This window comes from Haliotis rufescens, unplaced genomic scaffold (assembly GCF_023055435.1).
Source record: "Haliotis rufescens isolate VD_foot unplaced genomic scaffold, xgHalRufe1.0.p SCAF_4, whole genome shotgun sequence".
NCBI classification, from domain to species: Eukaryota; Metazoa; Mollusca; class Gastropoda; order Lepetellida; family Haliotidae; genus Haliotis; species Haliotis rufescens.
This window is the reverse complement of record NW_025964112.1, coordinates 60,726,188-60,798,276: the sequence shown is the minus strand read 5'-3', so window position 1 is coordinate 60,798,276 and position 72,089 is coordinate 60,726,188. Positions and strand designations below refer to the sequence as shown.

Below are 72,089 nucleotides of genomic sequence, written 5' to 3'. Positions count from 1 at the left end.
ATTGTGAAATTTCAATATCTGTTTGCGTTTATCTGAGATGATCTTTGAACGAAAGTTATATGGGTAGATTGTGCTGGGTTTATTTTTGGAGGAGGAAAATGCAAACGGAAATTAAGCAAGCTGTACGTATAAGAAACTTATTGATTATTTATTGTTTCAAAATATTTGGTTTTCTTTGTAACATTATTAAAAATAAAAGTTCGAAATTATCTTATCTTCACTATCTTAAAAATCTCCCCTTTGGAGGCAAATCTCCCCCATTTTTAAGGCAAATCTCCCACATTGTCATGATGAGGGGTTGACAGGTCTGGCTTTCCTCCCACATTAAGCTGACACACCACGATATAACTGGAATACTGTTAAAAGCGGCGTTTAACCCAACTCACTCACTCACTCATTCCACTCTGGAAGGGTCAGCTAAATTGTTATCATGCATCAAATCAGTAGTACCTTCATCTATCCTCTCCAATTCACTCATGACGTAATCCTGAGGAGACTGGCCCTTGTTTCCTGAATTTCGGCGCCGGCGCTGTTCCCGACGCTCATACAGCCGGGTGTACATGGGTTTCTGCTGCCTCCAAAAGTCTGTGCGAGTGTCGAGGTATGACAGACCTTCCTCCACCAAGTCCGAGATCGTCTTCCCTGTGCTTGTTGTGGCATCTGTATCAACGCAAGCAACAGGTCATATGGAGATTTGACAGTTTATCCATTTCTCATTCATTTCTATCAAATTTGATACATGTAATTTGGGTATGCACCCTTACATGTGGGGAGATGAGTTGAAATGGGGTTTAACGCCGTGTTTTAAGATTATTGCTCTTACTAAGCAATGTGCATGGACTTGTGTGTGTGTGGCTGCTTGTGCTAGTCCAGACTTTTCAGTGCTAGTCCACTGAGATACCATGCCGCATCTTAATATTGATACCCCACTCAGACACAGTATACAGACTCCAGTCTGACCAGTAGCTGCTTTTCCCCTCAACCCCATGCATCATCCTTAAATGTAATGTGTGTTTGCACCCGGGGATATATGGATTACAAAGGGCCAATTCTATCACTGTCATGAATCCTTGTATTTCCTCCACCCTGTGGAGGCAAGCTAAAGATCCACCAATACCCAAGAACATGTTAAAAAGGCAGTGAGGAAGGATAGGTATCATGTGACATGGTTGATTGGGTGACATTGTACCCTGACAATATTTGTTGGTCCTGCACAAAGCAATCTTAGCACTACGATTATCATAAGTCTATGTTAAAGTATGGGAGTTATGATCGTCTTAGTGCTAAAATTGCTTTGTAGAACAGGCCCGAGACCTAGATTACTTAAAGGCTATGAGAATATTGTTGTTGGTGGCAGCACAACATGAGCCGAGTGCCGCTGGGCGTGTGTGTACCTGTCTCCTTGAGGAGAAGTTCCAGGTACTTCCTGTCCCCGTACAGCTCCCCCAGCATCTGTTTGATGGTCCTCTCGCTGGCCTGGGAGCGCGTCGTGTCACGCTTCTGCTTACTCTGTTGCTGGGCGTTTTGGCGAGCAAAGCTTCCGTATGTTTGTCGCTTTCTCTTCTGCTTCTGCAACATCCACAGTCCAGTATCACATATCAGTGTTCTTGACACAATAGGCCAGAAAGACCTCCAGAGCTTAACTTACAGATTGCATTAATGAGATTGTATGATTGACAGATCTGCAGGCACCTCATCGGGAAGGCCTGACTTTACAGAAGTTGTTAGTTTGCATCATAACAGTAGCATGGGTTCTGTAGCTCACCTTCCTTCAGCATTTAACTCAGCAGACTTGTTTTTCTCAAACACAATCTGATATCTATGTTAGAAATTATGCGATGATCTTTCATTATGATGATCATTATGATATTGAATTTAATCGTGAATGTTCAACATTAGCAACAGGACAAGGATCCCTTGGTTTATCCTTAATCCAGAGCTCCAGATAAGCTTTTGGTGTTGTGGGTATTTTACCCACGCATTTTAAAATCATTGGGTATCAGTAATTCTATCTGGGTATTCAAATTTCTGTTACCCACTAGTTTTTACACATGTGGGTATTTAAGTTAAATATTTAAAAAACACTATTCATCTAGTCCCTGCAAACTGGTGTCATGTGGGTTTGAGAGCTTTATAGGAGTCAAAAATACCATGATACTTCCACCAGAAAGTGTGATGGCAAATGATCATAATGTAACTGTCATCGTGGAGTATGGCAAGGTTGACGGAATGCCCGTTCATAATTTCAAAATAAGTTGCTAATTTGCTAATCAAATACGCAGGGTTACTTCACAATATTTTGATGATACGCACAAGTTTTATTTTTGTAGCATATCTGTAATGTTCGTTGCGTATTTGATACGCTTGGATTTGATTTTACTGCATATTTCTGCATTTCTGATGTGTATTTTATGCAGATACGCAGCTTATCTGGAGCTCTGTTAATCCCAAACCAATTACTATAAACAAAGCCTCATATAATCTTTGATGCCTTCAAAATAACTTCCTTTGCTCAAATAGTAAGTAAAAGTGCATAACCTACCAACATTCTTATCATTGGAAATATTTTAGGTCACATAAAGGAATAACATGTCTTTTTCTTATAATAAATGCAATGACATTTTTAATGTAAAAATAGGGTGAATGTTTACAAATGCATTTCATGTACAACTAAAATTGATGTCTGTGACATTAATAGATATCTGCCACATACGGTGGCCCATAAGGGACATGGAGTCTGTTTTTCCATATTTTGATATTTCACTTACATTTATCGTAACCTTTTGCAAATTAACACGATTTGTCTTACAAATATGTGATAAATCCATGTCCCTTATGGGCCACGGTAGCCACAGCAATCATAACAGTGAAAAAGGAATCTTTCCAGAAATTTGATATAACAGTGAATAAAAGGAGACACATACCTAGCAGTAATTACAGACATTTGATTGCAATAACAGCATGTTGCTCACAGTTTGTGGGATCTATATGATCAAGCCTTCCCCATTCTGTGTGTACTTGGTATGACCATGATGACAGCAATAAATGTCATGCCACCTTAGATACCATAAGTTTTATTAGGCAGAAAACCATCACCAATACTTCACAGGCTTGTTATACTCCTTGTACCTCTATCATGACAATGACAATGGCAGAAACCTGCCTTGCCTTAACATAAAACTTGTAACATCAATAGCAACAAAATTCATCACAGAACTCTATCTGTATAAACCTACGTCGTCCTGATCCTGAAAGAATGACAGGTCTCCAGAGGTGTTCAGCTTTACTTTCTCTGGAGCTGCAAGTAAATACGATTTGAAATTATTCCGAAAAAGTGTGCTTAGTTTCTAAATAATGTGGAGAGTGGGTGAGTGAGTGAGTATTGTTTTACGCCGCTTTTAGCAATATTCCAGCAATATCACGGCGGGGGACACCAGAAATGGGCTTCACACATTGTACCTACCGTATGTCGGGAATCAAACCCGGGTCTCCGGAGTGACGAGCGAACGCTTTAACCACCAGGCTACCCGACTGCCCCATATTATTGTGGAGAATCAAACCCGGGTCATTGGCATGACAAGCAATCGCTTTAACCACCCCTTCTATTAGGGCTGGGACGAGTCCAAATTTACTACCCGGGTACCCACACCCCTATTACCCGACCCTACCCAGGTACCCGCTGTTGGTGTCAAGAGATGGGTACAAAATGTCCGATTGGGAATAGCTTAACAGTAGCCCTGGCAGGAAGTTTTTAGATAGACGTATAAAACGATGTGGTCATGCATACACTGAAGTTGACTGAAGTTTTAGCTTTGTTCAAACATATTTAAGTCAGAAGGAACGTGTTCATAGTCATGAAGAAATGCGAACATTAGAGACTTAAAATTGTCGTGTAACCATGTAGTTATATAGTGAATTATGGTCATGAAACAATATATCTAACCACGGGTCCGGGTAGTCCTGTGTGTACCCGGGACCTACTCAGTACCCACCCGACCCGGGTACCCGAGTTACCCGTCCCAGCCCCACCTTCTATATGATGAAGTATCACATCATTGACAATAGGATACTTTTTCATAAAACATATTGATCTTGAATTTACATCTACATCTTGATACATCTGACAGATATCAAAATATCTTGTTGCTAGAATTCAGACATCATTTCATCTCCACATTTTGGGGATTTGTTTTCCAAGGCAAGAGCAGACAACTCTAAATACATTTACCACTGACTATAGGCATTGATGTCTGTTACAAGTGAATCAGTGAGAGAAGAAACAGTTGTCCCTGATAAGAAACATATGACGTGGGGCTACAGGTCACCTCACTCATAAAATATAGCCCTTTAAGAAAATAACCCAACCTGGATAAACATGTCACTCACTTCCAACTGAGTTGTCAATGGCCTCCTGAGCTTTCTGTATTCCGAGTCGGAACTCCTGTAGCTCTGGTCGGAGCTTGTGACCGCGGTGGTAGAACACCAGCGCCATCTCAAAGTCCCCCTTGTAGTACAGTGCTTCAGCTTTCTGGTAAACTCCCTGAACAGTACCACACAGGACCATCATTACAGACACAAAACAAACACTTCCTTGTAGCAAGTCAAACAATTAATTAGGTCTGTGTCTGATATTTCTCAATAATAATACTGAATACTGTGCTACAGTGCAAGATTTAGACCAGTTTGTAAATGCAAAACATACAGGCTTGCCTGACAAAATATTCAGCATATTTCAGAAACTCACCTTGTGAAAAGTCTTATCCTCCTCAAGAGAAGCCTCGGCATCAACAAGGGCATTTTTGGTATCACCCAGCTGTAGGTGGCACTTGGATCGTGCAACTAGGCAGCTCTTGTCTCCTCTCTGAAGCTCCAATGCCTGTCAACAATTGTCAAGTGAAACATTTGTAACACACTCTAGCAATTATCTGACATGGGCCCTTTATGTGAAAATTTCAAATATTCCAGAGGTACACCCACACAGCACAATGTTTCAATGAACCTTTGTATTTGAAAATGTGGGCTTTTTACACACTTAGGGGCTAAAAGCACAAGGACCTTCCCTAGAATTATCCCTGAATTTGAGAACCTTTACTTAGTTACATTCTTATCCACTGATAGTTACTTCTACACAAACAAACCTGTCACCTTTTGAAGGCGAAGTTGAAGCAGATGTTCCCAGACATTTTTTTAATAATACCAGATAAAACAAAATATAGACAAACTGGCCAAGGGTATATTTGGTCAAACTGGAATGAACTGAAATTGAAATCATTTTATGTATTATGTCAAAACAGCCCTCTACATGTTTAACTATTAATGGTGGAGTTAAGATAAGGACCACTTGAGTGTGATACTTAATTTTTAACACTGCTTGGTGTTCATCCCTTATTCCTTGTCAGTAAAATTGTCTCATGTTAAATGCTTACATTGAACTTTTTTATTAATATCAAATTCCTCAAAATGTGAATAATGGACTTGTGATTTGAAACAAACAAGGAATCATCTATTAAAACCAATAATTGGAAAAGCTCTAATGTCAACTCTCATTAAGTGGCAATGGGCAAAGCTACTCAGTGTCAACTTATCCAGAATTCTTATACTAATGAGCTAATCAATAACAAAGCAATTAAATAAACATGATAAATAATTGTTTGAAATTTAATTAAAGCCTGTATTACTAGCATTGTGTATTGTGTATTGTATTACATTAATTGACAACCAGCTGCAGCCAGCCAGTAAAATTATGTTGCCTAATTTTTTAAGTAGATCAATTTCCCAGTCTTATAAAATACATGAATCACACAATGTTACAATATACAATTCGGTAAATATACAATTAGATCTGACACGCAGTACCCAGTTAATAGTCCTCACAATGATGTACACAAACACCTTCCATTTAAAGCTGCGACTTGTCCTAATAAAATTCAAGCTGTATGACTAATCCCAGCATTCAATAAATATCATTTGTAAAAATACTATAATGCAATATCAAACTTATAATACAGAGGATATGGAAAGGGAGGTTTGTCCACTATAAATCTAATAAGGCCACATAGAAAAATATTCTTGCTTCTTGGCCTGGCATAAATATGAGGGGTGTCCATGAAGAATTTACACAGCAAAAGTGGGGGTGGGGGTGGTGGGAGGAGGGATTTTTTCACAACTAAATGAAAAAAATACACGGTTGTACTTTTTCAAATGGAAATGTTATAAATTTGAACAATAGGCTATTTAGGGACTGGTCAATTATTATAGGAAGTTGTCGTCAATATTTTTTGTACATGTATTGAGGACGTGGCATGCAAAATTGTGACATAAAATCTTGCGACATCATACTTGTAATTAAAACCAACATCAACGCACTTCAATTAGGCCTTCATCTAATACGAACATAATCTGAGTCAAAACTTCGATCGGGTGACAAAATTGTTCACAGTGAAAATGAAAACGTTACCGTCGTATAACTTTCGATGGACTTTCTGTATTCTCCCTGTTTGAATAGTGAATCAGCCTCTGCTTTATATATTTCAAAGGTACCCCTTGGGCCTTCCGATGATCTGTCATCTTCATACATGATTTGTTACTATATTCCACCACGATATACACTGCAAGACACAAACCGACAACTGTTCACTCTCTACCGTTGGCCTCGCGCATTGACGGGCGAATGTCCGTTGCCAGGTAACCGTGCACGCGCCTTCATCCCGGGCAGAATGTTATCCCGGACAAAATAAAGTACCCATAATCCTATAATCTGTCATATATTTCAAGTTGATTTATATCAGCACATATCAAAAAGAAAATGGTCATTTCATATTTCATTCATTTGAAAGGGTTAGTGCCTAAAACAATTATAGCTACATGTACAAGGAGAACAATCCATTCTGTGGTTTCTTAACACTTTTTCAAAATTTCAGTCAACTTTTTAGTTGAGAAGTAAATGGTTCCTTTGGAACGTTAGAAGGGACTGATCGTATGATAATCGATATTTTGACATATTTAATCTCTTGATTATTCATATAAATTATTACTATTATTATTACTATTATTATTATTATTATTATTATTATTGGTAGTAAGATGCATGTATAGCTTTAAGTTAGCAATGCAGCTAAAACTTTACGTCGTATTCCTAATTTAAATAGTTCAAATAAAATGAACTTATCACATATCTGTAATGATAAAAACTCATATAAAACTAAGAGTACACGACATGGTGGGTTTCCCTTCATACATCTCCAAGAAGGGACGAGGTTTAATGGCTTAAGGTAAGAGGATTTTCGGGCCTACGGCCCATATACTTGCTCAACAACGGAGATAATCCGATTACGTCATGGTACGTGTTATCAAGTGGATCAACGCCGTATAAATGTCCGACTGCTCCACTTTGTTACCATAACTCCTGAGAGTCGTTCAACAGGTACAAACAAACTACACGATTCACACCGAGTGACAATGTGTGAATGAGTGAGTGAGTTAAAGAGTTATTCTGGGTACTATGTTGTTTTGGTTATTGCACTTTGGTGTTTTGTTATTTTTTTTCATATTCTGACAAAGAAATAAGTATGTTGACACTCTCAACTTGAACCGATTGGCAACGGCATTTTATAACCAATGCAATACAACCTGATTATTCATCATTTATTGTGTACACATGTGTTTCCTAAAGCTCCACACAGCGACATGGAGTGAGAGTGCAACAAGTTTTGTCGCATGTTGGAAATAAACACTTCTCATATACATGTAGAGTAAACTACGGTTATAACGAACTGAAAGGGACCACAAATTTTAGTTCGTTATAACCGTACTTCGTTATCAGCATGTATACAGCAAATGACCGGGACCAAAAAACAGTTCGTTGTATCCGCCAGTTCGTTATAAGCGTGTTCGTTATAAACGTAGTTTACTGAATATGTAGTTCGACTTGAGGGTCCCAGTCGTCCAAGGCGTCACGCACAAAAAATACGTTGTGCAGAGTTGCGCCCCTTAGGCGAACCAGCATCTTTGATACTGATATGAGAGGTGGAATCTGATTGGTCAATAGGAGGGACAAAGAAGGCACATAACTCATAATAGCCACTGGTGACACAACAATCGAGCCCCAAAATTCCAGCCTGGTTTGGTAAGGGTGGAAACTGCACTTTTTCAGTCAGTTAACACCCTTGCCTCGGGAAGATGCCGGAACCGTTCTTAAGAAAAACATACATATATGCTGCATATGCTGAATTCGTGGCATCGTGCACCGACGAATTTGGTCGTTGCTCAAAATATCACTGGATTGTCTAATCCAGACTCGATTTTTCAAATAATATAGCTGGGATATTGCTGTGCTCGGTGTTAAACAACAAGCAAAAAGGCAAACATGTCTGGCGAATCGGAGTGAGTGAGTGAGTGAGTGAGTGAGTATGGTTTTACGCCGCTTTTAGCAATATTCCAGCAATATCACGGCGGGGGACACCAGAAATGGGCTTCACACATTGTACCCATGTCGGGAATCGAACCCGGGTCTTCGGCGTGACGAGCGAACGCTTTAACCACCAGGCTACCCCGTCTCTAATATCTATCGACGACGCGCATAGGGAGCCGGGAACCAGCTTATGGTGATACCACAACCTTAAGCCTGGTGCCATGGGTAGTCTGCCTTTCCGCTACACGTAGCGCAAGCGCAGCAAACCCAGGAAACCAGGCTCCATTCAAATTACAATCCGTGGGTTAGTGTGACCAGGGTGTCTCTTTAGATCGTTGTATAGTCTCCCTTGTGTGACGTATATAAATATACCTGAAGAGCGGCGCTTCGCAGCACACACACGTGTAGCTTCCCTTCTCGTTGTGGTACACATACTTTCCGGTAAAAGGCTAAAAATAGTAAAGAAAGTAAATTTTAAGTAAGCTTTAAGACATCTGCATTACTGTCACGTACAATTTTCAAACGTCTCCCTTTTCTTTTGTGATCAGAAACACAACTACTCATTCGTCACCACTCGAATGTTTCCGGAACTTGCCAGAATGGCACGAATTCGTCACGAATGAAAACAACCAATATACGTTACGTCTCTTGGTGTGTATTATTCCGCCGATCTCATTCAAATCTTTTACTCTAATAGAGAGGTATTGTATCGGAGCAAAATAATTGATTTTAAGATATTGCCGTCCTAATCACGACAAACTGCTTGTATATTTTTGCGACATTAATAAAAAAATTTAACCCCATGTTTACGTCAAACATCATACCATTACCCATACTAATACATACAAATAGGGCCACGCACTGTAGTGAGTGAGTGAGTGAGTGAGTATGGTTTTACGCCGCTTTTAGCAATATTCCAGCAATATCACGGCGGGGGACACCAGAAATGGGCTTCACACATTGTACCCATGTCGGGAATCGAACCCGGGTCTTCGGCGTGACGAGCGAACGCTTTAACCACCAGGCTACCCGACCGCCCCCTGGCGAATCGGAAGGATACATTATCGATAAGACCTGACAACGTTAGGCTGGATCAACTTCGAGTGGAAGTCCTTGTACACTGACACACAAACTAAAGATCCTGAAAAATCAGACAACACGATGCAACATAGTATGGTATTTATTGTAATCACAAAGCATAAAAGACAAACTGTTGCGCAACAACTTGTTCCACCCGAAGGAAAAATGGGAACCGAAATTAAACAAGCGAAAAAATCATATTGGTTATAAACAATGGTAAAAACAACACGATGCCAATTATGAAACAATGATGAAACTATAAACTGGTAAAGTAACATTCATCTTCCCGAGAAAAGGAAGTTTTGTAGTCAGTTACCTCCCTTGCCTCGGGAAGATGAGTAACACGGAACTAGATTGTCTGTTGCATGTTTCTTGTAGACATGGTCATTGCAACTTCTTGAACTTCAAAAAACAATTCATATCATCAGAATGACAAATATGGACAAATAAGGCTCTCTATATATAAACTCATTGTTTGTTGTTTAACGCCGCACTCAGCACTATACCAGCCATATGGCGGCGGTCTGTGAGTGGTATTCTCACCTGTAATTGCTCTCCAGTGCTGCGCTACAGGGGAGGCTACTAGCACAAATCACGGACTTGTGTTAAAATCAACCACAACAATATCAGCGAGAAGCACGAGTCTGTGGGGACCCCGTTTATTGTAATAGGTCCCCAGCAAACTAACGTAATGAATAGGGTGGTCAGGTTCGGTGACTTGGTTGAAAGCGTGTCATCATACCCCGACGGCGTGGATCGCTGGCAGACAGCTGGAGTATTGACGAGTGCCACGTTAAACAACAGACTAGATGTTGTGTAACAGTTTCGTAATGCTACAGGTCCCTGTTTGAGGAACTGTGGATGACCAAACCAAGCTCTGGGCAAAATATCTGTACATGTATTATTATTAATATATTATTACTACTACTACTACTACTACTACTAGTAGTAGTAGTAGTAGGAGAAGTAGTGGTAAATATGAGACAGCTACGCGATAAAACAAAGAACAATGAAGAACGAAGTGGGGTTTATTTCACGACACGACATTGTTCTAACGCAACGATAAGCTGGAGACTCGAACATGCGCCCGCAACTTCATGACGTCGTATATTTGGTCGACGTTAATTTTCAGAGGGGTTGTCCAGTGAGTTGTTCCCCATAGATGTCCCTGGTCAACGCAGATAAACGCGATGTCCGAACGATCGCATGCAAAAGCGGGAGAGATATCACGATTGTCATTGGGAGAACAGGTACAGGTAATCGACGCAAGGATTGTGAAAATATGCGGGAAATACCCACTTGTGCGTGAAATGTACTTGTCCGACATTGCCGAGGTCGGATTCTATCGATGGCGTCATCATTATTAAAATACGGGAATTTTTTTTTTTTAAACTTGTACATTTCATCACCATACTTAAAGAGGCTGTACATAATGTTGATATCTCGAATAAGAAATAAATGACGAGTGGGAGTTGTTTATCGTGCAATAACACACTGCAGGGAGAGTAAACCACGAGGGGCGCATAGCAGTAACTTAGAAAACTCCATATAATACTCACGGATAATAATAATTTCCCGAGTCCTACATCATTGCTGACGTAACATAATGCAGACAACATTGCTGGCGAACTATAGATCATTGTTGACGAAAATGTCTATCATTGTTGACGTCATATGGACAGTGTTACATTCTCGACATTTTCAAAGACAGATCTTCGCCTTTGCAATTATCATAATATGCAAAACAAAGAAATTATTAGATTGGTCTGTGTTATGCTGATTTTACGACACTGAGAACTCGTATAATTACTAAAATCGTTCGCGAAGGCAGAATGTTACAAACACATGCAATACTCTCTATACAAGAATTATCTAAACAGCTGACCCAGTGAACTAGTTTGGTCTCACGCTTGTGCAAAATTTTCAACTGATATTACAGCAGCTTTTTACAACACATAATGAATGACATGCAAATACTTTGCCCACAACAGATATTAAAACAATTAGTTACACATCGAAACATATTTTGACAATAATAACTTGTCACGAGAAATATGTTCAACTTCCATGCCAATTACAAATATATAACAATCCAACGTTATATTATTCTCAATTGACTGGAGTCAATTACGTCAAGGAAAATACGCTCAATACAATTCACGTTAACCGTAAGAATATTTTCAGATTATATGGACAATCAGTTAACATGTTGTATTCTTGTTCGTTACAATCGTGCCTGTGTAGTTCCATAACGGGCCCGGGCGTATCACGTGGCCTTCTTGAAGCTGAGAGATGCGCTGTTGATGCAGTACCGCATTCCAGTAGGTTTCGGACCGTCCTCGAACACGTGACCTAGGTGGGCGTTACACTGAAATATACAACAAACAGTACATTTGTTAGTGAGTGAGAAAGTGAGTTTGGTTGAACACCCCTTTGAACGGAATTCCAGATGTATCAACGCGTGTCAACATAATGTGGGATGAAAGTCCGAAGTGATGTAGACAGACAGAGTGTTTATTGCATTTCTCAGACATTTGCTACTTTGGCGAAACCCACGAACACGGGTACCGACAAAACCTGAAATACTCGGGGCGAACCGGGATTCGAACCCACGATCGAGACCCCTTTTTCTTCTATATTGTTCTTGGGATTTAACACACCTGCAACTTCGATACCTGTGATTATTATGTTGACATTCTGGGATTCAGGTGAGCTTAAAACAACACACCCAGCAACCTACCTGTTTACATAACGCCTCTGTCCTCACCATGCCGTAACTGAGGTCAGACCGACAGCTGACGTTGCTCTGCCCCTCTTTGTAGTAGGCGTCGCTGAATGACGGCCAGCCTGTCCCTGAATCAAACTTGGTGGACGAGCTGTGTAGAGTACACGAACAATCCGCTTGTCAGAACTATTTTCTAGTATGAGAAGCGTCGGTTATAGAGCAGCACCAATGACCAGAAATAAATTCCATCCAGGATTCAAGTCATGTGAGAATATTTAAATAGTGAATGAGTGACATGGGCTAACTTAGCTAGTACTAGGACATGGCATTAGTTAGGATGTGGTAAGCCCATATGATTAACACTCTAACTCAGATCACAAGATGCAAAGAATTGTTTTTTATCGCGGTTAATATGTACGGTGGATGGTGATACTAAGCTGGGCCCCGTCTCTAATATCTATCGACGACGCGCATAGGGAGCCGGGAACCAGCTTATGGTGATACCACAACCTTAAGCCTGGTGCCATGGGTAGTCTGCCTTTCCGCTACACGTAGCGCAAGCGCAGCAAACCCAGGAAACCAGGCTCCATTCAAATTACAATCCGTGGGTTAGTGTGACCAGGGTGTCTCTTTAGATCGTTGTATAGTCTCCCTTGTGTGACGTATATAAATATACCTGAAGAGCGGCGCTTCGCAGCACACACACGTGTAGCTTCCCTTCTCGTTGTGGTACACATACTTTCCGGTAAAAGGCTAAAAATAGTAAAGAAAGTAAATTTTAAGTAAGCTTTAAGACATCTGCATTACTGTCACGTACAATTTTCAAACGTCTCCCTTTTCTTTTGTGATCAGAAACACAACTACTCATTCGTCACCACTCGAATGTTTCCGGAACTTGCCAGAATGGCACGAATTCGTCACGAATGAAAACAACCAATATACGTTACGTCTCTTGGTGTGTATTATTCCGCCGATCTCATTCAAATCTTTTACTCTAATAGAGAGGTATTGTATCGGAGCAAAATAATTGATTTTAAGATATTGCCGTCCTAATCACGACAAACTGCTTGTATATTTTTGCGACATTAATAAAAAAATTTAACCCCATGTTTACGTCAAACATCATACCATTACCCATACTAATACATACAAATAGGGCCACGCACTGTAGTGAGTGAGTGAGTGAGTGAGTATGGTTTTACGCCGCTTTTAGCAATATTCCAGCAATATCACGGCGGGGGACACCAGAAGCCACGCACTGTAGTTCACCTGGATATGTAGTCAACAACATTACATTCTGAAAAATTGCTGCGTAATGTCTGCAAAAAATCCAAACATGGCTACTGTGACAGACATATCTACAATCGGATTTTAACCATTTGAACAGTTTGCATGGGGTGTCGTAAAATTGGTGAAAACAAGCATGTAAAGCGTCAACTTGTGTTTTTAGAAGATATTTTATGTAGTGCAAACAAATTGACGTCCAAACAAACCGTCGGATCGGAGGAATATGCAGAAAATCAACGTCTGAAATCATATTCATAATCAGATACTGCACTATGACAACGCCGGTCACAGTTCACTGGCCACGCAGCACCAAGCAGGGACCTACCGGTTCAGTGCCCTTTTCCCTTGTGACGTTGTATTGTTCGGGGGTCAGCTTCTTCACCCAGTAAGAGTTAGATGTCTTTGAGGGGTCCGGCTCCACGTCTTTTAAAGTTGAAAAACATCCTAAAAAATTAAGTGCGTGTTGACAAGTTAATGTCTCAATCTCGTTGATGTTCTAATAAGAAGAAAATGTTTAAAAAAAAGCTGATTTAAACTATTCACCGTGCCAATATGGAGATGATTTGATGAAAAAATCACTCGGAAGGGGATATTTTAATCATAACCCAGTTCCCCTTTCCTCTAACGGTAAATGATACTTTGTCTAAAAGACATACATGTGCCCCGACTCTTAAATCCTCGTGGGGGCACGGGTGGCCCAGTTGTCTAAGACGCCGCGATTCGCTGTGCAGAGTTGCGTCCCCTGGGCACGCCAGAAACCTATGATTGTGGGTTCGAATCCCGGTTCGCCCCGATTATGTTTCTAGGTTTGTCAGCACCATACCCGTGCTCGTGGGTTTCACCGAAGTGGTAAACGTCTGAGACCTGCATCACTTCGAGCTTTCCTCCCACATTAAGCTGACACGCCGTGGTGTAACTGGAATGCTGTTAAAAGCGGCGTTTAACCCAACTCACTCACTTAAATCCTCGCACATGCGTGAATCTGTGAAAGGTTTTGAAACACGAAGGAAGTGAGGTGAAACTGGGGTTTAAACGTCGCGTCCAAGATTACTGCACTTATATAGCGACGTGCATGCAAGTGTGTGTCCGGCTGCTTGTACTGGTCCAGACTGATGCCGATTTATAGTGCTAGCTCACTGTAACAAGCACAGTCCAGGTGAGCATTTGAGGAGAAGGTGTTACCCCACACTTGGTAATATTCAAGCAATATCATGGCATGGTGGGTGAGGTGGTTATGTGGTGTAACGTCCCGTCCAAGAGTATTGCACTTATACAGCGACGTGCATGCTTGAGTGTGCGTGTATGTGTGCCGCTTGCACTAGTCCGGACTGATGCTGAGTTATAGTTCTGTTCCACAGAGATACCATGCCGCAGTTTAACATGAATACCCCACTCAGACACAGTATACTGACTCCGAGCCGACCAGTCCTTGTTTTAGCCCCTTAATGCCGAGCGCCAGACAGGGTAACAACAAGTACCATTTATTAACGTCTTTTGATATGACGCGGCAGGAGATCGAACCCCGGGCCTTCCGCACTCCGGGCGGACGCTCTACCACTAGAACACGGAGCCGGTCGAAACACGAAGGTAATAACATCTGTTACGACGTATCCAACAATACTAATGACAGAGACCATATTTGTGTAACAAAGCAATAACCTTCAGAGTAAGACGACTCACAACTGCTCGGATCAATGGACCCTCTACCAACTCCAGGCTTGTACACAATGACCTAAATAGTGAAACACACTATAGACAGGGGGCCATGTGGAAAATACCCGCCGTCTGACATGTGCATACAACCTGGATCAGATCCAGGTTGTCTTGGGGTCATATCGCATGTATACTCTACAAAACAACAGCGTGTCGTTCTAGTTTGATGTCACGCTGGTATAGCATTATTTTGCAACAAAACGTCATGTATATATAGTATGCTATCAAGCAGAAAGACACGGGCAATTTACAAAACTCATTCTGTGCATAGAGTATTGTGTACTCATTATTATTTGCAGGTCGCAAGGTACACCACACAAAATAAGTTAAAGAACATCCAATACATTCATATTTTATAGTTAACCTGTCATGGAAAGACAGATTAACAATAGTAATATGACAGAATCGGGTGCTCTCTAACTTCTTTTGTGTGGTATAGTATCTTAAACTATTTTTGCCAACTTCAGAAGCGGAACATTGCCTTCAGAAGAAGATGCTAAATAGCAAAGTTGCAAGAATATCAGAGAATATTACTTACCGAAACTGTATTGTCAATATCCAACCCTGAATAAGTTTCAAATGCTATTATCTGGAAATTGTGAAGTACTGCGAAGATGTGATAGACCTTGGTGTATAATTACTGTGATTGTCATGTATATGGGTCCGTGGCTTTCATACGAAATACAGACTCGACTTGACAGTACAGTAACACCCTAAAAAACCTTACATGTAAATACTGCAAAAACAATATGTATAAGATAAACAACATTTAAAAATCCGTAATGTTTATTCAAACACTACGTACTCACTCTAAAGGTCTGCTTCTGACTATTTCCCAAACTACCACATGTTCACCAGTTAAGTCCTTATTTGGGTAATGCTTAGTGGCAGAAAATCTATTGTTTTAACACCTGGTCATGATAAAGTCGGAATCGTACACTCGACTCTGCTTTAAGCAGAGATTTCTTATGAATATGGAAAGGATTTTGTTGCACTTTCTACAGTTACCCATGTTCACTGTGAGAAATACTTGATACGTACATAATATAAAATACTGTTTTGTGGGTGTTTAAATGGTCAAACTTAATCCTACGGAAGTATGAATCCACCCCATCGTTTTTCTTGAGCTGTATCTATTTATGCAAAATACGTATTTACATCTCAGTTCCACGACGGCGGATTGTAAATAATTCAATCTGGACCATATAATCCAGTGATTGATATTGTGAGCGCCGATCCACACCGTCGGGGTATGATGGCACGCAATTAACCAATCACCGAACCTGACCGTTCGATCAATGAAGTCACCTCTTACAATTCAACCAGCATAGGTTAGGTTAGACCAATTCTAACCCTGAATACCCACGGGATTATGACGATATCTCGTATTAACTTTACTGATTAACGCCTTTGTACTTTATTATAGCTAAAATGGATAGAATTATCATTAAACCGCCCGCATTTTATAAAAAATGAGCGGGCCACTGTAACTAGATATTGCCCTCATATTGCTTGACGACGGGCTTTTATCACGTCCGTTGTTGGGTGACGTCATAGGATATGGATAGGTGAAGTCACGTTCAATAGTGACGTCATCTGGTTTGTTTCGATATTTGTAAAAGTTGGTCAGTGACATTGGTGTTGATTGCAGTAAATGTTTCAAAACCGATATTGTCTTTTTATTTGATAAATTCCATCCGTTTCAGCTATGATAACGGTAACGCTATTTTTCAGGGCATTATCATTTGCGGAAGCCCTCGGTCTTTTCAACTGCATGGCCTCCTTCGTCGGGCAGTTAATGGAAGACCCCGGGCTTCTGCAAATGATAATGCCCTGAAAAATAGCGTTACCCATATATTAATTTTACTAACTGATTAATCTAACTGCCAAGAAGTGACAATCTTCCATTGGCAGGATATACCCATGCAGCTTATAGGTTATATGTCCCCTGGTAGTAACATTTAGTCTCTGAAATGAACATATCGTACAGAAAAAAAACAGTTGTTCAATTATCTTAATTTAAATATAATAAAAAGGAGCCCAGAGAATTTCTTCGTATTCAGATAATAGGGCGCAGTCAAATAAACGGTTTTTCAGGACGGTCTGCAGTAATCTAGACTTGCCAAACATTATAGACTTGCATGGGCTGTTTTTTATATATTTGCATGCATTTGCACGGAGGAAAAAAAGAAATTCTATCTTTTTACTCCTGATACCGTCCCTTACAGAAGGGGTGTTCTCAAGACTGAATTGATTTGTGGCTTCAATAATGGTTTCTCTTACCTCGCGTGTGTGTCACGTATGTGCAACGACACGCCTGAGTCACAATGGCCTTCTCCGTCTGTTTAGCGACGAAGCCGAACGCAGTTCTTGATAACTGTCTGATCGCAAACATGGTTTTGAAGCTGTGATTGACAGACAAATTTTCCCAGTTCTGCGTGAATTTCAAACCGGAACTGACGTCACGGATTTTCCCCACACAGCCTTGAACCGGCGTGGCTTACTTATAGTCTGTTCTAACGTAATGTGCAGATATCAGTGGGAGCTGCGGCAAGAGTAGTAGTGGGTCATAATTTAAAGTCGCATCGGCATTATTTCAGTTTCAGCCATATGGCAACAAGAGTAGTAGTAGTAGTAGTAGTAGTAGTAGTAGTAGTAGTAGTAGTAGTAGATTTGTTCATTTGTTTGTTGTTTAACGCCGCAATATTCCAACTATATGACGGCGGTCTGTAAATAATAGTCTGGACCAGACAATCCAGTGATTGACATCAGGGGCATCTGTCCACGCAATGGGGATTCTATGACATGCATCAACCAAGTCATCGAGCCTGACCACCCGATCCCGTTAGTCACCTAGCTCTTGCGATAAGCATAGTCGCATCTTACGGCAAGCATGGGTTGCTGAAGACGTATTCTATCCCAGATCTTCACGGGTCCTGAACAGAAGTACATATACTAGGGGTGTCACGATAAATCGAAATATCGATATAATGCTATTGGTAAGAACGTAAAGTCAATGAATCGATTGTTAAATCAGTTGTGGATCAATTTTATCGATTTCAGTTAGGAATATCTATAGTTTCGTTTGTATTTACTATATCATGCGATTGAGTTAAATGCTGTTCAAATTTGTTTTTCTTTTGATCATGAGTGGTAGTAATTTACACATGGTAATGTGGAAGTTTCTTTTTCTTAAATTATTAGGGTAAAGAAAAAGCAAATCAGTCATATCTTAAACTTTACTTTTGATTTGTTGTTATGGTTATCACAATCAAAGGAAACTTCAGTTCCAATGTTTAATTTTACTCTAAAATCCATCTAAGATGATACACTGAAAACTATCGATATTTATCGTAATAATTTCTTGCAATATCAACAGTTATCGCAATACTGATTCCAGACCAATCGTTACCCCTAATATATACTGCATGCGCTTTGTAACAATATCTTTCCGTTGATTTGACAGCGTTTTACGCCTTCTAAATCCCATGTGGTTTAGTGGTAAGCTCTCTCTAGAACGCTCATAACTCAAATCAGTTTTGATCATGTTATAGATACTGTCAAGAGTTGGCAGTTGTTTTCGCACTGCTTACGAAAAAGTGGTTAGATGTTGGAAAGAAGTGAGGTTCCCGCCATTGCACACGTCATAGCTTGGGTTGCTATAGTGCTATTCGGGAACAACTATTTGTCTGTAATTGAAAGTGAAGAGGACGTCTGTTGAAAATCTGAAAATTTAGTTAGTGTGACTGAAGCCAAAATACAGGATTTATGGCAAAGATTTAATAGAGGTAGAGGATTCGCAAGAATTAATTAATTTCATTTCATTAATAAGTCCTATTATATGGTGCTAGAGATCTATAGTTTCAAGCTCATTGCTTCAGCTGGCCTGGGGAAAAGTTACAGAACAGACAGACGCTGGACAACCCATCATCCCATAGGCTTATATGGCCCTTAACTCCAGGTGAGCTAATTGTCAGAAGTGGTGATCTACTCGACTTGCATTGCTGTCAGCTCTCCTCACACATGAAGCTGACATGCTGTAGTGTAACTGGAAGGCTATTGAAACACTCACAAGTGATACGCTCAGTCCTCATCCTCCTGAATCAAGGGTGAATCCTTATTCTCATTGTGTCGTAGGCTTAGTTTGGTCAAAATAATAAGGAAACAAATAATGAGAATCTGAATATTTCATATTTTATTTTGCATGACACTGTGTAAGTCAATCTGCTATGTTCAGCAAAAAAAACCTACCAAACAGTTGACAATACACCGCTACATATTTTCTCTGGTGAAGAGTCTGCTGTCTCATCACAAATGATAATTAAAAATAGGAAAATAATTGAACAGTATCTCTTGTTGTCTGTTGTTCTTGTATATTTCTATGTTTATTATCAAGTAAGGAATTAGATTGGAGTTATAAACAGAAAAACATTCTACATTTCTTCTTTGACTTGTGGATTTTGGCTCAAGTCCGCAAACCATGTACTGGCAGCAAAAGATCATCTTCATGAGTCATGGAAATTACTCCTCCTTTGAAGGTCAAAACAGTTATACAATGTTACACTTTGGTGCATTAACATAAACATTATATTATATATATTATATTATATTATAAAAATTCCCCTGATGACTGTAATAGTTCAAAACAAAAATAAACATCCACAGACCCAATGTCACTTCACACATAATTGACTGGCCTCACTGCGATTGTCGCAATTACATCACAACATGCTAATAATCAAGCCCAATCAACAAGCACACCTGACATCAAGGTGCAAGGTGATTACTGTAGACATATTGGCAGCAACTGTCTTCATGAGACTGCCATTGACACGTGTAAACTGTGAAATAAGTAAACCTTATTTAGATTATGTTACTGAATCTACTATTTCAGCTTTGACTTCCAAAGTCTTTGAAAGTCATTTAGAAGTGATACACATAAGGAAGAGAATTTATGGATGTCAGCTTCTTTATTACGTTTGCCCATTATCCATTATCCATTGCCCATTACCAGTCAGTGATGATTTAAGCCCAGGCTCCAGTTGTCCATCACTATCAGCACTAATTTACCGTTTAGTGTTGGCTTCCATTTGTCCTTTGCTAATCACCTATCAGCGCCAATTATCTGTTGGATCCCTTGGTAAGTTTCCACATTTGTTATCTTATTACGTTTGATGTTTTTATACATATATATATGTTCTCTGCCTCAGCATTTATTCACCAGGGCGGGGCGGTCGGGTAGCCTAGTGGTTAAAGCGTTCGCTCGTCACGCCGAAGACCCGGGTTCGATTCCCGACATGGGTACAATGTGTGAAGCCCATTTCTGGTGTCCCCCGCCGTGATATTGCTGGAATATTGCTAAAAGCGGCGTAAAACCATACTCACTCACTCACTCACTCACTATTCACCAGGGCCCACTTGCACAAAGCCATCTTAGTGCTACAACTATTTTAAACCTATGTTAAAGAATGGGAGTTACGATCATCTTAGCGCTAAGATCGCTTTGTGCAAGTGGGCCTGATGAAGGAGTAAGTATAGACTCTGAAACATTGTGTTCCTAATAATAAAGGAGTTGACATCCATAAATTCTCTTCCTTATATGACTTATAAGATTGTCAGAAGTTAATCAAAATCAGTAACATGGTTGAGCTACTTAGCGAAATGCCTGGTTTGGCCAGGGAATAACTATAATATTTGTTACAATATGGTTATTGACATATAAACGTATGAGTCCAAAGAAGACAAGATAACGTTTAATGTTTCCATAAGATAATGTTTTGGTTTTCGAAAATTCACACTGTTGAACTTTCCCTAGGTCCTCACCAGTTTGACACATTAAGGTTCAACTGTATCTGTTATTTCACATACCACATACTTGCTGCATGTCAGATTATAAAATGATGCCTGTCGAGTAGGGCTGGGACGAGTCCAAATTTACTACCCGGGTACCCAACCCCCTATTACCTGACCCTACCCAGGTACCAGCTGTAGGTCTCAAGAGATAGGTCCAAATGTCCAACTGGGAATAGTTTGACCGTAGCCCTGGCAAAACGATAGATACACGTCTCGAATAAACTTAAGTTGACTGAAGTTTTATCTTTAATCATACATATAAAGTCAAAAGGAATGTGTGCATAGTCTAAAAGAAATGCAAACATTAGTCACTTATAGTGCAACCGTAGAGTTCTAGATAATTTTTTGTCATTAAATAATATATCACGTGACTAACCACGGGTCCGGGTAGTCCTGTGGGTACCCGGGTCCTACTCAGTACCCACCCGACCCGGGTACCCGAGTTACCCGTCCCAGCCCTACTGTCGAGATAGCTGAGCAATGGACAAAATTCGGATTGGAATCCCCTGTAAGCTCAGGGCCATGTACTTTCAGGAGACGTCAGAGACATTAACAACGCACAGACAACCGGGAGACAGACAACACTACAATATAAGCTCCCTTGACAGTCAGGTAAGCTAAAAGATGAAAAAAAACAAGAATTCATGTTTTACATTAGCAGCTTGAAATAACATTTGTGAAAACACAATGTCCCCCATACAGGCAATATGAGACAGACGCTGACTCACAATACGTCCAAGACACCTTGTAGCTGCCTATGTCACAACACAGGTACAAGCCACACTGGGACATCTATCGTGGACTAACAAGAAATGACGAGTAGACAATAGACACAGTATACTAAGCACCAGCATTTCTATTATCAAATTCAAGTGAATTACAAACTCATGTCATACTGATTTGAAATGCTTTTTGCTGTCATATCTTGTCACCTTCAGATGGAACATACCGTATTCGACGTAATAAGCGCCCAGGGCGCTCTCAAAATTAGAAATAGGGGGCTCTTATTTGAAAATTATTTTGGAGAAAAAAAACGAGTTGAAAGATAAATTTTGTGGTTTATGCTGACAGCCTGAAATGTTTATATACGAGATACATTTTTCCAGAATTTAATTGCCCATAATTAAGGGTGCATATAACACACGAATGTGTATTATACGCGAATAATTAAGTGTTGTGTACATTGATCAATCGGAAGGGGTGCTAACAGGTATTGTTCACTAGCCAATATATTAGCAAATATCGCCGTGGGCGCTTATTAGAGCAGGGCGCTTATTACATCGAATACGGTATTATCACTCGTTGGAAAAGATAATAAAAATTCACCTGAAGATATGACACTTTTTATGGATAACAACTTTATCAGTATTCACCTGGTAAAGGAGCAAGAAGTAGTCCTGAAACATTGTTACAAACAAAGGAGAAGTTGTTATCCAGAAAACGTCTCATATCTTCATGGTCTTCAACTCCTAAATGATTATCAGAGACTAAAAATACACCTGTAAACAAACAGAAAATATCACATATCAAACACACAAAACAATTGTAAACATACTAAATCATACAAAACATCTACAGATTCACTTCGAACCTCAAAAAAGAAGTATACATGTTGATAATATCTTGCTGTTTTTCAAGTATATTTCTATTCAGCAGATGCCAAATATAAAAGAAAGAAATCCAGGAGTAATGCATTATATTTAGTATTTTTCTAACAGATATTCCCATCTAAACAAGAGAAATCTTCTCAGATTCCCATGGTACATGAGTCTCAGGTGATGAATATGTCCCAATGGTACCGTGGTTAATCGGTCCAGTATGGGTACAATTCCAACAAGACATTTTGGTTTATTTGCACCATCTTTAGCATACCGTATTCGACGTAATAAGCGCCCCGCTCTAATAAGCGCCCACGGCGACATTTGCTAAGATATTGGCTATTGAACAATCCCAATCAGCACCCCTTCCGAGTGATCAATGTACACACGACTTATTTATTCCCGTATAATATGCACTCGTGTGTTTTATGCACCCTTAATTATGGGCATTTAATTCTGGAATAATATATCTGTCGTACATAAACATTTCAGGCTGTCGGCATAAACCACGAAATTTATCTTTCAACTCTGTTTTTTCCAGCAAAATAACATTCTGATAAGATCCCCCTATTTCTTATTTTGAGAGCGCCCTGGGCGCTTATTACGTCGAATACGGTATTCTTTTATGACATTCTTCGCCATTAAAGCCAACCTCTGGTTCAGGAACCTCTTTATAATGTCATTTAATGTCACAAATCATTTTTTGTCCTAAAAATAGAATGCTGGTTTCCAATTAATCTACATGCATGCTTAAAAGGCAGTGTAAACATATATTGCAGATCTATGACGTATTTCACGAAGACATTTTGAGAAATACACTTGAGAATAAGTGAGCACAAATTGTACCTGTATAAACTGAAGTACATAAAGCTGAACAAAACGATGTAAAATAAACAAGTAAACAGTCAACATGGAATGTAGGTAGCTATGAGCTATGCTTATCTGAAACAGTCTAATAAATTACATCTTGAGAACTGGTGTTGGGTTATGTCATCCGTTCGTCAACAAGGTTTAAGGTGCAAGATCAGAGTTGCCACTTTGAAAAATATGCTTTCTCTTTGATATGGAGAAAGGAATTATCAAACACTGGTTGTTTACGGAACCTGAAACAGCTAGAAAAATATGTGAGATGTTCTTCCCCAGGTTTTGTACAACATGCTTATTTATATACCCCTCACATTCTAGGGACCAAATATTTGCATTATAGACAGGGGTGTACAGTAAGTGATTGACTGACTGAAGTTGGGGATTTTACGTGCGCTTTCCGACTGCAAGCGTATGTCGCACACGGGCCCGCCAGGCCATTTAATGTATTTGCCAAAAAATATGAAGGAAGGGATTTGTGCAACCCAGGAGGGGGGTTTAGGGGTTGCTTATATAGGAGTTTTTAATTTGGTGATTTGGAATGAATGCCAATGGAGGTGTGAGTGTTGAGGTGTGAGTGTTGAGGGAGTTGTTTGGTTTATTTATTAATTAACGGTCATCAGCGGTCATTATAAAAAAGATGAGAATCGCACACAGGTCAGATAAACAACATCATTCATTGTGCAATTCTGATCCTGCTCCTTCAACAGTATATAAACATACACAACAATATTCCAACACTGTCCTCCGGTCAAACCTGCCCTCATGCAATGTCAGACCACATACCTGAAACAAGACCTAACTGGTTTGTCAATTTGGGACTGGTATATATGATAAATAAACTAAATACATTTACTAAAAATGAAGGCCCTGGGTTAAATTTCTGAAGTCTTATGTTGGATGATATACAAATTAAATTGCACTACCATAGTAATATGCCTCTTTTTTTTATTGTTGCATGGCAACTCTGGCATAATCATCTCTCTATGAAAACATGTCACCAAACATGAAATGCGTGTTTATAAAGATTAACAGATGAATGTACAAATGAATATTCATTTGAATTGGCATTCTAATAATATCAACTTGGTTACTATGGCAACATAGAAAGTACAGCTCATGAAGTAACTAGATAAGTATAGTTCTTGCATCCAGGAGTATAAATCAAGAACACCAGAATATTATATTCAGATCAATAACGGGGGAGAACAGGTAATTACGAAAATATAACATGGTATATATCATATGTACATGTTTGATAAACTACAAAATTGAAAAAATAGTGCCCAGGTTCTGTAGCTCACCTGGATATTAAGTCAACAGCTTTAAATGTCAACAAAGACAGTCACTTAAAATAAAAATTGCTCACAGCAGTGATATCAAAATGTTTCTGTAAAAATAGCCAGACCATAAACTAACACTTTTTCTAAGGATTGACTTGGTTGATGCATGTAATAGCATCCCAATTATGTGGATTGATGCTCATGATGTCAATCACTGGAATGTCTGGTCCAGACTCGATTATTTACAGACTGCAGTCATATAGCTGGAATATTGCTGAGTGCGGCATTAAACAACAAACAAACAATCTATGGATTGGAAAGAAATATGACTTTAAAACAAGAAACATACAAGCCTAAGTTTAGTTTCCTTTTATCATGTGTGGAAAAGTCGGAAGAGGAGATATCACACACACAAAATTAAAAATTGCTGTGGAGGCCATATTGAAAATCAGATTCGAACCTCTTGAACAAAATGGGTGTGGGAACAGGTGGGAACAAGTTAGTGAAGTTTTGTTTTCAATGCCGACACTGACGCCGGATCATCAGGCATTGATAAAATCTCACTTGACTTTTAGTCAGGAGAGCAAAACAAGTCATATGGATAATTACAGTCAACACTGAATACAACAAACTCCAGTTTTTTTCTCATCACAATTTGGTGTGTACATGTCCCGTTAATCTCCACTGCTCAGAAACAGCTTGGCCAACACCTGGCTTTGAAACATGCTAGCAATTTCATGACAAGTCCAGAGGACTAGTGAAACTAGTGCAAGCCTTATTTCACTAGTCCTCAAGAGTTTGTAGCTAGTCCTGCTTGAACAAGACAAAACATGATATGCAGAAAATTAACATTATTGGTGTTTCCATGTCATAAATACAGTTCAACTGCCATGTCTAGCAGCATTACATGACTGGTACCATCTGATGTCAATACTGACATGAGGAATGCTGGCTTTGTGGGTTTTGATCAGCCATTCGTCTTAACAAGTCACTTGGACATGGAGGGAGGTCTTATATTTCCAGATTTCTGTTGGAGAAATGCATTGTTCTGTATTTACTCTCTGAAGGACAACATTATATAACTGGACATGAAGCTGCATCAGTCCCATGTTCTAAGACAGTTGTCACATGAGAGTTGGAACGTTCCTGTGAACATTCCTGACAGGAGCTGTTGGAGCTGTTGCAGCATTAGACTTGTTCACAAGATCCTTGTGTTCCTGTGCTCAGGACACTGGATGTCGCATGTTTCCATGTTGTTGAGGATATTGCCTGCTGAAGTGGCCACTACCAACATGACATATTTGCTATGGTTACTCAGTTGGTTTATTCAGTTCCAGTTTGTAGGAAACTTGAAGCATTGAACTGGTTCAGAATTACAGCCTTCAAATGCTACTGGTCAATGAGGACTACCATTATTGGATTATTACTTGTCTATAACTTAGTAGACTTTCAAAGGCTGTTGTGTGACTTGCTGGCTCCTACAGTATGCGTGGTGTATATTCAGCAGAAATGCAGATTCAACTGTATCAGGTATTATAAAAATAGACATCCTATGATAGGATTTCCTGGCCTCCTACACAGGTTTGACATCCGTAGACCTGTCAATGTCAGAACTTATAAAGACTTCTTGTATTACATTTGCACAAAATGTGTCGGAAGGCATAAAGGCAGATCCATGGAAGCACTCATAAAATCATCAAGTTGAACAACTCTTCGAAGATGTTTTTTTACCTCAAGCAAGAGAATGTTCCAACAACATTCAAAGTCTAGTCAAATACAACTGAAGTACAAAATGTGATGGTGGTATTGGAGGTTGAGGTTTTGGGTGTAATTATCAACATTTTCCAACAAAAAAAAATTCTTGAAAAGTTTAAACATTCATAACTGGGCTGGGATGAGTCCAAACTTACGACCCAGGTACCCAAACCCCTTCTTACCTGACCCTACCTAGGTACCCGACCCCCTATTACCTGACCCTACCCAGGTGGTACCCGACCTCCCATTTCCTGACCCTACCCAGGTGGTACCCGACCCCTATTACCCAACCCCCTTCTTACCTGACCCTACCTAGGTACCCGACCCCCTATTACCTGACCCTACCCAGGTACCTGACCCCCTATTACCTGACCTTACCCAGGCGGTACCCGACCCCCTATTACCCAACCCCCTTTTACCCGACCCCCTATTACCCAACCCCCTTTTACCTGACCCTACCTAGGTACCCAACCCCCTATTACCTGACCCTACCCAGGTACCTGACCCCCTATTACCTGACCCTACCCAGGTGGTACACGATCTCCTATTACCTGACCCTACCCAGGTGGTACACGACCTCCTATTACCTGACCCTACCCAAGTGGTACGTGACCCCCTATTACCCAACCCCCTTTTACCTGACCCTACCTAGGTACCCGACCCCCTATTACCTGACCCTACCTAGGTACCCGACCCCCTATTACCTGACCCTACCCAGGTGGTACCCGACCTCCTATTACCTGACCCTACCCAGGTGGTACCTGACCCTCTATTACCCAACCCCTTTTTACCTGACCCTACCTAGGTATCCGACCCCCTATTATCCCGACCCTACCCAGGTACCTGACCCCCTATTACCCGAACCCCCTATTACCTGAACCCCCTATTACCTGATCCCCTATTATCCGACCCTACCTGGGTACCCGCTGTAGTTCTCAGTAGTTAGGAACAAATTATGATCACTGGAGCCCTCGCAAAACTATTTAGATACACAAATAAAACGAGTTGATCATGTATACTGATGTTGACTGAAGCCATAACGTAAAAGTCAGAAGGAATGCAAACATCAGTGACTCGTCGTGTAACCATGGAGTTTTATTGTAACAATGTTATTGTCATTAACCAATATATCACGTGACTTGTAGTGTAACCATGGCGTTTTATTGTAACAATGTTATTGTCATTAGACTAGATATCATGTGACTAACCATTGGTCCGGGGAATCCTGTGGGTATCCAGGTCCTACTCAGGACCCGAGTTACCCATCTTAGCCCTAATTCACAATGGCTTGATATTCATTTTGCATTTTTCACATCCATATCTTCATAAAAATTATAATATGCACGTTTACCTGCATGCAGCTAAAATAGCATCAAACAACACAAAAAAACTGAGCAATCTTGATCAACACTGTAAGTGAAGAACGTGCAATGTCCAGAATTGCAAATGAAATATCAGCATTGACTATAAGGTTATATTACCGGGTACAAGATTACACTTAGAAGTAGGGTTATACCACACTGTTTGGTATGGAATCACAGTCGGTCTTATTTCTCGGTACAAGCTGCAGTGCTGCATGGAGCCACTGGCCGTCATTTATTTGTGTATATGCATACTGAAATTTCTGGTTACCATGGTTACAGATTCTTATACTGTAATGTGAGGTATTACATAATGGCAAGAAAACACCATTAACACATCTTAAAAAATAGTGATCATGAGAAATGTCATATTGTTGAATCAATAAACGATGTAATTTATTAGTTACATTTCCAAATGGATTCCCCAAAGACGATCGCTGACGTGACAGGGGCAACATCCTTAAATCAAACTGGTATTCTAAGAGCTGACCCGACCATGATATGTAGAAAGGTAAACATTATTGGTGTTTCCATGTCATAAATACAGTTCAACTGCCATGTCTAGCAGCATTACATGACTGGTACCATCTGACATCTGACAATACTGACATGAGGAATGCTGGCTTTGTGGGTTTTGATCAGCCATTCGTCTTAACAAGTCACTTGGACACGGAGGGAGGTCTTATATTTCCAGATTTCTGTTGGAGAAATGCATTGCTCTGTATTTACTCTCTGAAGGACAACATTATAACTGGACATGAAGCTGCATCAGTCCCATGTTCTAAGACAGTTGTCACATGAGAGATGGAACGTTCCTGTGAACATTCCTGACAGGAGCTGTTGGAGCTGTTGCAGCATTAGACTTGTTCACAAGATCCTTGTGTTCCTGTGCTCAGGACACTGGATGTCGCATGTTTCCATGTTGCTGAGGATACTGCCTGCTGAAGCGGCCACTACCAACATGACTACAAGTACTACAAGCAGAGTGATATAAAATATACTTTCCTTCGATATCATTATAGAAATATAGACTCTCTGGTTTATACTTTCTTCTGGTATGAGACCCCTATTTCTTGGGCTCCTGGCACTGTTCACAGGAAGACATGATCTCTCTGTCGTACTTCTCCACCTGAATGGTCACATGACTGATGTTGTGATTTCGCTGCATCTTACTGGTCGCTGTAGACAGGACAACGTCGTTGTCTGTAGTCTCACCTGTAACGAGCACAGTCCAGGTGAGCATTTGAGGAGAAGGTGTTACCCCACACTTGGTAATATTCAAGCAATATCATGGCATGGTGGGTGAGGTGGTTATGTGGTGTAACGTCCTGTCCAAGAGTATTGCACTTATACAGCGACGTGCATGCTTGTGAGTGTGTGTAAGTGTGGCTGCTTGCACTAGTCCGGACTGATGCTGAGTTATAGTTCTGTTCCACAGAGATACCATGCCGCAGTTTAACATGAATACTCCTCTCAGACACAGCATACTGACTCCGAGCCGACCAATCCTTGTTATAGGCCCTTAATGCCGAGCGCCAGACAGGGTAACAACAAGTACCTTCTATTAACGTCTTTATGTATGACGGGGCCAGGGATCGACCCCATCAACCTCTAACATTCAACATTAGAGTCATGACAAGGACCCCTTGACTTGCATGGTGAAATGTTGAAGACTGTCACAGCATTGGACCCTGTGTTCTGTTCCCAACACCAGTAAAATGTAAGAAGTCTATTTCATCTGCAGTGATGTTGGTGAAAAATTGTAAACGTAGAGTAAAACCCTACTTCCTCACTCACTCTACCTGAGGTGAGTGAGTGAGTGAGTGTTGTGAGCAATTTTACAGTGATATTGCAGCCACCTGTAAGTTGGTTGGAGCTCTATAGTTTCAGTATGGAGGAGAAGATAATATTATATTCCTCACATAAGTTTTCTGATGGCAGGCAAGCTTAAATCATCTTCGATTATCAAGTGTATTATATCTCCATTCCGATAAGTACCCTGGACCTGTTCACCACCGTAGCTTCTTTTCGGAAGTGACGTCCGGGGGTAGCTTAGTGGTCCATGAGGGGTGGTGGGGTAGCCTAGTGGTCCATGAGGGGTGGTGGGGTAGCCTAGTGGTCCATGAGGGGTGGTAGGGTAGCCTAGTGGTCCATGAGGGATGGTGGGGTAGCCTAGTGGTCCATGAGGGGTGGTGGGGTAGCCTAGTGGTCCATGAGGGGTGGTAGGGTAGCCTAGTGGTCCATGAGGGGTGGTAGGGTAGCCTAGTGGTCCATGAGGGGTGGTGGGGTAGCCTAGTGGTCCATGAGGGGTGGTGGGGTAGCCTAGTGGTCCATGAGGGGTGGTAGGGTAGCCTAGTGGTCCATGAGGGGTGGTGGGGTAGCCTAGTGGTCCATGAGGGGTGGTAGGGTAGCCTAGTGGTCCATGAGGGGTGGTGGGGTAGCCTAGTGGTCCATGAGGGGTGGTAGGGTAGCCTATTGCTGGAATATTGTAACTCCCATACTTTAACATAGACTTATAACAGTCTTAGCGCTAGGACGATTGTAACTCCCATACTTTAACATAGACTTATGACAGTCGTAGCACTACGATCACTTTGGGTAACGGGCCCCAGGGTATTTATGATAACAGAATGGAGATAAAATACACTGGGGATAACGGAGGATGAGCTTTGAGTTTATCTCCAGAGATTTCCTCCTTACCGACTGCTAGATGGACAGACAGGGCATTCTTGTCAATGGTCAGGGACCATATATGGAGGCTGTGCACCATCTCAACACCCTCGATTGAAAACAGTTCTTGCTTCAGAGATTCATAGTTGATGTCTCTCGGAACTCCTACAATGACAAATGTGTACCATGAATGTAAACACCAAGTGCAGAATGAGCAAGCATGTGGCCTGGCCTTGACACATGGAGTTACTCTTGTTTGAGGGTGACATAACTTGCTCAAATAACAGTCTGGACCAGTCACATTGACATAATGAGCATCTATTTTTCAACTGGGATACGAAGACATGCTGTCAAAATAAAGATCTGGTCTCTATTCTTCCATCATCAATACTTCACATCATTCCTATGGGGAAATTAACACGTGAATCAAGACCGCTTACAGTATTACTAGCAGGGAATATCGGCACTTGAATCAAGATCACCTACAGTATTACTAGCAGGGGATATCGGCACTTGAATCAAGATCACCTTCAGTATTACTAGCAGGGGATATCGGCACTTGAATCAAGATCACCTTCAGTATTACTAGCAGGGGATATCGGCACTTGAATCAAGATCACCTACAGTATTACTAGCAGGGGATATCTGCACTTGAAGCAAGACCGCTTACAGTATTACTAGCAGGGGATATCAGCACTTGAATCAAGACCGCTTACAGTATTACTAGCAGGGGATATCGGCACTTGAATCAAGATCGCCTACAGTATTACTAGCAGGGGATATCGGCACTTGAATCAAGATCGCCTACAGTATTACTAGCAGGGGATATCGGCACTTGAATCAAGATCGCCTACAGTATTACTAGCAGGGGATGTCGGCACTTGAAGCAAGACCGCTTACAGTATTACTAGCAGGGGATATCAGCACTTGAATCAAGACCGCTTACAGTATTACTAGCAGGGGATATCGGCACTTGAATCAAGATCGCCTACAGTATTACTAGCAGGGGATATCGGCACTTGAATCAAGATCGCCTACAGTATTACTAGCAGGGGATATCGGCACTTGAATCAAGATCGCCTACAGTATTACTAGCAGGGGATGTCGGCACTTGAATCAAGACCGCTTACAGTATTACTAGCAGGGGATATCGGCACTTGAATCAAGATCGCCTACAGTATTACTTACAGGGGATATCAGCACTTGAATCAAGATCGCCTACAGTATTACTAGCAGGGGATGTCGGCACTTGAATCAAGACCGCTTACAGTATTACTAGCAGGGGATATTAGCACTTGAATCAAGATCGCCTACAGTATTACTTACAGGGGATATCAGCACTGGAATCAAGACCGCTAACAGTATTACTAGCAGGGGGATATCGGCACTTGAATCAAGACCGCTTACAGTATTACTAGCGGGGGGATGTCAGCACTTGAATCAAGATCGCCTTCAGTATTACTAGCAGGGGATATCAGCAGCTCACCTTCCATCATTACCAGCAGTGTGTCGCGCAGCACGGCTATCGTGGTGATCAGCACCAATAGAGAAAACAGGAAGGTACAGATGGGATCTGCCAGACGGAACCGGTCATCTGACTGAAATGACCCAATGACAAACCGGATGGTATTCAGAGTTGAGCATGCAAGGGTATTATCATAGGAACACATAAGGTATTCAAATCCTTACTTCTTAAAATTGATCTCAAATACTGGTTTATATCCTATATATTCATGTGAAAACATGTTCAGTATAACATGCAAGTTGTCCTGAGAAATCTATCAGCATTATCTGGTTTTTCATTTAAGCAGAAGACAAGGGCAGGTAACTTAACTCTTCAAAGATATGAAATATCTCTATTCATGACTCACAACCCTCAGTTTGCAAGTAAGACAACATACAACTTTATAGTTTATTGCATATGGCGAAGTTTCAAGCTGGAGTGACAACAACCAAGTGATGAGAGGTATAATGCATGATATAGTTGTATTCAGTGTACCAAACTGGAGAACACTAAGCAGTGTCAGCCTAAAACCATAATATTAAATTCTATCAAGCCTAACAGCAAAGACACATTTAATGGAAGGCTGTGCTTCACAAGCTAAGTCCCCCCCTTTATCTTGCTTTCACACCTTCTTACTATGGATGTACATAATGCTGACGTATCCATCACTTACCGTAAATTTTATTATTAAAGCAGCAACAAAGACTCCAAGACTTTGAATAATATCTCCCACCACATGAATAAAAGCAGCACGCACATTAATGTTTTTATGTCGATGATTGGTTTCATGAAACTCGTGACTATCTTCGTGCTCATCAACCTCCGTGGATTCATCCAAAACCTGATGTAGAGGCTGGTACTCGCTTCGGTTCCGTTGGGTCATGTGACCATGGCCTGACCCGTGGGAATGATTGTGGCCAAAACTGCGGTGAGCTGAGCCAAATTTGCAACATCTCTCTGAGTGGAGCACAAAACCCATTCTGGAAAAAATATGCGAAATGTGTGTCATATATATGTGTTACGTCCGTCTTATCATACCATCATTGACATATTTACACCCTCCTCTTTTTCCCAAGGTACAGAGAAATGGCTATACTGCCTTGGAGCATGGGTGGCTATGCCGTCTCAGGTGTTGCAATTTGCTGTGCAGAGTTGCGCCCCCTAGGAGTGCCAGACACCCATCATAATGAGTTTGAATCACAAATTCATCCTGGTCATGTTTCAAGATTACAATGCTTGAGGGTTTCACCAGAGTGGTAAACGTTTAAGACTTGCATCACTCCAGGTTTCCCGCCTACATGAATCTGAGACATAACTATACTAACATTCCAAGCGGAGTCAAACAAACTTGCTCACTTTACACTGCTTCTTATCCATGAGTATTGAAGAAAACATTTGTTTGTTTGTTTGTTTGTTGTTTAATGCTACACCCAGCAATAGTACAGCTATATAATGGCTGTCTGTAAATAATCAAGTCTGGACCAGACAATCCAGTGATTGACATCAAGAGCATTGATCCACACAGTTGGGATACGATGACATGCATCAACCAAGTCCCATAAGCATGATAAGTCGCCTCTTACGACAAGCAGAGTCACCAGTTATGGCAAGTATGGGTCGCTGAAGACCTATCCTAACCCGGATCTTCACAGGTCAGAAAACATTTGAGTTCAGTCAGTGACCAATTATAACATAGCTTATGTTAAGAGTAGAGGGTGACAGATTTTGGTTTTTCAACACAAACAGGTGCCAAATAAAGGTTTTCTTAAATAAATAAAAATGATGCAATATGAACTGTATTCTTTGGGACCTCTGATATAGTCTGCAAGAAAAATTTGTACATGTGTAACTTTTTTCCAGCAAATCAGGGGCGTGATTAGTATACAAGAAAAATCCCCTCCCCCTCAAATCAAATGGTTGCGCCATTAGTCAAAGAAGCACCCTACAAATATCATCATCATACCTCCATGTCAGAATGATGAGAACTGATTTGTCCATGTGATCTTGATAAAATACTGTGTAACCCGCCTTGGACAATGTTGGAGGGGAATAAACATGATAGATTTCTCAGCGGGGGAATAAATCTCTTATACCATGCTACAAGCAAATCAGGCTGCGTGTGGATTTCTGAGAGACAGAATAAATCCCTGATTTCACCACGCTTCAAAGCAAAAAGCCACATGCTTTCCGAGTCAATGGAAATCAAAATTTGAATTTGTTTGAATTCTTTTACAATGTCATAATAACATTTCGGTGAGATAAATTTGTTGTAGCAGGATCACTCAGGGTCCATAAGGTTTTATGCGTCCCTCATTAAAACGACGCATGTACCCCTCATAATCCTGCTACAACTTATATTCTGAGTGGCCCATCAGGAGTGTGACTTTGACTAACTTGCCAGTCGGCCTTGCTTCATTAGACATATCAGTGAACTGTGAACGTATTGAATATGATTTTGTATTCCAATACGACACCACTCTGCATAAAGAGCTCATGACACCTCCACAGGAAGTCGTACCAGGTGAACAAGGAGCTCAGTCTAAATAAGGGATGGGGGTGTTCTTGAGCCCATCAAATGTCAGCTTTCTAAAAGGATTTGGCTTTATTTCTGTACCACATTCAGAGATTTTGATAAGAAAACTTCCACAGATCACAAACATACCCTCGATAGTACACCCTGGTGAAGATGCCATGGCGCTCAGAAATGATATGATGGACAAAATATCCACAAAAATATAACACCAATCATTCTTGTTTTCAAGCTGCAGAAATCTGTTTGTCTGTATGCTTAACTCACTATGACTGAAAATTTGGAAGCTGTACCACTGAAATTGGGATTAGAAAGTCCCCGTCTGAGGTGTCCTAAGACCTTCATGCAAAGAGGTATCGCATCATAGTAAAGATCAAATTTTATCAGGTTAGATGCTTCCTGGAGTAATTGTGTGGGAAAGACTCACATCAGATTGAAAACAACTCCAATGGTTGCAGTAATCAGCATTTCGTCTGCTTTCACATCCTTGTAGTGTTCGTGTATAATTCTCTCCACAGCCATGTAGCACAAGACTCCAGAAACCAGCCAGATGATGAACACACTGAAGACAGCTCCCAACACCTCTGTAACAGAAACATGTGGGTTCATCAACAGGCTCACAAGGAGTTTTTATATTCTCTCCCATATGATCTAAAGAGGTACATGATGGGTCAATGGGTCATAAAAAAGTTTGGCAAGATTTCCAACATAATAGAAGACCCTGGATGAAAAAAAAGAAAAAGAAAAAAAAAAGGTGGGGGGCCCAAAGCTACAAAATGGGGGTCCCAGAGAAATTTTAACACATTTAGGATATTTGTATTTATTTTACCAATACCATGCTTAGCTCATTAGGTGACCTGAGAAAGTTGATATTTTCATGAGTGGCACAGCTTTACTCCTAATATTTTCTTACATAGGTAACATCACATATAATCTTTCCTGGAAAATCATGAAGCACTTGGCTGTGTGTTGTATTTGTGAAATGATTGTGAATGGAAATTAATTTCAAGTGGTACCAAATTTTGAAACAGCATTCTTTCCTAAACATGCATACAAATTTTCTGCATCTCAATGGATGCAATTCAGGATTTTTTGTGTGTACGCTTTACATTTTTATGCATACTGGATGCAAGATGTCATCTGGTAAATCCCTGAGTGCGCATAATAGTGCGATTCTATTCTGAATCTCCAAAGGTGTGGTTGGTTGGTTGGTTGGTGTGTTGTTTAACGCCGCACTCAGCAATATTCCAGCTATATGACGGCAGTCTGTAAATAATTGAGTCTGGACCAGACAATCCAGTGATTGATATCATGAGCATGAGCCTGACCACCCGATCCCGTTAGTGGCCTTTTACGACAAGCATTGTCACCTTTTACGGCAAGCATGGGTTGCTGAAGACCTATTCTACCCCGAATCTTCATGGGTCTAAAGGTGTGGTTGTCCGGACGACCATTTGATATTGAGGGGGGGGGGGGGGGGTGTGTTGTGTTGGGACTTTGTATCAGGATTAGATAATATTTCAGCTACAGCTACAAAGTCATATATTTAAAACTATGAGCTTGAATTTTTTTCAAAGACAATCACCTTACAACAATGTAAATTTTGTGCCAATTTCTTTCTTCTTTTTAACAGTCTGAAGAATAATTATTTTTTTCAAGAATTTTTTAAGACATTTTTTGTGTGGAAAAAATCCCAGGCCCATCCCCAGAATATCAAATGGTTGGTCAGTAAGAGGAGAGAAGCTGACCAGCCCGATGGTAGCCGAAGGACATCTTCTTGGTGGCCGGTTTGGTGGACAGATAGATGGCCAGCAGGCTGATGATGAAGCTGATGAGGTCGCTGCCAAGGTGAAGGACATCGGTGAAGAGGGCAAGGCTGTTGGAGAGGGCACCACCTGGAAACAAAACATATTTTATAAGAAGAAATTGAGATTTACATTAGTTATGTATTCAAGAAGCTGTGGTATGAATGAAGACTGCCGACTTATGGATAATGCAACTTCGTATTCCGTGTCAACTGTGTCGTCAGCGGTTTAATTCTTTGTACAGTCTCTAGTTGTATTGAAGCCACATCAAGCCTGAAGTGATGTAGGTCTTCGATATTTACCACTTGGATGAAACCGATGAGCACAGGTATGGCGCCGACAAACAGAAAAATAATCAGGATGAATCATGGATTCGAACCCATGATCAGTAGATCCAGGCATGCCTTGGGAAAACTCAATGAACAGCAGTGCCAAGGGGGCACCTGGGCCCCTGAACCTCGTGCCCCTCACTGCCCTAAGTTGGAAAACAAACTGGGACTTTTGTGCGAGAAGTTCACACCTTAACCACGAGATCAGTCAGGTAATAAAATATTGCTTTACCGACAGCTGGGGTTGACTAAATAGTTGTTCTGGTGACCAATATTTGTAAATAGAGTGAAACAAAACAAAACAGTATACAAAATACACTATTTTACACTAGAAGGGTTTATTTCTGATTTCATCTATATAAATTTCTTGAACATGTTTACCATGTTTACTGAAAATAACTCTACAATATCAATTATAAAACATTCTGACATTCTTGACATAAATCTGAAATCCCTGCCATCGTGAGCTTGTCATGTGATTCATTATACAGACAAGACTATTAAATGTAAGTAATTTATCTTCCATCACTGTGAGTAATAATCATGATAATATAAAACACATGGGACAAACATGTCAGATCTGAAAGATGGAAAACAATAACGTCCTATAGCAACCTGCCCTAAGGTGTTTTCCCCGACTACCTCACATTGTCCCAGCACCACACACAATACACATCTGGACAGGGTTAAAGGGCAAGTACATCGACAGTTCTGGGTGTTTGTTAATCATGTAAGAACTAATTTCCAAGTTTTTCTGTCACATCATCACGCACGATTCAATTCTCAAACCAAAACAAAAGAGCTCTGCACAGCTCGGAGATGTAGCGATACTCTTTGATGTGTACAGCTATATTGACATGCACCACTGTTGCAGTTGTAGTAGCATATCTATATAATTTTGCAAAACAATATGTAAAGCTCACAAAAGGCATGCATTAGGCCTGTCTGGACGGGTTATATTACATGATCCAAGAGCAAGCAGAAGATGAAATACAATTTACATGTAGTTGTTCCCTGACCTATACTAATAATACAAGCGGTGGGGTAGCCTAGTGGTAAAGTGTTCGCTTGTCATGCCGAAGACCTGGGTTCAATTCCCCACATGGGTACAATGTGTGAAGCCCATTTCTCATGTACTCCGCCGTGATATTGCTGAAATATTGCTAAAAGCGGCGTAAAACCATACACACTCACTCACTCACTCACTAATAATGCAAGCATCCTCAAGTTCTAATACGAAACAATGCCAGAGAATAACCAGTCTCCATTAACTGGCAAAACAGATTCCATTGGGCATAAAAGGCAACATAGCAGTGAAAATTATATGAATGGATCACTGAAAATCTGTGATGACATCAGGTGTTCGCGAAAGGATAACTCCTGTACTACCATATTCAACAAATGTTTAACTATAACAGCTCAGGGAAAAACTAAACTCTAAACTCTACACATGGGAGTACAGTAAACTTAACTTAAATTATAAAGTAAGTAGTGTTTACCAGTATTTATTGTCCTGGTGGATACGAGTCATACTAACATCGCAAGGGCTCCAGATCATGTTTTGACGCATTGAGAATGTTACGTATTGACTCACACGCTATCATTGAAACTGGGTATTGATAGTTTCCTTTGGGTCCCCTTCCTACTGTGAGTGGAGTCTTTTGGGTATTCTTACACCACCATGCATGATGTATTTTTAAATCATTTTGCTGACTTCTAATTTGCATCTGTGTGCTGCAAACGTGCAACATGCATAAACTCACAACAGTGTTATAATGATTAATTAACAATGTAGAGATGTAGAGCCTTGTTTTATACACTACCCACTGCACAGGGTAAGTATTTGTGTGATGCCGGCATTTCATCAATAACTAGAGATCGGTAAAGAAGCATAGCTACGCAATACAAAAAGGGTACACTGGGTAAATACACTTGTTGCTATGCTATTGTGTTTATGACATTTTTCTTGTGTATTTGAAAGCAATTAACTCAAAATTTATTGGGTAATGGTGATTTATATTCACTTATGACGTAAATAACTCTACACAGCCCATATACACACAGAGTATTGTAAGCCAGCAGCTGTGCCTAACAACTTTGAGTATTTAATACCTTTCATTAACTTCACAATATCCCTGGCACAGATTTAAAATGACCTGTCTAATGTCGGGAAGTACTAGGGTCAACTTTTCCAAACTCCGTCGTTATATCTGTTAGTGGCAGTTTAGAAGCTGTAACAATGAAGACAGAGTTGAATCAGGGATGTGACCGAAATATCGCGTTGAGAGACTATCGCGCAGTCAACTCTGTCTTCACAGTTGTGTTAGACTACAGCACAAGAAGAATCTTGCGTTTGAGTTGCTTCCTATATTATTACCTTGAGACTAAAATCAATATTCACACAATCCGAAGTTCTATGTATCTTTCAAAAATAGCTACATATGATATTGACCTCATTTGATGAATATCTAAGATAAACTACCTGATGTAAAGCTGGGTATCAGGACACATTCTCCAAATGGTCGTGAGAACTGGGTTGTATTACATGTCATCATGCAAAAAGCAGAGAAGCAGAAGAGAGTAGGCAGAAAAAATCTATCTCAAAACGCTGTTCATCCTACAGATCTAGCAGGTTGAAGCTGTCCCTGACTGTCCTGCGTATACATATTTTATCTTGTTTAACACTGAGGCGCTGTACCACTTGTACCACTTGAACCAGCTTTTTTACCTACAAATTTTGTTGTCAGTCTCAGGGGCAGTCTTAGACTTAAACATGTTAAAGATGAAACTAATAGATCATGTAGACTGACATACATGCTCCCCAATTTAAGACAAAATTTGGTACGAGTTACGTCAAATATGAATATAGTAATTTTCATGACTCCAGACCTGGTAAATTAATCCCTTGAGACTACACTCATCAAGATTCCAACACATTGTTGTAGCCTCTAAATAAAGAACACACGTCCTGGCAGTGAGTGATTGTAATCCACTCCTGCTGAGCCTGAGTAGTCACACGCATGCTATCATGGCCATCAGTCTCATTCTATACTAATTGCTTTCTTTGGTTTAAATATAGTTCCACATCTTGGGTCCCATCCACTGGGTATTTTAGAATCAATCAGCAGACCTTTCCAAAACATCATTCTGTCGACACAATAATTTTTCCAAGTCCCGTGATGGGATTCGAACCACAGACCTTCTGATCAGAGGTCGGATGCAACAACGGTAGGCTTCACCTTCAGTAAGTGCAACAACAGTAAGCTTCACCTTCAGTAAGTGCAACAACGGTAGGCTTCACCTTCAGTAAGTGCAACAACAGTAAGCTACACCTTCAGTAAGTGCAACAACGGTAGGCTTCACCTTCAGTAAGTGCAACAACAGTAAGCTACACCTTCAGTAAGTGGAACAATGTGCGTCGATGCACACGCGACCTGCCAGTCACAACCTTGGGAGGATTGGGGGCACTCTCGGCAGTGGGTGATTTTACATAGCGCTTTAATTACTTTCGCGGAGGTCGCGGGTGACAGCACAGCCACGGTGATTGAATTAATTAGTATCAGGCGCTTCACTGAGTACTGCCGTCCGCACCCGTCTCGCGTACAAGAGACGACAGACCCGTCACGCGTACACGTTACGTCTGCGACTGGTAAGTGCAACAACGGTAAGCTTCACCTTCAGTAAGTGGAACAACAGTAAGCTACACCTTCAGTAAGTGCAACAACAGTAAGCTACACCTTCAGTAAGTGCAACAACAGTAAGCTACACCTTCAGTAAGTGCAACAACAGTAAGCTATACCTTCAGTAAGTGCAACAACAGTAAGCTACACCTTCAGTAAGTGCAACAACAGTAAGCTACACCTTCAGTAAGTGGAACAACAGTAAGCTTCACCTTCAGTAAGTGCAACAACAGTACTAGTCACCTTCTGTAAGTGCAACAGTAAGCTTCACCTTCAGTAAGTGCAACAACACTACTAGTCACCTTCTGTAAGTGCCACAACAGGAAGCTTCACCTTCAGTAAGTGCAACAACAGTACTAGTCACCTTCTGTAAGTGCAACAACAGTAAGCTTCACCTTTAGTAAGTGCAACAACAGTACTAGTCACCTTCTGTAAGTGCCACAACAGTAAGCTTCACCTTCAGTAAGTGCAACAACACTACTAGTCACCTTCTGTAAGTGCCACAACAGGAAGCTTCACCTTCAGTAAGTGCAACAACAGTACTAGTCACCTTCTGTAAGTGCAACAACGGTAAGCTTCACCTTCAGTAAGTGGAACAACGGTAAGTTTCACCTTCAGTAAGTGCAACAATGGTAAGCTTAACTTTCTGTAAATGTTACCTGTGGCAAGTGTCACCTTATGTAAATGTAACTGCAGTAAGTGCTACCTACAACAGGTGTCAAAAGATCCAATAAACCATATAAAATTACTATTATACATGTAAAGTTACCACTCCTTCTCCATCCTCTATTTCTAAAACCCATCCAACAAAGCGATCTTAGCGCTAAGATGATCGTAACTCCTATATTCTAACATAGGCTTACGATAATGCTGAGATCATTTTGTGATACAGGACTCTACTAGGGTTCACTATCCTAAAAATCCCCAGCACTCGATGCTTGCCGTGTCAACATAAAAGAAAATCGTGTGGTCACATTGTACGACCTTGAATACATTCCCAGAGCAGTGTGGATTGTTGCTCATGCTATCAACCTCCCACATTCCTGGCAGCGATGTATGTAGAATATCTCATACATTACATTAGGGAAGTTGGTCACTCTTGTTAATATTTAAAACAACCATCATTAATGTTCGATTATTTAACATCACGACAACTCAAGTACAATGGGTCTAAATAGCACTGATATAATCGGTTTCAATCATTAGTGTCGGATAAAGCCGATTGTCGGATTAACTAGTGTCGGGATTAACGAGACTCCCTAGCCTCCCACACAGGCTTTTCGAGCACTCTGCAACAGCTCTTACACACTGCCGGGCTATGCGCTATTGATTTGTCTATTCTGAGTTGCCTGTCTAAATATTATCATTTCGTCATCTGTATCTTTCGGGTTGGGCCACGATGTCACCACAAATGGTACAACAATCCATTTCCATTGTATCAACACACATGATAATGCCAAACTCGTGTAAACCTAAATACATGCTCAACTTGAGGAGCAGCAACATTGTTTGACATGTTGTATATTGTGTGAACAATGTGTCAGTATTTCATGGCTGTCACATGTCTGTTTGGAGTACCAGGGTTGCCATGCCTGATCTGTGGGCTGACTGACATCCACATACACAATTGGGAAGCACCTGTCAGGGGTTTATAGAAACCTGCACAGAGTCTGATATTCGGACCCAAGTCTGCAAAAAATGTCATTAAAAATTCCAAATGTGAATAATAAATTTCCCAAAACTTGTAACAACAAAAAAATAATTTTATGGCTTTGTGGAGGTGACATTGTACTTCAATGATAACAGAACCAACGAAGAGGAATAGCTAATAATGCTTTGTTTAATATTATTGCATTGAATGTATCATCAAAATACAATTTTAAAATACCTCTGAATTTAAGAAAATAAGAACCAAATTTTGAACAAAATACCAATTTTTCCCCCCATATTGATTGCACAGGGAACGTAGTTCATAATCCTAGATTAATCCCTAATGGTCTGCAATAGGGCTGGGACGAGTCAAAATTTACTACCCCGGTACCCACCCCGCTATTACCCGACCTGACCCAGGTACCCGCTGTAGGTCTCAAGAGATAGCTACAAACTGTCCGACTGAGTAAAGTTTGATTGTAGCCCTGGCAAAATGTATTCAGATACACGTGTAAAACGAACTGGTCCAATCTCATTAGAATCAGGTCTTTGTACTCGCTACCGCTAAACAAAGATCTGACGACATCCCATTAGGAGTCACGTCAGAACGACCTTTCATCCGACCAATCAGAGCGCGGCTTAACAGATCATGAAAGTGACAGTCGGAATCTGTTTTCTAATCATGCAACCACGAAATATTTAACACGGGTTTTTTTCCGAAAGACAGTTACAGGTTTTATGATTATATCCATACAATCTAGGCTATCTATAAGCCATTCCAGAATGTTCTTCTTATCAGTTTGAATGTTTTTAATCGAGAATAAGTCAAAATATGTTTCGAAGCGTAGTCACCAGTTTCAAACTAGTGTCGTAAAGCTCGAGAAAGCTGCCTTCTGATTGGCTAATGTCGATTTCTTGTCGGTTATTTCATTGGTCGGTCAAAATTCGCGAAAGGTCGTGACCCTTAATGGGATGTCCTCAGATCTTTGTTTAGCGGTAGTGAGAAATAAGATCTGATTTTAATGAGAATGGAACTGGTCATGCATACACTGAAGTTGACTGCATGAAGTTTTATCTGTTTTTCAAAAATATATAAGTCAGAAGGAACGCATGCCTAGTCAGAAGGAAATGGGAACATTAGTGTCTTGTAGTGTGACCATTGAGTTTTAGATAAGTTTTATCATTAAACGATATATCCCGTGACTAACCACGGGTCCGGGTAGTCCTGTGGGTACCCCGGTCCTGCTCAGTACCCACCCGACCCGAGTACCCGAGTTACCCGTCCCAGCCCTAGTCTGCAACAATTCCATGTCATCTATGTACCCAGCCTACAATGTGTGTCAGGCCACGTTTACAACACACAAAAACAGTGTCAGCGCACTGTTGCTCACCAGGGACAGACCATGCTGACAGTGTCACCGCACTGTTGCTCACCAGGGACAGACCATGCTGACAGTGTCAGCGCACTGTTGCTCACCAGGGACAGACCATGCTGACAGTGTCAGTGTACTGTTGCTCACCAGGGACAGACCATGCTGACAGTGTCAGTGCACTGTTGCTCACCAGGGACAGACCATGCTGACAGTGTCAGTGCACTGTTGCTCACCAGGGACTGACTGACAGTGAGCTGAATGTCATGCAGTGAAACATTAAAAGCCACCAAGTAAGGAATGTGTGGTTGCATAACGTGGTCTGGCTGAAGTGACAGAACAGCATTATTAATCTCAGTCTCATATTCTTATCATTCGGGAACAAATATAACAGTACAGTATCAATGCATTTGCTGAAGCAGTTTCGGAGATGGAGGTATTTTTATCTGAACATTGTCAACAATGGCCAAAGTGAGTGCAGACTGGTGCATCAAGGAAATTGATAAACAACATCAAATTTCAGCTTGATCACTGCAATATTTTGACTTATTAATCCTTTCATTTTAATATGTTTTTTCAAACATATTGCCAATGAATGAACTCCAGTGTCGTGCTACATATGCTACCAATATACCAATATATCCGCCATCAGCTTCTCTGTATCTGAGAAGATGGTGATTTAACATAACAAATTACATTTTCCACAATTGCAGAATATTTTATCATTCACTAAAACAACTAATATTTTAGGTTCCATGTTTCAATGCAAGTCATATTATGCTCCTCCAATGTCTTCAAGTTGCAGCTATTTGTACTGTTTTGAGTATATTTTCATATTACTGGCATGATCAAATATTAACTGTGTGATGCTACACATATCATAGTTTTAGATTCCTAAACCTTAAGGTTTCTAAGAAGAAGATTTATTTAAAGACCTGCCAACTGTACCTTTTTTTTAAATGAAAAAAAATAAATTCTGATTTTTCTATCCCACTGATAAACCAATAGCATATTGCACCAAACTGATATTTTCTAAACAACGACCCACTATCAATAGTTTTACACCAATGTTTAAAAAACAAATATGATTTTTTGGCAGAACCCTGTTTAAACTACTGGTAGCCATCCAATATAAACATTATTCAGACTTTCCTCACCCTGACATCTACCAGTCAAATGATGACCTATCACACACATTACTGTTGGATGGAACAGAGGTTACTGACCAGTTCCCTTTGCTGATCCGCTGTGTTTGTCACTCTTCTGACCATGCGTATTTTAACCAGAATCTAAATTTGAAGGGACTGGCACAAGGGGAGGCAGAAGGCACATCAATTGGTTCTATCAGTGTTCTCTTAATTTCCTGTGACTTAAATGATGTACAAATTCAAGACGTGTCGAATTGCGACAGTTATGTGGCTGTCAATGTTTCACAGCCATCACACCATGGTCAGTTTGTCATGAAGTTTGGAAGGAAATACATATTTGTGACAGTTACGGATTGTACTAACATTGCAGACAATAACACTTCAAAGTATAAACAGTGTTTACGTACAGCATATAGATGTTTGTTACAGTTGAGACTTTGAAGCCTAATGTAGTATTTATAGATGCTTGTAAATATATATAAGAGAGATAGGGTGTAAGCCAAGTTCACTCAACTTGAGATTGAGAATAAGAATTATGAAGCAAAATGAAATATTTTTTTCAGTACACCAAGGACTTGTCTAGCAATGTTGATAGATATTGTGTTACATATATTCCTTTGCCAGTTTAGAAAAGGATCTTGTGATGGTCTTGATAGTAATTGTTTTCTCCACTCCTTGGCGCCGTAAGCTGTAGTAGGTACTAATAACATGAATAATGCTCTGTAAACATGGTAAAGTCGCAAAAGTACATCAAAAGAGAGTTGAGATGATGTTACGGAATGTTCCATTTTGTACCAGGCTCTCATAGCCTTGCCTTTATCAAGACAAATGGCAGATATAAAGGGTCCATTTTTAGCAGATGTCTATTGTCTCTTCATCAAGGAAGAATTTATATTTTACATCATATTTAGAGCCTCAAAATAAAAGAACTTTTGTGTTGAACAAATTGACCTTAAGTTTCCAGCCTGTGGTACAAATATTGAAGATTGCTTAAGCTCTGTTGAATTACCTTTGCAGGTTTTGACAATACAAGCAGATCATCTACAAATAATAGATGGCTAAACGACAGTGTCTTAGTCTTTTACATCATTCACACAGATGTTGAAAAGGGTTGGATTGCACAATCATCCTTGCTTGACACCAACATGAGATTTGACAGGGTAAGAGTGAGTGAGTGAGTTGGGTTTAACGCCGCTTTTAACAGTATTCCAGTTATATCACAGAGTGTCAGCCTAATGTAGGAGAAAAGCACAAAGTGATGAAGGTCACAGACGTTTACCACTTCGGTGAAACCCACGAGCACGGTTATGGTGCTGACTAACCTAGTAACATAATTGGGGTGAACAGGGATTCAAACCCACAATCATAGGTTTCTGGCGTGCCCAAGGGGCGCAACTCTGAACAGCGAATCGTGGCGTCTTAGTCGCCTGGGCTACCCGTGCCCCCTGACAGGGTTTGAGGCACCATTTGTTGTTCAGATCAGAGAGAGACTAGATATCTGGGTGCAAGTTCCTTATGAACATTTTACCAGTGACGTTTTGTTGGTAAAGCTTGTAATGAAGACCATTTCTCTAAACAGTGTCAAAAGCTTTGCATGGGTCTCACAAGCAACTGGACACTATCATCTTCAAGGATCTAAATTTATAGATAAGATCTGTAGTTCAGTGATCAACACGAAAACATGACTTTGACTTTGGTCGAAGGCAATGTCGTAGTCCATATGGGCAACTGACGTGGAATTGGTGATGGACAAGAAGACCTTGTAGAGACAGCTTCCCAAGCCTTAGTCTAATACTCTGTGGTTGTGAACGCCATTTGTGTCCCCTTTCTTGTGTATAGGGACTTTGTCTGATTCCTTCCAGGAAACTGAAAATGTGCCACAGTCTCATGTAGGGCTGGGATGGGTAACTCGGGTACCCGGGTTGGGTGGGTACTGAGTAGGACCCGGGTACCCACAGGACTACCAGGACCCGTGGTTAATCACGTGATATAATGTTTATTGACATACATTATCCATAACTCTATAGTTACACTACAAGTTACTAATTTTCGCATTTCTTTCTGAATATGCACCATTCCTTCTGACTTTTCATATGGTCACAAGATTGTTTAATACATGTATCTAAATACATTTTGCCAGGGCTATGGTAAAAAAATTCCCAATCGGACATCTTGTCCCTATCTTTTGAGACCTACAGTGGGTACCTGGGTAGGGTTTGGTAATAAGGGGGTGGGTACCAAGGTAGAATATTTGGACTGATATTTGGAGTCTGATGTATTATTGAATAATGGGTAGTGATTAATCCGAATATGCAATATTTTGATTATTTCATTTTGTATCATATCAGGTCCAGCAGACTTTTGTTTTAGCTTTGTGACTTTGCACTAGTGAAATGCTGAAGTCGACATATTAAACATGGGAGCCAAAACATCCTGAACATAGTTTGTTGTTGACCCTGAATTTGATAGGATGCATAGATGCATAGATAGATGCATAGCAGTATTGCTTAAAGCTACAGCTGTGTTGCAGGGTCTGCTCCCACACTATACCACGTTTATTGTGTTACACCAGCCGACCTGTGGTCCAGTAGAAAACTATAAAATACACTTGAATTGCTTTGTATCCCTGTAAAAAATCTTTAAATCAAATGAAAAAAGTGTGGCCTAAAAACGTTATCAAAGACTTAAAACCAGCCATGACATCAAAAGGAATGGTGTTATATTTTTGGTATTTCATTACATTTGATGATAAGGCTAGTGCTCCATTAAGATTGGTGCAACATTAGTCAAATTACACTTACACAACAGGAGAATGTTGGAATCTAAGGACTAAGTTATAGGTTAGATAGGGCCATCCATTTCTCTATTACCCCTTTTTTATGAAGTATGAATTCATCATTTCTTATGGGGTTTTTTATAACTAAATGTATACAGTTTCAATATCGATATTTGTGTTGGAATAGTTTGGTTCCTCGTGAACAAAACACCACGAAAATATATTGTCCTTACCCACAGCTAATTCTCACCAAGTGAACCGAGTTACAATAAACTAGTGCTAAGCATAGCAGAGTTATGCCCCCTTTTCTTTGTACGTGTGTAACCTCTCTGTCGCCTTTTGACGTCATAGAGAAAAATCAGTTTTCGTCATTTACGGCATGCTATTTGGTATTGAATGTATGTCATTATACATACGCATATAACTCTATTTGATATATAGTTATGTCGTTCAGATATAAGGTGGCGTTTTTTTCGCTCATAAGTTTCCGTAAGGCTTCTAAATAAAAAAAATCGTCACACAGTACTTTTATCGGTGTGCGATAAAAATCAGAGAAATTTACTGTTTTTCAACGCAGAATAAATTGTCGGACAACACTTAGAAGTGTCTTTTTTTTAAAACCAGTTTAATATTTGCAGTTAAATTTACACAATCAAATAGGAAATTTAATATTCTCCACCTCTGCGTAATTTTATAGCCTGAGGTAGATCCAGCGCCGCGTGAGCGCAATTCTTGCACAACCTTCACTTTTCCGATCTTAGGAAAATGTGCGTCAGAAAAAAACCTCGGCATCCAGAGGGTTAAGTGAATCCAGATGCTTTGAAAACTTTGTTTGAAAATACTGAAAATCTGGATGAAAATCTAATAATGAATACGGATCATGTATTTTGGCTTAAACAAATTTATTAAAGCTGTGGTTTTATCTGAAAACCATAAAACAAAGTGACACCAATGCATTCCTACAGAGACAGGGTTGCTTACAAGCAAGCCCACGTTCCAATGGATTAACCTGACTGTACAACAGCTGTCATAGAAATATTGAACAGCTGTAATCATACAAAACAAATCGGCAAGGACTAAAATGGTAATCCATTAATGGTTTGCCATAAAGACGCAATAGAGTAATAAAACATGTACAAATAGTATTATTAAAGAAAGGCACAGCAAGCACTGCACATATGAGTTGAATGCCTCTGTCCAACCACTAGCCTGGTACTGTTAACAGAACAGATATCTTGTGCAGAAACTGATGAAGCCTATATTGTATTGCTTGAGTCTATATGTATATCATGCAACAAACTAATTTTATTTTACTCTGTATCAAAATAATTTCATCATAAATAGTCTTCAATAAAGATACTGTGTGGTTGATTCGTGTCATTGTATCCCAATTGTGTGGATTGATGCTCATGATGTCAATGACTGGTCTGGACTCTTATTTACAGACCACCGTCACATAGCTGGAATATTGCTGAGTGCGGCGTTAAACAACAAACAAACAAATCTATGTCCTATAATTATTAATGTGTCCCCAAAACAAGCCAGACTACAGGACGGGTTAACCAAAACTTTGCATGTCCTGACAAAAAAATTTACAAAGCCAGGTGACCTGACATTTTCCCACACATTCCAAACAGATCAGTAGAGGTCACTTGTGCCCTGATCACCCATACAATCGGCTACTCCTTGTATGACCTGCCCTGTCATCAGCCTCTTGTTACTCAAAGAGAGGAAAATAACGTCAAGGCACTGTAGCTCACCTATATATGGAGTTAACAGTTAAAAATGTCAATGAAAACAGACACTTAAAAAAGTTTCTGTCAGCAATGATATTCAAAGCTTTTCTTCACAAATACTCAGACGACTAAAATCTTACACAAAAATCTAACGATCTGAACCAATATGTCATCATAACGAGAAACATTCATGCCAAAGTTCAGCTCGCACAGCTTTTTGAGAACTTAAAGAGCATGGTCAAAATATAAAATATTGCCAAAAAAGAGACACATGTGTTTAAACTTAACTGATACCAAATTTCATTTCATTCTGTCGCAAATTGGATTCAAACCTTTGGAACAAATTGCATGTGATGTCATCATTGGTGCGTGAAATTTCAGATTCATTGGTCTTGTTGTTTCTAAGATCATCTTTAACAGTGATTACAGTGTGAGGAATGTTATATAAGACACTTATTTAGGAGCATGGTCAAAATGTAAAGTTTAAAAAAAAAGGTCAAAATTTTTTTTAAATCACAAAAAACGGAACACATGTGTTGAGCCAAACTATTATGTACTAACTACACGTATACCAAGTTTCATTCCATTATTAGCAGGAACGGATGAGTAATGGCCAAAAGAGGTTTCAGGTGGCAATATGGTCAAAATTTTATACATCGCCAAAAACATAAACAGAATGACACATGTACTAAATCTAATTCCATTTTTAATATACATGATTTAGTAATGGCCTAAAATACATTGTTCAATATGGCTCCTTTGCTTCCGAAACTAATTTTTAATAAATATGGCTAAAAAAAGAACTAGTCGTCCTTGGGTTTTTCATCTGAGTGCACAATTATCCTGGGATGGGGTATCTGCTTATCACACCTGCAGGGCATAAAATGTCAACAGGTAATTAGCATAATTACTTTAATCTTGTATAATCAAAATGTGTTACAGTTTTAATATTTTGGATAAAACGATGTTTATCTACAATCCACATGGATATCATATTATTTTTTAAAATGAAGACATTTATGTTAAAATGATAAGGCACATCACATTCCCAGGACAAGGGGTTATGGCAGACATGTTCCAGAGATCAAGATCACCATGCAGCCACATCACCAAACACTGGACTGACCTATGGAAAATTATTGTTTTATTTTTCACATAGCCGTCTGGTGTCATAACATTTTGAGTAAAAGACTTTGGGATATTGCACTGTGTGATGCCAATTACAATCACAAAACAGGCATCTGGTAAAATATGTACTTACCACACTTGCAACTACCCTGGTTACCATGGTTACATCATGGCCAATGATTGCATCAGTGAACCCATGTCAAGCATGCTTATAAAGACAAAAGGCAGTATAAAATATGCTTACATTGTCCTCATTAAGCATGTTAGGAATACAAATATTCAGATAAGCCTATTCAGCCTCATCATGATAATGATATAAACAGCCAAGCATGTAATGAAAACCACAATTTTGGCCGTTCTTTTAATATGTTTCTTTCCCTAGGTGTTGCACATTATGTTGTGTCATCGTTTCAGTATGAGCATTTGACAAATACATCATGTATATATATTGAAAATACAGTGATAAAAACTTGAACTTGAAATAAATACAAATCATCCAATTGGTAAAACTCATGCTCATGGGTCTGAAGTTGACAAACTCAGACATAACATGATGAGGGCAAACTCACAAGGAACGCAACTCTGCACAGCAAATTGTGGTGACTTAGACAACTCCCCCCCCCGCCCCCCCCAGACACACACACACACACTGCTGAATAAGCCAGTGTGGGTGGGTGGGTTGGGGGGAGTCAGGTAGCATCACACACCCCTCTGGGCCGTCGGGTAGCCTAGTGGTAAGAGCGTAAGCTCGTCACACCAAAGAACCGGGTTCGATTCCCGACATGGGTACAATGTGTGAAGCCCATTTCTGCATGGTGTACCCCGCCATGATATTGCTGGAATATTGCTTAAAGCGGCGTAAAACCTCACTCACTCACTCATGGGAGGGGGTGGGGGATACCTGTCCCTGTGGGGCTGCTGAGCCTTCAGTGTAGCAGACGGACATGTTGAGGGAGAACCTGTGACTTGACTCCCCGAAACATAACATATACTACTCAAAAGAAGTTAAAGAACACCCGACTCTTTCATATTACTTAAGATAATCTGTCAAGGCATGTTCTTAACTTCTTTTGAGTAGTACATAACCAACATTAACACCTGTCTAAAAACATCCTAAAGCTGGTGTGGCCCTAGGCAGATGCCCTGAATCAGGTTATATCAGGTCAATTTGCCCTAGCCATTTCACATTGCTTTAGGGTAACCTAACTTATCTTCCTATTATGAGTGTGTGTGTGTTGGGCTTTATGTCAATCACAGCATTCGAAGACAGTGATAGTGAAATCTCAACCATTTTCAAACTGGTCCTCTAGTGAAATATGTCAATCATTGACTGTAATTGACAAAATAGTGAAATCGCAACCCATCACGTGGGTTGATGTCCTTCCCCGTGTCAACCAGCATTAGTACACTCTTTGAGAAGGAGAGAGTTATCTCACAGTCATAAACCTATCACCGTATCACCCTATCATGCCTATATTACATTAGGTTCCTGACAACCTCGGTTAAACCTTGTAACCAGCTCATCTTCCAAACCTAGGTTTTGAAGCGGTTTTATTCCAAATCTGTGTTTTAAAATGGATCACTTTTAAACCTGCTTAGAATTTTACATTTCAGTTGTAATACCTAGGCTTTACAATTAACATTTTATAAACTTGCCTCTTGACAACTGTGTTTGATGATTGGTTAAAAATCACATTTTTTTACATGAAAATTCTATGATGTGAATCGAACCTGCAACCTCACATATGGTGTTAAGTCACTGAGCTACTGGGGCAGGTCATGAGAAGTTGTTCAGTTTTACATGTCATGACTCCAGCCGGTCCAGGCTGCACATGTATTTTCTTGTGCATGCTTTGATTGAATTCCTTTTATACTGTGACACTCCGTATTGTTTTACAAATAAGGTATGTTGATGTTTTCTAATTTTTTCTGGTATTACTTGCATTTATACTGTTCATTAGTTGTATAAAACACACCATCTGGCTTTTCCCTCACTTGCAGTTTTACATTTTCAACCAAAACCTCGGAGGCGTGTGTTACATCTTATACGTAGATACCTCCTGTGGTATCCTGTAGTAACTGGATGATTCTGTTTCATAAAGATACTATTTATAAACAGAAGAAATCACAATTCTGGCACTGTTAAGTTGCTATTTCATTTTAGAGAGTTCAACATCATTGCTATAGTGGTCAACATCATGGTGCACTGGTATTCAAATACCGGTACAGATGTAGCCTGTCTCACAGTTCCTGAACAATATTTTTGTCCTTCCACCAAGCCCTTACTGTAATTCAATAGCTCTATATGAAGCAAGTCTAGATTTTCCACAGGTTCAGGTTCTAAATCTCACAGGGTCTCCTTTATAATATAAATGGAGTTGTTTGTGTCTATCAAAAAATATATATTTTCAGAGACAAAGCGCTAATCTAATGCAGATACCGTATTCGACGTAAAATAAGCGCCCCGCTCTAATATTAGCGCCCAAGGCGATATTTGCTAATATATTGGCTAGTGAACAATCCCAATTAGCACCCCTTCCGATTGATCAGTGTACACAAGACTTATTCATTCGCGAATAATACGCACTCGTGTGTTATCATGGTTATATGCACCTTAAATATGGGTAATTAAATTCTGCAAAAATATATCTGTCGTATATAAACAATTCAGGCTGTCAGCATAAACCACGAAATTTATCTTTCAACTCTGTTTTTTTTCACCAAAATAATATTCTAATATAGGCCCCCATATTTCAAATTTTGAGAGCGCCCTGGGCGCTTATTACGTCGAATACGGTAGTTTAGCCTCTGGTTATAAGATTAAATATATTGCGATACCAATAAGCATGATAAGTTACAGGATGAGTAACTACAAATATATTCATCATTCATTACAGCCTTAGGGATCTGGCTTCTTTCAATAATAGTTAATATTCTATTTTTTCAGTTTTAGTTACAATTTATAGTAACCATGGTTACCTGTAGCAGACACACAACAAAAGGTAGAATTCCTGGTCATGTTTGTTCCAGCTGGTAACCATGGTAACTCATACAGCTGTTGTGTTATCATGGTGCTCGTGATTATAGTTTCCAGGGTTCGAAATTAACAAAAGTATGATACAAATACATTTTTAAAACAATGTGAAGGATAACTTGTGAGCAAATACTCACAGGCTCAAACTTTATCTAAATACGTTTTGCCAGGGCTGTGCTAAAAAAGTTCCCAAATCGGACATTTTGAGACATCTCCTGAGACCTACAGTGGGTACCCGGGTAGGGTAGGGTAATAGGGGGGCGGGTACCCGGGCAGTAAATTTGGACTCGACCAAGCCCTACTGGTCACATTTCCTTGTGGACTGCCATTTTTACCATTAGATGACAATTATGTAGCAGATCATTTTGAGAACAGGGGAAAATGAAACAAATGTTTCTAACTCTGAGCATATTGTATTTTTCAATATTAAAATTTGTAAGTGAAATCGTGCAGGTAGGCTGTTGACAGTCATCTTGCATTAACTCAACATGCCTGCACTAGATGTCCTCCTCATTAGCTTTCACTTATATTGGATAAAACATTCAAAACAAGTTATCACTATCCCCCGCCATTAGAATTTTGTTTGTACATATAGTAGTGAGTATAAAAAGTCCTATAAAGCTGTAAGAGACGTACTTGGGACATTTTGTCATCAGTAAAAATGATTAAATGTTAAAATAATACACACAAAAGGCCCCTTCTCTTGAAAAAGTAACTCAGTCTTGATAAGTATCTCTTAGACAACTAGTTTCTTAGAAAACTTGTCCACATTGCAGACACAATGCACTAAGTAAAATGACATGGATCAAGGGCCGTAACTCTGTCAAAAGATAATTTATGAGGACCAGTTCTCAAACTCAATCTTAACAAGTATCTCTAAGATTAGCATGCAAACTTTCATTCATGCAACTTCAGTAGTTTCTGAGAAAACTTGTCTCTATTCACCCAATATGCACTAAGTTGAAGACCATGGAGCAAGGGCAATAACTCTGTAAAAAATGAACATATGACACCAATATTCAAACCCATTTGAGGTCGCGACCAGTAAAATCAGTGTGTAAAATTTCATTTCTGATTTAAATAGTTTTTGAGAAAATCGGACAGGAGTTACACACTTCATGGCAGGGGATAATAACTTATATATATACTTATATATGTTTACCACAATAGCCATGATAGCCGTGGCCAGGGATTTACCTGAATCTGAATAGAGTCTGATATGCAGCCATAAGTCTGCAGCAAATGTCAGTAACAATTCTCAAATTGAAATTACACATTTCCCAATTCATCAGATTCATGTGTTTTATTTATAACCACTGTTATGGCTATGTAAGGTGACTTGTATATCATTGACAACAGGACCATGAAAGAGGAAGAGGCTTTTAATGCTTAGCTTAACATTACTGCATATTGCATGGAATGCAATGTAAACATTTATTGTTAAAATAACTCAGAATATAGGAAAATAAAAACTTTTAAAATTTATCTATTTTTCCCACTTTGGCTGCCAAGGGCGCTAATAGTTTAGTGTCCTCAATAAATCCTTGACAGCATGCACAGCTGGTGCAGTCAATGCTGTTCTATATAAACTTGATGTATTGATAATTTGTTTAAATTCAATCTCGTTCTTGTCGATGGCTGAGTGACTGAGTGAGTATAGTTTTTACGTCGCTTTTAGCAATATTCTAGCAACATCAGGGCAGGGGACACCAGAAATGGGCTTCACACATTGTACCCATGTGGGGAATCAAACCCTGTTTTCAGTGTGATGAGCTAACGCTTTAACCACTGGGCTTAACATCCTTAACTGGGCAACATCCTTAAAGAGGCTGTACATAGTATTGATATCTCATATAAGAAGTAAACGACTCGTGGTCGTTGTTTATTGTACAATAAAACACTGCAGGGAGAATAAACCATTCAGGACTGCGCACCTCATGGTTTATTCTCCCTGAAGTGTTTAATTATACCATAAACAACTCCCCCCCTTCTTTATGCAACATGTTACACATTTCGAGCTGCAAACAAACAGAAACAAATAAGAAGTCACCCGAAACAGCATTTTAAGCAGAATTATTATTCTCCAAAATTGTCTACTCTTTGGGAGTAAAATACCAAATAGACTTGATGCAAGGGAGTAAATATATATTGAATGCCCAAAGAAAACTATCAACACCAAATGTGAAAGATAACTTGGGAGCAAATACTCACAGGCTCAAACTTTATCTGGAGCCCTAGGGTTGGTTGGTTTGTTTGTTTGCTGTTGAACACCGCACTCAGCAATATTCCAGCTATATGACGGCGGTCTGTAAATAATCGAGTCTGGACCAGACAATCCAGTGATTGACATCATGAGCATCGATTCACACAATTGGGACCGATGACATGCATCAACCAAGTCAGAGAGCCTGACCGCCCGATCCTGTTAGTTGCCTTTACGACAAGCATAGTCACCTTTTACGGCAAGCATGGAGCCCTAGGGAAACATCGAACACACATACACGAGTATAATGTACAGAATGAATGACACAAAAAATCTAATTGGGGATTCAGAAACAGATAAATATAAAAAAAGGCATTATCAATCTCCATGAAACAGAAGGGAATAAACTGTTCAACGTTTCGGAGTATATGCTTACTCCTTCATCAGGTGAATTCACTTTGATGAAGGAGTAGGCATATACTCCGAAATGTTGTGTTCCTCATAATAAAGAAGTTGACATCCATATAATCCAATAATACCATTGATCCATCTTCGAACTAAGTAAATGTCTTTTCACCGTGACCTTTCTTTAAGAAGCAGTTGTACTTCAGACATCCACATATTCTCTTCCTTATGTGTATCACTTCTAAATGCCTTTCAAAGACCTAATAGTATTCTAGTTGGTAAACTTTGATCGCAAAGAGCACATCTTGACATCTGTAACATCGCTCAGTGGCATACTTAAAACAAATATATTTCAGTGACTTCTGGAACTCAGTGATCTTGACTTAATATGTACATAGTTCTTGCTTACTTAAATTGACATTTTTATGTCGTTATATTTTATGGCTTTAAGTACAGAAAGTGAGTGGACGTGAGTATGGATGGGTGTCTATTATCTACGTCAATGTCCAGTTTATAAAAATTAATCAGAGCCCATAATATCAATACGTCTTACATCAACCATAGTGTTAGTGAGTGAGTGAGTATGGTTTTACACCGCTATTAGCAATATTCCAGCAATATCACGGCGGGGGACACCAGAAATGTGCTTCACACATTGTACCCATGTTGGGAATCGAAACAGGGTCTTCGGCGTGACGAGCGAATGTTTTAACCACTAGGCTACCTGACCGCCCCCTTACTGTTAGTATTAAAATGCATAACAATAGATTTTAAAACTCATCTAACAACCTTGATAGTGTTTTCTAAAATTGTCTGTATATCTTTTCCTACTTGGTTAGGCACTAGAGTGTCTGGTCTTATCTGTAACAGGGACTCAGAAATAAAAAAAAAAAATTCCAAATTGTTAAAAAAAATTACAGTTCTATCCTTGCAGTCTGTTTATATGCTGGTACAAAAACCTAATTACATGCTGCATGTTTTTTGTCAGTTTTATTGACCGGAAGCAAAACAGGAACCTGACAACAGGCAACTTTATGTTCCAACTGTCACCCTAATATAAAAATGCTGAGTAGGGCATTTGCAGCAAATATGGCAAGGTCCAAAGTTCAAGTCATGGAAAATATACAAAACAATTGGCAAGGCGGAACACAAACTGCAAGAAGCAAGTGGATGTCCACTGTGCCATACATATACAGGGCATTAAGCAACAGGGCATATACAGTGAGTGAGTGAGTGAGTGAGTGAGTGGGTGGGTGAGTGAGTGAGTGAGTGAGTGAGTGAGTGAGTGAGTGAGTGAGTGAGTGAGTGAGTGAGTGAGTGAGTGAGTGAGTGAGTGAGTGAGTGAGTGAGTGAGTGAGTGAGTGAGTGAGTGAGTGAGTGAGTGAGTGAGTGAGTGAGTGAGTGAGTGAGTGAGTGAGTGAGTGAGTGAGTGAGTGAGTGAGTGAGTGAGCGAGCGAGCGAGCGAGCGTTTTATTTATAACCACTGTTATGGCTATGTAAGGTGACTTGTATTTCATTGATAACAGGACCATGAAAGAGGAAGAGGCTTTTAATGCTTAGCTTAACATTATTGCATACTGCATGGAATGCAATGTTAACATTCATTGCTAAAATACCTCAGAATATAGGAAAATAAAAACTTTTAAAATTTATCTATTTTTCCCACTTTGGCTGCCAAGGGCATTAATAGTTTAGAATCCTCAATAAATCCTTGACAGCATGCACAGCTGGTGCAGTCAATGCTGTTCTATATAAACTTGATGTATTGATGTATCTCATTCTTGTCGATAGCTGAGTGAGTATGGTTTTATGCCGCTTTTAGCAATATTCCAGCAATATCACACCGGGGAACACCAAAAATGGCCTTCACACATTGTACCCATGTGGGGAATTGAACACAGGTCTTAGGTGTGACAAGCAAATGCTTTAGCCACTAGGTTACCCAACTGCCCCGGCATTAACAGATATAGATCAGCAACAGTATTTGACATTCCAATTTCACTGACATTTTCTTGTGCATGGCTAATGTGAATAGATTTTTTTTACAAATAATGCACCTCATAATGCATGAAACAAGAGGACATGTACCATCATTTGATACTTGTGTTCCTATTCAGATCAGATATGTCCTTTCAATGGTTCTTATCATATCGATCAATGGTATTTTTTATGAAAATAGATACGGCAACAGCCTGGGAGAAGATTATTCACTTATCGATGTAGCACTTGGAGTACATGTTTTTAAACAAGGTAGAAAAACCTGGCATAACCATACAAGAAAGAAGTGAGCAGAGCTCACATACCCCCGTTATCCCCGCTGGTCAACAACAAATAGTAAATAGTTTGTTAATTAATGAAATATACCTGTTGCTTTAAGTCAGAGGAACTGCCCTTTCCTTTGTAACCCCATGAGCTATACAAAACCAGTCATCAAAATTTCTAAATTCCATCATGTTTCCATGTAAACAGCAAAAGAGTAAAATTTCAGAATATCTTATAAAAGATAAAAAACAATCATAGCGGTTAATGTAGCAAGTTTGCTGAAGCTAGGATACATGATATTGTAAACATGGATCGTACAAAAACCCTACCCAAAATTTATGTTTCACCATGATTCCATGGAAACAGCAAAAATAAAAAAATTCCGAATCTTCATACTAGCAAAAGGCACAAGTACTCATTGTGGTAAATGTGTGTAGCAAGTTTGGTGAAGCTAGGGTGCATGGTTAAAAAGTTATGGGCCGTACAAAAGCTCGGACAGAAGAGCGGACAGATGGAACGCTATATATCCGCGATCTACTTCGTAAACTGGAGTATAATAAGTGTTCATGTGCTGAGTATATTTGGATATCTGTAGATTTGGTCATATTGGCCTAAGTTAGCCAAGACTGGGCAGTCGAATTGGTCATAACGGACACATGTCAAAATGTTAGCTCAAATAGACCCGTCAAATATCAGATCGAAAACTAAAACAAGTTGCTAAGCGTTATACTCATAATGTACTCATGATCCTTTTAACTAAGTGAGTTGGGTTTATTGCTGTTTTGAACAGTATTCCAGTTATATGGGAGGAAGGCCCAAAGTGATGCAGGTCTCAGACATTTACCACTTTCTACTTAAGCAGGGTTAGAAATTGGCACTAGTCCTGTAGTCCTGGCCAAACTGCCCAATAGTAAAGGTATCATAAGGACTAGTAGAAATTTGCCATTTTTAAGGGTTTTGCTATATGTTATCATTATAAGGACTAGTGGACTGAAACTGTTAGTTTCTACCGCTGCTTAAGTGATATACACTCACACATACATAAATACACAAACATACACGAATTTGTGGTATACTTCCACACACTTAAACATTCATACATGCACTTTCTCAATCATACATATTATTTTACATTCTTAATAAATTAAGTATTGTATATTTGGCATATACTTAGTTCTATTTTTTTTAATACACAACTACTAGGACCATGTTCTTCATGGCCCATGTCCTCTACTTTTCATCAGTTCTTCAGTCACTGGTGTACTCTTCTCATCAGCAATCAATCAACACATCACACCATTTTGTGTCCGAGTACTTAGTGTGTGGATTCCAAGTAATTAGCATATTCACTCACAAACAAGCTTATAAGGAACACTGAAATGTGTCCATTATTAATTAATTCCAATAATAAAAATGGTAATCTTCTCTTCAATTGAGCCACTTGTTTTTTTTACTTTCTTTATTGGTCTGCCTACTAACTTTTGTTGAAATGAAAAAAAATAATAATTAGAATTTGCTCTCTTTCTTTTATCTCACAGTAAAACTGATATTTTCTAAATGACCCACTGAAGTTGACATGTATTACATGGGAGTCAGAATCAATTTTATTTTTGTTCCTGAAATTGACAGGATGCACAGATGCACAACAGTATTCCTGCATGATTTGTTAGGTTTGCATTGCTTAAAGCAATAAACAGCTGTGTTGCAGGCTCTCCTCACACTTTAAACCATTTTAATTTTTTTATACCACCTGACCCATGCTGACCTGAATTGATAAAAAAATGGGAAAAAATGAATTGCATTTTATCCCCATGTACTGACAGGTACTTTCTCGTAAAAGAAAGTGTGACCTTACTTTAAATATTTATTCTTGAGAAGTATTGATAAGGACAGAATATTACAAATCAAGAAATGCATTCCTAATTGATCAGTCTTTTTCATTCGAGACATATGTAAACCAGTCGAGGCTTTGCATGCTGTTGAGAAGTTTTCTTAAGAGACAATAGTTACAATAAATATTCCAGTTAGCAGCTGGCCCCAATTGACAAATGTAGGTTTTTATCCATTATATAACTAAAGATAGGGTCTTTGGTCATGTTGGTTTCAATCTGATATTTCACTCGTCTGTTTTGGACCAGAAAAATGGGCCGTTATGACCAAATCAGCTGGTCTGTTTTGACTAGTACCCCAATATCTGTGAGAATATACCAAAATGTTCCATAATGTCCATAGATATTAGTTAATGTTAGTGTCTTAATTGTTGTAATCAAATTTTGCAAATGGTTATTCATCATGTGTACAGCTTCACCTGTTCACAGCCATGCTAACCATGGCTAACCTCGACTCACTCATAACTTGAATTGCTCAGCTTGATGCTGACAATGACTTTAAGTCACAGTACCATCAAAGTGATAATTTCTTTTTTTATGTGTAGCAGCCATACAATTTCCGATTCCTGTGATGGGTTCAGAGCCACAAACCTTCTGATCTGAGGTTGGACGCCTTATCCACATAACCACTTAACCAATGAAAAAATAACTCCAGCATGTTGAGCAAGACGACAAGGTAAAGATGTCATCTGTGGACTCCACAACCTGCTACATCTGCAACCTGCATCACTTTAGGCTTTATTTAAAAAATTCAGATGACTTACTTTGATGTAAATCGTTCACTCACTCATCATGTTCAGGACAAAGGAAACTCATGTTCCAATAAACTTAAATAAATAAGTTCCATTCTGTTTACTATCTTCACAAATTGTTTATGCTGATCATTTATACAATTGAACATGTACATGACACCGATATGATATTGTCTTTACTTTTCAGAAACCATTTTTATGCCTAAAATGGAAATTATCTATTTTATTAAAGTAGCTAGAAAAAAGTCAGCTAACTTACCTATCGCCTCTCCAGCCATAAACAACAGACATAGTACAACAACCGTAATAAGTTGATTCCGGGCCAACTTATCACTGCTCCCAACAGATCCCATGTGACAATGTGTACTCCGATGTTGGGGATGAGGGCACTGACTGTCCCTCACAGACACTCCATGCTCACTGACAGCCGTTTGGCCGAGTCTATTTCTGTTGCCAGCTGAAGCAGCGGCGTCTGTCACAAGAGCTGCGGTTTGAGATAAACTACCGTGGTCGTGTTTGCCGATCACCTGAACATCTGGCAGGATTCCAACCGGTCGTCCATTGCTGCCTTCCAACACTGGAGTTTCCACGGTAATCGAACAGTTTGCTCTCCTACTTTGGTCTGAGCCAGGCATGTTGACATTTTTCATAGATCTGCAATCTGCAGTCGGTGAAAGACCAGGTGTCAAATTGGGGTCGGGTTGACCTGAATCTAACAAGTCGTCGTCTGATATGTCGTCTGTGTATGGCAGAATGACCCCACTACTGTCACCTGTAACAGTGTCAAACCACGAGGAGTTGGAGAGGGCTGGCGGAGTTTGGTATGAGATTGGCGAGATTGTATTTGTAAATCCGTCACTTCCGCCTAACACCCCCTCCGCCATTTTGAGCAAACACTGGCACGTGATCGATCACGTGATAACTGAGGCGGATTGTCGTTTCGTGTTTGTAACGTCATGGCGTAAACTTGACATGTATAGATTTCTTGCTGGATATTTGTTGTCTAAGGTTACAAGACTTAATGCATCAATTCTAAAAAAATCAACGACGTACCATCAATTAAAAGAATATAATTATTCAAGCAAAGAGAAACTGACGTTACGCTACATATATAAGCACGATAATGTAAGCCTCGTTCTGGCATTATCAGCTCCTGTTTAGAGCGCACAACCATGATACCCGTATCAAATGCATTACCATACCATGGGCGGATACAGCTTTTTTGAAAAGGGGGTGTGCACATTTAAGATCTATTTATTGTCTTTGGTGGTAATTTATACAGAAATAAAGATTTTTTTCGAAATAAAAAGCCCCCCCCCCCCCCCCCCCCCCCCCCCGTATCCGCCCATGCATACCACATATATATAGCCAGCGTCAAACATGGGTGTATTTTGTAGCCCGGTAGTTTATATGAACGATTCAGGTGAGCTACATGCCATTACAGGGCTCCATGTTATTCACCGATTTATATTTAAATATAGAAACTAGGGAAAAGATCTCACTGAGACTACACTTCCCGGCCGGACCACTAGAGGAAGATATAACTGATAATTGTGTTACGTTGTTACGTCACGTCATTTGCCTTATCTACCTATCAATCTATATGTCACGCGACCTTGCAACCACGTGGGAATTAGGGGATTAAGCCTAGAATTGACCCCAAGCACCCTATGCCGGTCGCAAGCGGAAACCAAACGGATCGGGTGGTCATGCGCGGTGACTTAGTCTAGTGCGCGTGACCGTCCCCCGACGGCGTGGGTCGTTGTTCATCATATCAGTCAGTGGCTTGTCTGGTCAAGGCTCGATTATTTACATACCGCCGTCATATAGCTGGGATAATTCGTTAAACAAAAGCCAAACAAAGAAATCACGACCTTGCTCGAATTGGGTGGCGGGACAGTTGTGAATAATAATAATAATAATAATAATAATAATAATAATAATAATAATAATAATAAGAAGAAGAAGAAGAAGAAGAAGAAGAATGATGATGATGATGATAATAATAAGAATGATGATGATGATGATGATGATAATAATGATAAGTGAAATATTTTCTCATGACGTTATGAAGCTGAAAAACAATTATGGAATCTTTTAACAACTAGGAACACTTTTAGCATGCTGAAATATCACTTTTTCCATTGTTCGTACAATTGCGTTTCCACAAAGCCTCAGTATATAATCTACATGCACCTAAACGACCTGTGTCGCCATATGGCTGAAATAATGCCGATTCGAACATTAATTATAATCCACTCTCCCAAACGACGTGTAGATGTTTAAATCCATTTGATTAGTTCCTACCTACATCATGTATTCTTTATCAACAAGTGAAAGCAAGCGTTACTAGGTAAGAGTTAATAAATAAACATAACTGCAACATGTGTTACTCATGTTTGCTCTGGATTCACATTAATTTGGAAGCAATATCACACAGACACGTCACCAATACATTTTCTGCTTTTTATTCTTCACGCCGAGACTTAAGTGTCACGTGACAGTTATTAAATGTCTTATCAAACAGAAATCTGCGACGTCACGGTCTGCCTAATAAACATTTTCCCCACAGAGACAGTGATTGAGGTTCGGCTATATACGTAATTATTTTACCACCTCTATACATGTCTAAATTGCCCGAGGGGATGTGTCCAAACCTGCTCCCAAGTATTTCTCCTTCAGGTAATATGCACTAACGCTTACTCTTTATAAAGAGAAATATGCCTGGGTGTTCTTTTGCATTCTTTACTCTTGCAGTTTATTATTGAAGCTCCTATTCGATATTTCCAACTTCAGTTTTCTTCACAACTGCATGGGTTCAAGGATTATTCTTTTTGTCTGTGTATTCTCTGAAGAGCTAGAGTGGTTTTACGCCGTTTTTAGTAATATTCCAGCAATATCACGACGGGGGAACACTAGATATGATCTTCACTCATTGTATCCATGTTGGGAATCGAACCCGGATCTTCGGCGTGGCGAGCGAACTCTTTAAACGCTAGACACCCCCACCGATCCTGAAAATCTTAAATTGATCTGGACGTTAGTACACACAATTTACGTAAATATGCAAATAAGTCCGCTTATAGTTTGAGTTACTTTCAAGCTCCACACATCGCTACCTTCCTTCTCAGTTAACTATTAACTTTTAACTATTGTGGCGATTCACTCAAACATTGTGTTCATGCGCGGTTTCTAAAGATACTTCACTATTTTAAAAATGACACTATGTGCATGATAAATAGATTATATTTGGCCAAAAGCCTCGCACACTACAATTTGTATTCCTATAATGTATGATATTTACACTCTTCAAAAAAGGGAACGCACAGGCAATATGTAGTTGAACCTGACTACACAAAAATTCCGGTATATAAATTGGATATATGGTATTGGAAAATGTGCGTGATCTGATATTCGACAAACGGTGCGTCAAAACGCAGCCATTGTCGATTTGCAATGTCTTAAACGGCATTGTTTTCACACTTGTACAAAAATGTCATGGAGGAAAACAGCAAAGCAAAATGCACGTGAAAGTTATGGCATTCGTAACTTGTGGTAGTGGCTATAAAAAGGCAAGCATAAGCCAATAATTTGTCATTCAATTGTCCACATTGTTCAAGTTCGAAAATGACATGATTCAGAGCTGCCGATCGGAACATCGCCATAGGACGTATCCAAAGAGGGGAATCGCAGTCTTCTGTTGCACGCCACTTCAACGTTCACCACGTCAACCACAGCACCAGGCATATCCTACACCACGAGATCTGACTTGGCTGTGGTTCAGGGACATTTTACAGCAAATGGCTACATGAATCAAATTCTTCAACCTCACCTTCTTCTAATCATTGAGCGCCAGAGGGAGCTGTTTCAACAGGACAACGCTCCACCGCACACAGCTCGAGTCACGGTAGACTACCTTCATAAAGCCATCATCAACGACTTGCCCTGACCGTCGACATCTCCAGATCTCAACCCAATCGAACACCTCATGGATGAATTCGATCGACGTGTACGTCAACGTCAGAACACGCCGCAGACACTCCCACAACTGGCCAACGCATTTCAAACAGAATGGCGCAGAATTCCGCATTACAGAATTCCTACACTTATCCAGTCAACCGAGGAGATGCAGAGCCGTGATTGCTGCCCGGGACAGTCACACGAGATACGGAGTTCAGCGCAACTTTGTTTCTTTTTTTGAAGAGTGTGCAGATAAGGAAATACTCGGCTGATAATCTCAATGTACATGAAGTTATTTGATATACAACAGCCGTTCCCTGTCTTACAGTGTTATGCTTTTTTCAATTTTCATTTAGGATTCCGTTGCAAACGTATTGCATGCAATTATAGATGACCCCACAAGCTGACATTCACAACGCCATTATGAATTAACCCAGCGACACGAGTTCGCACAGAGACACGGATTTATTAGAAAGCCTTGTCAAATCTAGTTCCATATTTGCTTCGTAGAGAACCATAAACTGTTCATCCATGCTCACAAATCACCCTGTAGTATGATTTCACGCAGAAGTTAAATGATTCATCGTGTTTTCAGTCGTTATACCAGAATGTCTGTGTGAGTACATACATTGTTCTATACTGAAACATCCCCGGACCTGTAGAACAGCCGATGACCTAGAATCAGGAGAACCATTTCATGCTCCTCTTGTGTACTTTAAACCTCATTTATGACAACCATATACCTGTCGTGTGACCTTCAATAGCACTTATGTTATGGGTGTTGAGGTTTCTGAGTTTCTAAATACTCGCTCAGAGATTCCGGGTATGAAGCTGGTTACCCAATGCTTTTCTACCTGTCTTCAATGGGTCAGAACAAGTCGCCAACACCACGTATGTATGTGCTTGTAACACCACGGCGAGTGGTTATCACATGTGAACGGATGACAGGGACGTGTGCTCATGCCATCAACCACTAGTTCATCTTGTCTATAGGTTCCGTGACACAGGGCGCCGTCAAGTAGATAGCTGTGATGGTTGTGACAGCGGAATAACGTACTTTTCACCATTGTTTCTGCAAAAGTGTCACAGCATGGTTTACACAGAAGAGCATCGGGAGCCATGATGGCTGAAGTAACTAGTGAGTACAATCTCAGTTCTCGCTACCGCTAAACAAAGATCTGAGGACTTCCCATTAGGGGTCACGTCAGAACGACCTTTCATCCGACCAATCAGAGCATCGCTTACCAGATTGTGAAAGTGACAGTCGGAATGTGATGTCTAATCATGCAACCTCGAAAACTTTAACTCCGAACGATAGTTACAGGTTTAACGACTGAATCCATACAATCTAGACCATCTATTAGCCATCCCAGAATGTTCTTTTGTTCAGGTTTCAAATTTGTAATCGAGAATTTGTCAAAATATGTTTCGAAGCGTAGTCGCCAATTTGAAATTAGTGCCGTAAAACACGAGAAAGATGCCTTCTGATTGGTCATTCCATTGGTCGGTCAAAGTTCGCGCAAGGTCGGTCTGACGTGACCCGTAATGGGATGTCCTTAGATCTTTGTTTAGCGGTAGCGAGAACTAAGATCTGATTTAATTGAGATTACTAGTGAGTATGGTTCTTACCCCGCTTTTAGCAATATTCCAATAATGTCACGGCGGGGGACACCAGATTTGGGATTCAAACATTGTAACCATGTTGGGAATCGAACCCAGGTCTTCGTTGTGACGAGCGAACGCTTTCACCAGTAGACTACCACATCGCCACTTCTTTAATTGCGCCGAGCGGAGGAGGGTGAGTGGCGAGGGGGTAGCTTTAAAATTGACAATAAGCTTGAAACATATTTAGATATTTAATTATCCCCTTCCCGCAAGCCTTTCAACTACTATTTTTCGAACATCCCGTCACCACGTGCCAGCTGAAACAGGAAGCCTAAATAACACGCTAATACAATAAGTGATTATTGGTCAATAAGCATATGTAGATGTTGGTGATGAATGCCATTGTATTTTGTAAGTAATCTTTTAACAATGTTCGTCATTGTATATACATGTAAATATTAAATCAATCATATGGTTGAAGGGCAAAGAATTATTCAAGTGTTTAAAAATATCTGTCAAAAAGAAGTTTTGTACATTTGCCGTTATCATCATGAAACATTTAACCTTCCGGCTCTCCCTGTGTCCGCCTATGTCCTCGCTGTTTGTTCTTCATATGCCGAGATCCGAGGTCTGAGCGAAATAAAGTACTAGTCTGTACTGTTCTGACAACCTGACAGGTAGATGGACGACCCTCCAGTTATAGATGGCGCGGACTGTGGAGAAGTACCTGCGCCTCCGCACTCAACAACACATGCATTGGACGAACTGATGGTAATGGAGTGCCAAAGTGTCGGGCATTGCTTAAGGTTCATGAGGTGAAGTTCAAGATTATTGCACCTCTATACAGCGACGTGTGTGTGTGTGTGTGTGTGTGTGTGTGTGTGTGTGTGTGTGTGCACGCGTGCGTTCATGTATGTGAGCTTGCATTAGACTGATGCTCTCCTGCCAGGCGCTCGTTCCACTAAACCACGGAGGCGGTCAGAAATTGGTGATACACGCATGAAACTATTGATGCTTATTTGTGGAAAAAATATGGCTGCCGAATTTCATGATGGCTGATAATTGTTACTACAATTGTCTACTTATGGCTTAGAAATTTACAGAAATGTTCAATTTTGTCAATCAAAAATATATTCATGCCTGATACCATTGTTACTGGAAGAACTGGACTGGTAGCTTTGATGCATAAGTGTTCGCCATTCACCGAGAGCTACGTGTTATTCCCCACATGGCTGCTGTTTGCAGTGAAGTCTGTAAATTCCCGCCTGGATATTGCACGTTTTTAAGCCCAGGACTTAATTACGGATTTTGCCTATTTCAAATGAGTAACATTGATTTTATCCAAAGCTAAGCCCCGGGCTAAAAACGAAAAAGGACTAAAACATGATAGGAAGAAAGAACATTCCAAGTTTATTGACACAATAGTCACAAGTGGAATGAGAGTCTCAGAGCAATACGTTAACAAGACATGATTTTCTTTTTCTTCTTGAACATTATGCGTCAAAAACACGTTCAAAGTTGCAATGCCAAAAAGTAACTCAAACCAATATCGCTGTGATGAGTGTTTGTGTTATATACCCTATGCATGTATTTAGTTACATAAAAATAATAAAATACTAGATAAAATTGCTTAAAATGCCAAGTACCAGATTGCCAAAGAAATGCTATAACATGATGATTCTTTACGATAGCATAGGTAAAAATAACTGGGCCTCAGGTGTCAAAAAGATACTGGAATCTTGTGGGTGTGATTACATTTGGAGAGAGCAACATGTAACAGTACCAGATCGTTTCGTATATAATTTAAGACAAAGGCTAAAAGAAATGAATCATTACACCTGTTTTAAATCATCCATTCTTACTGAAAAAATATCTTTTGGACATAAATGTTAAGAAATTCCGAACAGCACTATTCCGTTTCAGATGGAGTTCTCATGACCTTCTAATAGAAAAAGGTAGACATTTAGCAATATCAATGGAAAACAGATTGTGTAAATATTGTACTTGCCAAGAGATAGAAGATGAATACCATTTTTTGCTAGTCTGTCCATTGTATGCAAATATCAGAAAAGAATACATGCATACATATTTTTATCTGAATCCTAGAATAGACAGATTTTATATCCTCATGTCATCTCAAAATGAAACAGTCACAAAATATCTTGCAATGTATATATACCATGCAATGAACATCAGATCCTCTGCATTATAGATGTGATATTTAGTTACGATATATGTAGTTCCTATTGTACCTATTGCTACTGTATGTGTATATGTACTATAGGCCTATGGCCTTTTCAGTACTTGAAATAAAGATTGATTGATGAGTGTCTGTCACATGCGTTTAAAATGTCACACTGAGTATCCAGACTATCACCAACGTTTGGGGTCCAATGTGTCTTGTAACTGTGAAAACCCCCCACAGTTCCTAAGGCGCAGACCCGTGAAGATTCCGGGGTAGAATAGGTCTTCAGCAACCCATGCTTGCCGTAAAAGGTGACTATGCTTGTCGTAAAAGGCGACTGACGGGATCGGGTGGTCAGGCTCGCTGACTTGGTTGATGCATGTCATCGATCCCAATTGCGTGGGTCGATGCTCATGATATTAATCACTGGATTGTCTGATCCAGACTCGATTATTTACAGACCGCAGTCATATAGCTGGAATATTGATGAGTGCGGCGTTAAACAACCAACCAATCCAAAGGTGCAACATTGCTGCAGATTAGCCATATTTAAGCGAACCATTTCTTTTCATTCTAATTTAAGCCCATGGGCTTAAAAGCGTTTTACTTTCCCGTTTTCAAGCCCGTGTGCTATTTAACGAGGGGGCTTAAACCCCTGCCTTAAACCCAACTGTAAGACCACATTCAGAGTTGCGCCCTTTCCCGTGTCAGGATCCGCTATCGCGTGTTATAATTCCTGCTTCTCTCCAATTATGACCCTTAATGTATCATCACCACACCCACGCATTTCACCGAAGTGACACATAAACCACAGACAAGACCTGTGTCACCTTCCTTCTATTTTAAGCTGACACGCCGCGATATAAGTGAATCACTGCCCAAAGCGGCGTTGATGTTGTCACTGAAATACCACACTGCATGTGGATTTGCTGGCGTTTCCTTCAGAACCGGGGTTATGTGTTTCTACTTTATAGTTCGTGTGATTACTCTTGCTGCCGGGCGGTCGGGTAGCCTAGTGGTTAAAGCGTTCGCTCGTCACGCCGAAGACCCGGGTTCGATTCCCGACATGGGTACAATGTGTGAAGTCCATTTCTGGTGTCCCCCGCCGTGATATTGCTGGAAATATTGCTAAAGGCGGCGTAAAACCATACCCACTCACTACTCTTGCTGACGAATTCTGGACCTTCGTGTGCTTGCTTAGATATTCTGGAAGTCTGTAGAGCAAAGCATTGCAATAATCTACCCTAGGGGTCACACATGCTTGGGTTAGAGATGCTGCAGTTGATTTGTTATACGTCGTGATGAGGCTGATGTTTCGTAACTGCTAATTTGCAGTTTTACAGATGTTGTTGATGTGTTCCTCCAGGCTCATTGTAGAGACACATATGACACCCATATTGTGAGCATCATCCCTTGGGCAGATAATACAGCCATCTATAGCCAGTTGTAAGGATGGAACTTTGTGCCTTGTCGTGTGTGAACAAAAATAATAGAAATTCCGCCTTATTGTTTTGACTCGGGGACATGAGCAGGCATCCTTGTTTTGATGTCACTTCGCTGCTTCGTTGGCAGATATGGGAGATGAAGGTTAAGAATCAATGAAAATCCAAGTAGATCTGGTGTCATCGGCTGTTATGATCTGGCAATAGCGCCAAGTCGTGACGTCTATTTCATAAATAGAATGGGACCTAAGACCGATCATTGAGGAACACCGTACTGAAGTTCTAGCTTCTCTGAAATTGTTCCATAAATATATGTTACAGTTCAAACTATCAGTTATTTTGTCAAATTATTATGAAATTTTCAGGCATCAGGTGTAAACCCTGATTCGCTGAGTTATTATACATAGTACCTGACAAAATTCAGGTATTATACATAATAACTGATTATACGTTTTAACTGTAACATATACACGGACTGGCGTCGGTCTGATATATTATATTTGATCTACTGTAGTACAATATCAACAACACCAATCCTCTCCTCTAGGGTATTAAGGGGGGCACGGGTGGCCCAGTCGTCTAAGGCGCCGCGATTCGCTGTGCAGAGTTGCGTCCCTTGGGCACGCCAGAAACCTATGATTGTGGGTTCGAATCCCGGTTGGCCCCGATTATGTTTCTAGGTTTGTCAGCACCATACCCGTGCTCGTGGGTTTCACCGAAGTGGTAAACGTCTGAGACCTGCATCACTTCGGGCTTTCCTCCCACATTAAGCTGACACGCCGCGATATAACTGGAATACTGTTAAACCCAACTCACTCACACTCTAGGGTATTAAGTATAGGATTTTCTGATCTACAGTGTCAAACGCGGCGGATAGGTCAATCAAAACTAAAACAGACGCTCCATCCGTGTCAATAGCACCCAGTAAGTCATTCTGCAAGCGAACAAGGGTAGTTTCAGTGCTGTGACCGAGTGTCGGGACGCTTCAGCTGAACATGGTGCTGTGTCCGACATACCGGACCAAACCGCTTTGACAGCATCCCCGTGTCCAGGTGTGTAATCTACTCTTCACAAACAGAGGCAATTCGTTCACAGGTGTTCCTCCAATCAATGGGCTGGTGGAAACAATCACCGTATGGGTTTGCATTGTCAGTGTGTAATATGAAACGATGGGTCATATGAAGTGTTATTACACATATTTATGATAGTACTTTCATCAGAAGATTTTTTAAGTATTCCTGCAAGGAACTCACGGCTGGTGTGCGTATTTCTCTGGCAACTATTTTCTTAAGTCTAAGGAAGTTCGATTTTTGGAGCTGAACCCTGGACCAGAAAAAGAAGTTAGTTACTATACGTGACGACGGCTCGATGACATTGTTATCCACATATATAGCCACATATATTATATATATATCTATATATATATATATTTATATATATCTATATATCTATCTATCTATCTATATATATATATATATATATATATATATATATATAGATATATATATATCTTGAACACATTGTTGATCATGTTTCACTATCAGGTGCAATCATTAAGCATTAAGTTTTCTATCATGACTGTATGTGACATGGCATCCCTAGCTAAAGTAGGGGTGTCACGGCACACTAAGCTAGTTGGCGTGTCACGATGCACTAGATAGGAGGACTGTCATGATACAGTAGATAGTAGGCGTGTCGCGATGCACTAGCTAGTAGGTATGTCAGGATACACGAGATAGTAGGTGTGTCATGTTACACCAGATAGTAGGCGTGTCACGACACACTGGATAGTAGGCGTCTTACGACACACTAGATAGTAGGTGTGTCATGATACAGTAGATAGTAGGCGTGTCACGATACCCGAGACAGTAGGCGTGTCACGATACACCAGATAGTAGGCGGGTCATGATACACTAGATAGTAGGCGTGTCACGATACACTAGATAGTAGACGTGTCATGATACACTAGATAGTAGGCGTGTCACGATACACTAGATAGTAGGCGTGTCACGATGCACTAGATAGTAGGCGTGTCACGATACACTAGATAGTAGGCGTTTCACGACACACTAGATAGTAGGCGTCTTACGATACACC

General features: G+C 40.0%; 3 protein-coding genes across 3 annotated transcripts in view; all 3 read right to left on the bottom strand.

The window, feature by feature from the left end:
* Positions 1-6,684, bottom strand: part of LOC124113303 (outer dynein arm-docking complex subunit 4-like) — a 12,897-nt gene extending 6,213 nt beyond the window's left edge. The window contains exons 1-6 of the mRNA XM_046473598.2: positions 6,458-6,684; positions 4,745-4,876; positions 4,387-4,540; positions 3,237-3,298; positions 1,395-1,569; positions 451-660 (exon numbers count right to left, since the gene is read on the bottom strand). Coding sequence (XP_046329554.2) covers positions 451-660; positions 1,395-1,569; positions 3,237-3,298; positions 4,387-4,540; positions 4,745-4,876; positions 6,458-6,577 — 853 coding nt within the window. The 5' untranslated portion in view covers positions 6,578-6,684. The remainder of the gene's footprint in view (positions 1-450; positions 661-1,394; positions 1,570-3,236; positions 3,299-4,386; positions 4,541-4,744; positions 4,877-6,457) is intronic.
* A 2,891-nt stretch (positions 6,685-9,575) lies between these two features.
* On the bottom strand, positions 9,576-17,689 carry LOC124113318 (peptide methionine sulfoxide reductase MsrB-like). Its single transcript, XM_046473603.2, has 5 exons — positions 17,499-17,689; positions 13,828-13,946; positions 12,892-12,968; positions 12,231-12,366; positions 9,576-11,858 (listed from the first exon to the last, which is right to left on the bottom strand). The coding sequence occupies exons 1-5, from the start codon at positions 17,608-17,610 to the stop codon at positions 11,757-11,759; spliced, it is 546 nt and encodes a 181-aa protein (XP_046329559.1). The 5' UTR covers positions 17,611-17,689; the 3' UTR covers positions 9,576-11,756.
* Positions 17,690-27,218: 9,529 nt separating this feature from the next.
* LOC124113328 (zinc transporter 2-like) lies at positions 27,219-61,693 on the bottom strand. Its single transcript, XM_046473611.2, has 7 exons — positions 61,060-61,693; positions 36,382-36,528; positions 35,061-35,217; positions 32,777-33,083; positions 32,086-32,197; positions 30,630-30,764; positions 27,219-29,144 (listed from the first exon to the last, which is right to left on the bottom strand). Exons 1-7 carry the CDS (start codon positions 61,682-61,684, stop codon positions 28,996-28,998), a joined length of 1,632 nt encoding a protein of 543 aa, XP_046329567.2. The 5' UTR covers positions 61,685-61,693; the 3' UTR covers positions 27,219-28,995.
* Positions 61,694-72,089: the final 10,396 nt, after the last annotated feature.

Excerpts from the sequence above, each read along its gene's own strand:
- LOC124113318 (XM_046473603.2), bottom strand. The coding sequence starts at position 17,610 with ATGTTTGCGATCAGACAGTTATCAAGAACTGCGTTCGGCTTCGTCGCT. Across the intron at positions 13,947-17,498 it reads ATACGTGACACACACGCGAG|GATGTTTTTCAACTTTAAAA; the intron begins GTAAGAGAAACC and ends TTAATTTTTTAG. Across the intron at positions 12,969-13,827 it reads GGGAAAAGGGCACTGAACCG|CCTTTTACCGGAAAGTATGT; the intron begins GTAGGTCCCTGC and ends TACTATTTTTAG.
- LOC124113328 (XM_046473611.2), bottom strand. The coding sequence starts at position 61,684 with ATGGCGGAGGGGGTGTTAGGCGGAAGTGACGGATTTACAAATACAATC. Across the intron at positions 35,218-36,381 it reads CTTCGGCTACCATCGGGCTG|AGGTGTTGGGAGCTGTCTTC; the intron begins GTCAGCTTCTCT and ends TTTCTGTTACAG. Across the intron at positions 29,145-30,629 it reads GTCTGTCCATCTAGCAGTCG|GTGAGACTACAGACAACGAC; the intron begins GTAAGGAGGAAA and ends TGCTCGTTACAG.